General features: G+C 41.0%; 2 protein-coding genes and 2 pseudogenes across 3 annotated transcripts in view; 1 reads left to right on the top strand and 3 right to left on the bottom strand.

The window, feature by feature from the left end:
* Positions 1-21,089, bottom strand: part of BLOC1S6 (biogenesis of lysosomal organelles complex 1 subunit 6) — a 27,365-nt gene extending 6,276 nt beyond the window's left edge. The window contains exons 1-5 of one of the 2 annotated variants that reach the window (XR_004677351.1): positions 20,886-21,089; positions 15,729-15,870; positions 8,598-8,685; positions 6,690-6,776; positions 6,088-6,274 (exon numbers count right to left, since the gene is read on the bottom strand). Coding sequence is in view for 1 of the 2 variants with exons in the window: in XM_034994552.1 (XP_034850443.1) it covers positions 6,155-6,274; positions 6,690-6,776; positions 8,598-8,685; positions 15,729-15,870; positions 20,886-20,967 (519 nt within the window). In the remaining variant the exon portion in view is untranslated. Of the gene's footprint in view, positions 1-3,514; positions 6,275-6,689; positions 6,777-8,597; positions 8,686-15,728; positions 15,871-20,885 lie in introns of those variants that run through there. The other variant, XM_034994552.1, reaches the window with a different exon arrangement.
* A 2,503-nt stretch (positions 21,090-23,592) lies between these two features.
* On the bottom strand, positions 23,593-24,108 carry LOC118003283 (60S ribosomal protein L22-like). Its single transcript, XM_034994165.1, has 2 exons — positions 23,967-24,108; positions 23,593-23,913 (listed from the first exon to the last, which is right to left on the bottom strand). The coding sequence occupies exons 1-2, from the start codon at positions 24,106-24,108 to the stop codon at positions 23,672-23,674; spliced, it is 384 nt and encodes a 127-aa protein (XP_034850056.1). The 3' UTR covers positions 23,593-23,671.
* Positions 24,109-41,311: 17,203 nt separating this feature from the next.
* Positions 41,312-42,092, top strand: LOC118003557 (annotated as a pseudogene).
* Positions 42,093-65,388: 23,296 nt separating this feature from the next.
* On the bottom strand, positions 65,389-69,302 carry LOC118003556 (annotated as a pseudogene).
* Positions 69,303-72,089: the final 2,787 nt, after the last annotated feature.

The following is a 72,089-nucleotide window of genomic DNA, read 5'->3' as shown; positions in this document are numbered from 1 at the left end:
CTTCAAACACCTCACTGTTTAAACAAAAGTTCATACCATACAGAAAATCATGACTTACTTAAAACTACAGTTGAAAACACTTGGGCCAAATTTCATCAAACCGAGACAACACTAGAACTTGTAGAACTAGGGGAGCAAAGAGAACCACAAGATGGCAGCATTACCCATGTGCTCTCTGTGCTCTCTCCGGTTACAAATCTAAGAATGTGTTCATCTGTTGAGCCTGCTCTAGAACGACCCAGCTCCTTCCTTGAAGCTATTTTTAAGAGACTGGAACAGCCCGCAGTTGACAGAGAAAGTATAAATCTAAACAGCACATTCATTATCTCTGTGCTCATTTGATTCCCAAGATCTGACTATCATGTTTTTAGTCCAATTGAATTAATGGAAGCAGTGACTTGGATTATCCAAGGATTACAGTCTTCTGAGGCATGTTTGCATTGCAGAATTTAATCTTTTTACTGTAATATTCCTTATTTGACACTTATGGAATCCAGTTTTTTATTACAGCTATTTTTAATATCTGTATATCTGTCTCCTACTAGATTCAATTCAAGTTCTCGACCGAGGTTAATTTTCTGTGGCAACTTGGCTGGACCGTAGTATCTAGGTATTTGGTCAAATAGCAGTCGAGATGTTGCTGTGCAGGTACTTTTTTTAGGCTTAAAGAGTCCCCTCCATAATGGGGGTGGACCTTAATCAGGTGAAAGCCCCTAGACAAAAAGACTAAGGTCCCCTGAGGAAGAGAGAATTCCCTCCAGACTGCCTTTGAACTCAAGCTGCAACATCAGCTTTTTCCTGGGTCTCCGGCCTGTCAGTCTGTCCTGCAGATTTTGGAACTACCAGCCCCCACAATCATGGGAGCCAATTCCTTATAATAAATCTTTCTCCTCTCTCTCTCTCAACACACCCACACATACATACACACAACCCTGCTTGTTCTGTTTCTCTGGAGAACCCTAAGACACCAACTATAGACCAGGCACAAACTGCACCACAGAATAAAAAGATGATTATGAAGTACCCTTGATCTTGAGAGGCATGTGAGCACATAACTAATACTGTTAATGAGAAGGCAAATGTATTATTAAGTACTATATAGAACACAAGAAAAAAGAAACTCTTTAGGAAGTGGTTTGGAAAACCATAAATGACATTTGAGCTGCAAAGAACGAACAGGTGTCTCAACAGGCAGACATTTACAGGATGAAGGATCCTAGGCAGCGGGAACCCAGTGAGCCAAAATCAACATGTAAAAAGTGGCAAAATAAGCACCACCACCCCCGTGGGATTATGTGTGACTTTAAGATACTCTAACATCCACCATTTCCCGAGCTCTATTTTGTTTTTATGTCAATATCATAAAACCTTGTAACTTAAAAAGCCAGAAACACTTATCCCAACCTTACAGTTTAGAAAACTGAGGTACACGGGGATCAAGCAAGTCCAAGGCCGAAACCAATCAGGAGTAGAAACCACAGCAGTCTGACTTCAGAAGCCGCAATTCCAACCACTATATTCCTAAAGCCCTACACACTGTAGTTTTACGATCAAAGCAGAGGCCAGAACGTTCCGATCTATATACACATTTTTGTTGCTTAGGATTCCCATATTCCCTTGCAGTGTTCAATATACTTTTTGACTGTCTTTCCAAAGTTCTAATAAAAGTCAAGACTAGAATAGGGGTGAGCCACACCCATACATGCTCAGAAATTTTCAGCCCCATCCTTATCCAGACTGGAGCACTGCAAGCCTCCCAAAGCATATTAGAAATATATTTATGATCTAAACCAGAATGAACAGCTAGCTACAACCTTCTCTCCCAATTTATGATGAAGTGACAGTAGGGGGCGACCTACTAAACCTATCCTAAATAGGTGGGTTTTATTAATTTATTATTCTGTACATGCATATCAGTTTCCCCTTCTTTTCAGGCTTCACAGGTCTGCCAAAGACCATTACCATTCCCTTCTACTTCATACTTGGCCTTCCCTTGTCTCTTTCTCGATTATCATTCCCACACTGCCCCAAATTTTACCAATCTTCTCTTTGACCACCCTTCCTTCACACTGTGTTTCTATGGAATTTTTGCTCTAAGCGCTTTTTAAACTAGTCATTAGAATTGTCTCCCTGACTACTCTCTTCACTCTCTTAATGGCTTTGAAATAAACCTAGTCTCACCCAAATGCTAACCAAAAGACTGGATGGCCCTCTGGCCTCATACATGCAAACAGAGCTAAAACACTATGAACATGCAAGAGAACAAATCTTAAATATCTGATTAATCTGTATAAACACAGTCTTTGAACAAATACACAATATAGGAACTACCTGGGTGCCTGACTGGCTCAATGGGTAGAACATGCAACTCATTTTTTAAGATTTTATTTATTTATTTGAGAGAGAGAGAGAGAAGGCATGAGCAGGGGGAGGGGCAGAGGGACAAGCTGACTCCCCAGGGAGCATAGAGCCCAACGCAGGGCTTTATCCCAGGACCCTGAGATCATGACCTGAGCTGAAGTCAGACACTTAACCAACTGAGCCACCCAGATGCCCTGAGCACGCAACTCTTGATCTCCAGGTTGTGAGTGAGTTTAAGCCCCAAGTGTGGTGTTGAGTTTACTTAAAAAAAAAACAAAAAATAAATAAATAAATAAAACTGCATCCAAAAGGAAAACCTAGAAACTAATTTTTTTAAATATATGCACAGTGAGGTTTGGAGGTTTAATAATTAAAAATCATTGCTTTGAAAGAAATTTTATACATACATAAAAGAACCTAATGAAATCTATAGATCCAATCTTGGGAAACACATATATACAAAATTCTAGGAGAGATTTATGAGAGTTCATGTTCCCCTCAAAGGCTATCCACATAAGTCCCCGGACTCCCAGATTAAAAAAATTAAAAACCTGACCTAAAATATCCTATTAGTTGGAAATCTCCATTATTTACAGGTGATTCATGTAGGGATCCTCTACCAAATCACTAAAAGTTGTAGTTATTAAAAAAATAATAAATAAATAAATAAATAAATAAATAAATAAATAAGTTATATTTATCATTTCTATTTTCAAATAACTTCATGAAGTTGGGTGATTTCAACCAGAATCTTTTCACAAGACTTTCTATCATCTTTTTTTTTTTTTTTTAAGATTTTATTTATCCATTTGACAGAGAGAGAAAGAGCACACAAGCAGGGAAAGCAGCAGAGGGAGAGGCAGCAGACTCCCCGCTGAGCAGGGAGCCCGACGTGGGGCTTGATCCCAGGACCCTGGGATCATGACTTGAGCTAAAGGCAGGTGGTTAACTGACTGAGCCACCCAGGCGCCCCTCTATCATCTTTCTGTAAAGGATTTCATGAGTAGCCCAGTCATTTTCTGATACAATCTACAGGAAACATTAAGTAGATGACAGGAGAGGAAAGCAAAGGAATGAAATATTTGAAATAATAATACATAAAGGGAAATATACAGTGCTACATACAAAACAGAGCTTCATAAAGGACCTGGGATAATTCAGAGACCTTTTTTTTTTTTTATTAAATGTGTAAAAAGTAGTCCACATTGTACAAGCTCAAAATCAGACAAATGTACAAGGGTGTGCAACTGGCATATTATGAACTGTATACACCCAAACACTCACTGCAGACACAATCCATATTACATTCAATGTCTGCATATTTACATAATACCGACTGTAAAGTAAATACAAAATTAACTGTCATCATTTTAGTTCAGTATATATGTGATATAGTTCAAAACAAAGGCAATTTTTTTTCCACCAAAAAACCAAAGGTAATTATTTTCAAGCCAAGTACCAATTCACCATATTGTGCAAAAATATTTCAAGACTAATATAAAGGGTTCCATTTAGGTTTAGTCAGTAAGATATATTTCTATGTTACTGAAATACAGCTAAAGTTTTAGATTGTAATTACCAATGTAACAGTACTTCTGATTTACAACTGACCTAAAAATAGTGGTTGCTAATATATATTCTTGACATTTTAAAAAATCTTCAAAACTTAAATACAATTCTAAAAGTATATGTGCCTTGCCACTCACTCAATAAACATGATTTATTTTAATACAGATCACAAAAGTTCAATTAATTAACCAGAATTCTGTATCTATTTCCTGCCTGCTATCTATTTCAGTCTTAAATCTAACTTTATATCAAAAGCAGCAGTTCAGAATTTCATAAGATTAATCCCAAGAGTTACTGGGTAGCTTTTAAACTATTTCATTCCTTATAAATATAAATCACAATCTAGATGAGTGGTCCCCTGTATTAGAATTATGTGGGGAGCTCTTAAAATTTGCATGGGCCCCACCTCAGAACTAATGATCAAGAATCTTCCAGAATGTCTGTTTTGTTTTGTTTTGAAGTTCTCAGGTGATAATGGCATGCAGCCTAGTGTGAACCTCTGACCTAGACCACTAGACCAGTGGGTCTCAACTTTTAAGGTACATCAGGAACCACTTGGGGGGGGACAAAAAAAAAAAAGACAAAACAAACAAATAAGTAGATTTACTTCAGTTAGATTGAAAGTGGTGTCCAGGAACCACCATTTTAAATAATCATTGTAGCTAGCCCACAAACCACTCTGAAAAACAACGCATAGCCTTATATAAATGAGTACATTCAGCAATTTAGGTGACATTGTCCTGCAAGTGCTAATGAATCCTGCCCCAGGCAAGTTTTAGCTAGTGTTTGAGGGCAAATGTAGCCTTTTAAGATAAAATATATTTATATTTTTAAATATCCAGTAAAGTGAAGTAAATTGTGAGATCATTAATTCATTCATTAAAGGGACCGGCTTTCCAATAAACTGTTTAAACCTTTAAATAGACCAGTTTTTAGCAGTCAACTTAACTCTAATGCCCTCTCCATGGTTAATTAGCCTGATATGAGATCAGAGGTAGTGATTCCAGCTTACCAAAAATGTAATGTAGACTATAAAAGATACACAATTCTAAGCATACACCTTTATAGGTTCCGTACAGTCTCTATGTAATAGAGATCGAAGACCAGTTGGATATTAAATAATACTAAAACAATGAATAATCTCAATCTTAAAAAATGAAACTTCATGTGCTTTTCCCTCGAATAAGTTCCTACTAAAAATATTGAGGGGAACAATCCAGAAAACACTCAAGGTATCATGCTGCCTCTTTTGTGAAGAAGCTATTTGCTCATTTTCCACCATTCTTATCATTATCTATAAAATGGGTAGTTGGTATAGATATCATTCTACTTTATGAATTTTTTTAAAAGCACAGAAAAACTAACCACATATAAGGCCACACAGCAAATCAGACGATAGACAGAACTCGCGATTAGACCTTCCATTTGGAAAGTTGGAGTCTTATCAATTTGGCAACTGTATCTCAGTGTGTGACAATTCTGACTAAGTACTATAAATACTGAAGCATATCTGAGCACGTGACAGCTCTATCCCCCCTGCCAAACGTTAGGAGTAGGATCATCTATTTTCAGCGCAGAGAGTACATGAGAACGAGAGAGTAACAACATAAGGAAGCAGAGGGGATGGTTAGCAGGGTCTATCTGGAATCTTGCCCACCTGTCCCATGTCTAAGATGCTATTTCCTGTGTACACATGTCTCCATCGTGTTCTTCACAAAGGCTTATACCACCTCTTTTCCGATGGCATATGTGATGGAACAGTTAGCATTTCTTCTGAACCAAGCAATGAAACGGCAATTACCAAAAACCAGCACTGTGTTGCCAGAAAGGCAAGTCATTCCATAAATAAGAAACTGAATCTTTTAAATCCATGCTTACCAAGATGCTACAAAACTCATCCTAGTTTTTAATCACTTAGAGTCTAGACCACTTTCCAGTTTATAAACCATTCAAGGCCAAAATAATGAATTTGAAAATTAGCAGAACAGAAGCTGGAAAATTACATGTAAATCCTCAAACTGAGTGACATATGTCTTCTACTTGGGGGGGGGGGAAGCTTCCTGAATGCGAAAGTGAAGATATGGAGACAGCAGTCCTGGGGAAAGGACTGCGAGATGGGAGACAGTGGCATAAGGCACTACCCTCACCCCAGCCTACCCTGAGGTCACCCTGGATACCGGCCACACGGGCAGGGAAGGGCGAACACACATGCGCACTCGGCTTCTCACGTCCTCTTAGCTGGTTTGGCAGTTAACTGCTTTTCTCTTTCAAATTCCTTCTCGCGTTGCTGCTCCCTTTCCAACTCCTCTTTCTGCCTCTTCTGCTGTAGCTTAAGTGCTCTTTTCTGTGTCAAAAAAATTTAAAACCAAGAGAACAATCAAGGCTTATTGGTTGTGGCCTCATTTCAAAGCAGCAGTGCTCTGACTTAAGGTAATCCACATGCATTAATAAATTTCATATTTAACTTTTAAATCTGCTCTGGATAATTTAAGGTCCCCCTTAATATAAAAAAATTTTTTTAATTTCTTACTCCAAACTCTTACTGAATGAGAACAGCAGGGACAATGAAAACACGAGCTCCTTAGCCCAGCTATGAGTAGAAAAGCCCAGAGTAGTATGTGTTTTAAAAGAAAACAGTGAACCATTAATTAAGTATGTTATTGAATATGGATATCTAAGAAGTCAGAAAATGAATACTGAAAAAAACAAACAATTAAACCTCTGCTTCTATAAAGAATGTAAAAGAATTGTCAACTCACTTTTAACTTCGACGTCTTTTCATGAAGCGTCAACATCTCTTTTCTTATATTCACCAACTTGGCATGATAGTGTTTAGCTTCAGTGAACTAAACATGGAAAAGGAAATGAAAAGTCAAGTTAAAATAGGCTGAAATTAAAAAAAAAAAAAAGGGAAAAAACAGACATTTTGAAATAGTAAAATGGACAAGTTATAAATTACAGTTCATTCTGCCTCAACCAGTCACATCTTTTAAAGCCTTATTATCTCATTTTAATGCCAAAATTCAAATTTCATTTAAACCACTAATAGGTATTTGAAAACATTTGATTCAGTTCAAATTGAAAAAAAGAGTTACTAAACATAAAATAGACATTTATATTGTGTACAGGTAACATTTTGCTTTAAAAACATGCAATATAATCCTAAAATTTTATTAAGACTATCCAGTAATGCTATCAGTTTCATGTAAGTAAAAGGAGAACACTCTACTGTCTTTACAGGGGAGAGCCTGAGCAGGGTACACAGGACAATTTCAGTGAAGTGGCCGCCCATCAGGAAAAACCAAGCTATGGCCAGAGAATCCTGAGAGGGCTGTGGACAAATCTGGTCATGTTCCTTGGGCTTCTAAAGTGAGACCACGCAGAACCACCTCTGTAAGGACACTTTTCTTCCCAAGTCATGGTATGTTTGGACATTCCATCTCAGCCAGAGATGGGAGCAAAAGAAAAAAGCACCTCATTCTCAGGAGCCAAGGTTAACAGAAAGAGAAGACCAAGTAACAAGAATAAGAGATGTGTTGTAAAGAAATTAGCAACCTACATGTATCTACAAGTAAAGTCTTAGTCTGATGAACTCTAGAGCTTACAGATCCTCTCCCCCCCCACCTCCACCCCACCCGAGGCCTTACAGTTCTCAGTTCCTGAATGATAATCAAACCACTCTTGGGCTGAGAGAGGAAAAAACAGGAAGATCTCTGCAAACTGAAGCAACACTATTACATCTGCTTGGTTCATTCATTTATCACTCATTCACTCAGCAAATGGTTGTTCTGCTGCAATATGAATTCAGTGGGGAAGACAAAAGTAGGTCAGCGTAGCCTTGTCCACCTCCTTCAGAACAAGTCAGAAAACCATTAAGTGAAAGACTTTGTATTTACTACCCCAGGCCTCTGCCTATTGCTACAGAAGATGAACTCTGTTTTTGATCATTATAAAGGGAAAACATTAATGAGCCACATTTGTTCAACAAAAAGTTCATTTTTTGACATAGGTATGAAAGTCCACAAAATCATACAAACCAAGCTACTGCTTAATGTTGAGGTGAAAAGAAAGGTAGCCAAAAGTTCCTTATTTTTGTTAATTCCCTGTTTCTTAAAATAGAGTATCAGTTCCTCTCATCAAAAAGCTATAAAGCTTCTGATGAAATTCACTATTGTCACATACACTGAAAGATATAAAGGCTCTATAAAGGACCCCCCAAAGGGTCCATTTCAGCATTAATATGTTATGACACTATGAATAGACCATACAATTAAATAAAATGTTGATTTTTAAGAAGTCTTGTAATTGATTAGGAGAGATGCACTCTCCTTAAGGGGAAACACAGTACCCCAAAAGTTCCTTACTTTTAGTTCTTTTAGTTCTCTTAGTTCTCTTTTAGAAGTCTTTAATTATTATGAGCAAATCTATTCTAGACTTTAACAAAAAAGTTCCATTTTCTATTACAAGTTCAACATTTGAAAGATAACAATTCAAGACAATGGAAATTCTAGTGAAGTAAATAAAGGTTTCCTGTTAAAAGACAAATCCTAAACATTAAAATTAGAGGAAAAGATCCTAAATATACCTGAGTACAAAGTTGCACGGGATAAACCTAGTTATTTCTAAGCCAAGCTCTCATTACACTGTGTCAACTAAATCATACTTACCAAAGCATTAATATCCAACATAGAATGACATTCTTTAAATTTTGAAATCTCCTGTTCCAGTGTGTCTAGTAATACAACTTGGTTCTGTCTGAAACAAAAGCACATAGCCAAAATAAACTGTACATACTGTAAGTGCTGGAATCACATTTCATCTTAGTTAATGTCAAAGGTAAAAATTAAGTTGAAAATGTATTACCTCTACAAGGCTTACTTGGTTTAACAAAATCTTTTTCAAAATAATATTCCAGGGGCGCCTGGGTGACTCAGTCGGTTAAGCGTCTGACTCTTGATCTCAGCTCAGGTCTTGATCTCAGGGTCATGAGTTCAAGCCCCACATTGGGCTCCACACTGGGAATGTGGAGCCTACTTTAAAAAATATAATCATAATCATAATATTTCAAAGCCACATTCTGGTAACTGTATCTTTTATTCTTGCCTAAATGAGTAGTAATTCTAATAACTGAATCTAACTGTAATAACTGAAATCATCAAATCATTTAAAATCATTTTGTTACTTGTTATTTCTAGCAACTCTCTGTATTATCCAAAAAAAAAGTTTTTTTATACTATCTTGCCCCAAAAACTTGATTTTATGTATATTAAAACGGCAAAATTACCATAAAGGAAATGGGAAGCAATGACTTTTTAGATTAGAGTTGGGGAAAATGCACTATCAATGGATACCTCAAAAGAGGTAAATAAGAAGATGAAAAAACAGGACTAGGAAACACAAGATTCCCCACCAATAACAAGCTGTGTGATCTTGGAAATTTAGTTTATCTCTCTGGGCCTAAATTTCTTTATTTATAAAGTGAGAAGGTCAGACCACATAACTTCTAAGGGTCCTCATTAAAATTCTGATTCAAAACCTTCTATTAAAGAACAGAAGCCAACTTCCCTGACACTCCTCTCCAGATCAACCAGTGCTAGGATCACAGGAATAAGTAACACTGAGAGGGCCACTGAATTAAACATTTTAAAGAATACTACAGGGAAAGCAAAATATGACATGATTTACTTGCAAAACTATGCTAAACAGAGAATGATGAAAAAAGAAACAGCAATGAAGAGAATGAAGAACAGTTACAAAATCTCCACCATCCAGCAAGGAGTTTGGCATACCCCCCAGGTCACAAGTTTGTCCGTTCTGCTCTTGAGTAGAGACCACAAAAAGGGAAATACACAACGACTAAGAAGAGAATCCAGCAAGTCAATGACCCGACATAAGCAGGATGGCAATGACAGACTGTTACAACCAGAGAACGGTAAAGAGAAATCAATAAAGCCAAAAGTTGTTCTTCAAAAGATCAATAAAATTGACAAACCTCTGGCCAGACTCACAAGAAAAAAAAAAAGAGAAGACACAAATTACTAACATTACTTATAGAAGAGAAATCATCACTGATTCCCCGGATATTAAAAGGATCAGAAGAGAATATTTTCAACAATTCTGTCCACAAAATTGATTACTTAGATAGAAACGACTAATTCCTTGAAAGACACAAACTTCCAAAACTCATACAAGGAGACACAGATAATCTATGTAGGCCTATATTTGTTAAAGGAATTCAATCAGTAAGTAATAACCTTCCAGAAATGAAAATACCAGGACCAGATGCCTTCACGCGTAATTTCTACCAAACATTTAAGGAAGGAATTATAACACTTCTCCACAATAGCGTCCAGAAAACAGAAGCAGAGGGAGCGCCTCCTAACTCATTCTATGAAGCTAACATTATACTAAAACCCAAACTAGATAAAGATATTACAATAAAGGAAAACTATAGACCAATATCTTTCATGAACAGAAATGCAAAAAAATCCTCCACAAAATATTAACAAAACAAATCCAACAATATAGAAAAAGAATTATACACCACAACCAAATGACATTTATTCCAAGTACGCAAAGCTGGTTCAACATTTGAAAATCAATCAGTGAAATCCAAGACATCAACAGAGTAAAGAAAAATCATTTGGTCCTATTACATGATGCAGAAAAGGTATTTGATAAAGTCCAACACCATTCGTGATTAAAAACTCTCAACAAACTAGAAAGAGAGAGGAATTTCCTCAACTTGATAAAAAAACATTTAAAAAAAAAAAGCCTATAGCTAACATCACGCTTGTGAGAAACTAGATGCTTTCCCCTTATGATAAGGAGTAAAAAAGATTGTCTGCTTTTATTATTCCTATTCAACATCATATGGCAAGTTCCAGCTAATGTAATGAGACAAGAAAAAGAAATAAAAGGTACACAGGTTGGAAAGGGAGAAATAAAACAAAACTGTCTTTATTCACAGACGACATGACTGCCTATGTGGAAAATCCCCCCACAAAGTATATGAGTTTCAGCATACCAGGTTCATGTATAAAAGTCAGGAGTGAATAATTAGAAAAATCAATACCACTTACAATAACCCCCTTCATATAACTACTTTGATATAAATCTAACAAAATATACACAGGCATTATATGCAAAAACTATAAAACTCTAATGAAAGAAATAAAAAAAATCTAAGTAATGGATATTCCAACCAAATGGAATAAAAAACTCAATACTGTTAAGATATCAATTCCTCCCAACCTGATCTAAGGATTCTATGCAATCTCAATTTAAGTCCCACCAAGTTATTTTGTAGATATCAACAAACTGATTCTAAAATTCACACAGAAAGGCAAAGACAGAATAGCCAACACACAATGAAGAACAAAGTTGGAACACTTAACACTACCCAGTTTCAAGATTCACTATAAAACTACAGAAGTCAAAACAGCATGATTAATGGTGAAAGAACACATTGATCAATGGAACAGTACAGAAAGCTCTTAAATAGACCCACACAAATATAGTCAACGGTTCTTTGACAAAATAACAAAGGCAATGCAGTGGAGAAAGGATAATCAAAGGTGAGAGAACAACTGGACAGTGATGTACAAAGAAATTAACCTAAACACAGACCTTATAATTTCACAAGAATTAACTCAAAATGGACCACAGATCTAAATACAAAATGTAAAACTCTAAAAAGTCTAGAAGGAAACACAGGAGGAAATCTAGGTGACCTTGGTTTAGAGATGAATCTTTACATGAAATATCATAAGCACGATCCATGAAAAGAAAATGTTGGTAAGTCAAACTTTTAAAATTAAAAACTTCTAAAATAAATAAATAAATTAAATTAAATTAAAAACTTCTGCTCCGGTACCTGGGTGGCACAGCTGGCTAAGTGTCTACCTTCAGCTCAGGTCATGATCCCAGGGTCCTGGGGTCGAGCCCCAACATCAGGCTCCCTGCTCAGCCCGGAGCCTGCTTCTCCCTCTGCCCCTCCCTGCCCACTCATGCACGCGTGCACTCTCTCTCTCTCTCTGTTGGAAATCAATAAATAAAATCTTTTTAAAAGATAAATAACTTCTGCTCAAAAACAAAAAAAAAAATAAAACAAAAAAAAAAACTTCGGCTCCGTAAAAGACACTATCACAAGTGTCTTTTTATACTTAGAGAGTAAAGCCCCAATACAATTTTTGGGGATATATATGCATATAACGCCTGTGTATATTTTGTTAGATTTATATCAAAGTAGTTATATGAAGGGGGTTATTGTAAGTGGTATTGATTTTTCTAATTATTCACTCCTGACTTTTATACATGAACCTGGTATGCTGAAACTCATATACTTTGTGGATTTTGGGGGATTTTCCACATAGGCAGTCATGTCATCTGCGAACAAAGACAGTTTTATTTGTTTTATTTCTCCCTTTCCAACCTGTACAAGACGCTTGTAATTTCCCAAATGACAGGAGTATCTTCATTACTCACAAACCCCTCTTGGAGCATGCCAGAGTTTATGCTAATGAGGTGATGTGGGATGGACATGCGAGAAAGATCATGTGGTTACAGAGTTGGGGCTTTGAACTTTTGTGGTATCAGTCCACGTGATACCATTACTGCTATCAGTCTTCTCTCCACAGAAAGGAGGTGGGGGGAGGGTGCTGGAGAGTGAGTTCAATTACATGGCCAATGATCCAATCAATTATACTTAGAGAGTAAAGACCCAATACAAACTTTAAACACTGAAGCTCAGCAGAGATTCCTGGTTGGTAAACACATCAATGTGCCAGGAGGGTAACGTGCCCTAATTTCACTAGGAGAGGGGCGCCTGGGTGGTTCAGTCGGTTGGGTGTCTGCCTTCAGCTCAGGTCATGATCCCAGGGTCCTGGGATAGAGCCCTGCGGCTTCCTGCTCAGTGGGGAGCCCACTTCTCCCTCTCCCTCTGCCTGTAGCTCCCCCTGCTTGTGCTCTCTCTCTCTCTGTCAAATAAATAAATAAAATCTTTAAAAAATAATAATAATAATGTCAATAGAAGGCATAGCAGCTCTGTGATGGAGATACTCCCAAACCCTGACCCTATGTGTCCCTTCATTTGGCTGGTCCTGATGTGCATCCTTTATAATAAAACGGTAATTATAAGCGTGTTTTCAGGGCGCCTGGGTGGCTCAGTCTGTTAAGCACCTGCCTTTGGCTCAGGTCCCGGATCGAGCCCTGCGTGAGGCTCCCTGCAGTGGGGAGTTTGCTTCTCCCTCTCCCTCTGCTCCTTCCCCTACTCATGCTCTCTCTCACTCTCTCTCTCTCAAATAAATAAATAAAACCTTAAAAAAAAAAAAAGTAGTGTTTTCATGATCCATAAGTCTAGACACTCTAGAAAAAGATTCCACAGAATACTTAGCTACAATATCAGGCAGAAATGACTGGCTTTCCTTTCCCTTTAAGTTCTGTATAATCTGTGGCACATATGCTGGGAGTGACTGGGAAGCCCTGACGCAGTAACTGGGGAACGATCCTCTGAGAAAAAAACTATTTCCCTGGAAGGTCCAAGCATGAATTATCTCAAAGGGAACCCCACTAAGGCTACTTACAAGTACCTTGCCAGAGACTTTTAGGACCTAGATCCCAAACCTCTTTTTTCTTTCTTTCCAATGTTCTTAAAATGATAAACACATGTACAAGAATATTCATAACCTTTCTTATATATAAAGTCAAGTTTTGTTCTTGGTCTTCCCTACCCGTTGTTAGCTACAAAGTAAACTTGATTTGTGTCTACCACTACCTTCTCCTTCACCTCTGTAGGCCTATTTCTATAATGTAAAGTGGCTTAATGAAAATTAAACTGTTTGATAACACAGCCAGGACTGGATCCCAGGTGCCTCTCAGTGCAGTACTCTTTCCCCTAAATCTTTACCAGCAGTGGGATTTGTGGAGAGAGGGATGAAAGAGGCAGCTACTAGAAAACATCTTTTTCCTTTCGCTGAAGTTTGCTTATCTTTCCTTAACACTACAGAGGTATAATAACTGCTTATTCATCATATTTAATTATTAATTCTACCACTAACCACTGGCTGTGTAATCCTTTTCAATTTACTTAAACTTCCTGGACCTCAGTTTCCTCAACTATAAACAGGAATAATATTAACACTTCATAAGGTGTCGGAATTGAGATACAGTATATAAAGTGCTGGGCAAGTAGTCTATATAGTAATAGTAATAAACAGCAGCTGAGTTTACTATCATCATCGTCATCATCGTCACCATCGTCATTTAGGTGCCTTGGAAGATAAGTGGGATTATTTAAAACACTAAATTTTAGCCAATGTCATCAATTAAACTCTGCAATTAATCTGTGCTTCCCAGCTCCTGGGGAATGATCCTCTGAGAAAAAAACTATTTCCCTATCCAGATATGTTTTGCTTGCAGTTTCTTACCTTCCTTCAGTCTAACATACTTCATCCAAACTCCCCTATGAAATTTTTATGACTTTTTGCCACGAGAATTGACTGGCTTTAAAATACAAGGAATACCACACACTAGGGGGAAAAAAAAGGTCATTGGAACTAGCAGAAAATTGCTAGTTGCAGGATTGCTGGCAACTCCCTAACTCCAGGAGTGTACCACAGAGTAGAACACAGTACCACTTTCATACTCACTTACGGCCTTCAAATCCAAGGATTATAACATTCCTTACGAATATGTACAAAATGGACACAGTTGTTGATTGTTACTCCCCTTTTGCCCTAATACGGGCTTTTTTGTTTTTTAAGATTTTAATTATTTATTTGTCAGAGAGAGAGAGCACAAGCGCACAAACAGTGGGAGCACCAGGCAGAGGAAGAGGGAGAAGCAGGCTCCCCACGGAGCAGGGAGCCCAATTCGGGGCTCGATCCCAGGATCCCGGGATCATGACCTGAGCTGAAGGCAGATGCTTAACTGACTGAGCCACCCGGGCGCCCCGAATACAGGCTTTTCCGGTAAGTTTTCAAAGAGTAGGTCTTAGAGCAGCAACAGCTCATAGCCGGTTCATAGCTGACAAGCACAAAAAGCAATGATAGGCCAGCGTGAGCAACTAAGCGAGGTCCTACCCAAAAGGAAGTAGAAGTTCAGTCTGCTTTTCTGGGTGGGAGCTGATAAACTTAGTATATTTTGCATACTGATCCTACTTCATGAAATCCCGTTCTTCTCTTGGTCTATCCTCCAATCCTTTAGTTAGATAGGCTTATCTACTAGAAATGAAATGGGTCCTCTCAAAAAAAGATAAAAGATTTTTGGCAACTCACGTGAACCAGCGACTGAAAATGAATGTGGCTCTTATGGAGGCAATTTTGCAACACTACTCAGAAACGGGTGTGTGCCCATCCTGCAACACTCCCAGTAGGTAATATTTTCATAAAATAATGGCAAAATACCAAAACTAATCAAATAGTCCAGATCAGATCAATAGTCCAGGTGGTGCAGCTGGTTGGGCACAGATCAGATTTAGGGGTACCTCTTATAAAAGACCAAATACTCTAGGAGTACTTTTTACATTTAAAGTTTTATTCACTTAAGTAATCTCTGTGCCCAATGTGGGGCTTGAACTCAGGATCCCAAGATCCAGAGTCACATGCTCCTGCTTCTGGGACTGAGCCAGCTGGGCGCCTCTCACTTTTTACATTTAGATTACTAAGTACTCCCTCACTCCCAACTGCTACCACTAAAGACAGAAATACTCAACTGTATTAAATGTTACAAAATGTTATGCCTTAATACAGTTTATATACAAGGGGAAAGGAGTGCATGGAAGGTTTTTGTTAGCTCACGTGAGTTCCTGAAGAGCTTGTTTTGATCTCTGCAGATCCGGCAGGTAGTGAGAAAGCAATCCTTCTGCGAGCTGCTCCACAGCTTTGTCCTCTACAGTCAAGTCCTCTAGTAACCCTTCATCTGGAGAAGCGTCCCTTAAACCTGTCCCCAAGAAAAAATCAAATGTAGGAGTTGTGTAAATGGACATGGGGTAAGAGAGTAGTGGGGAAGGCGGGGGCTGGCTCTGGGGTTCAGAGTACACACACAGGACACTACGGGCAGCCTTCCTTTGCTTTTTTTAGCTTTACCTTCCGAGCATCCTCTAAAAAACAAGATACGGGCATTCAAAAAATGTTTTTAAGCTACTGGTATAAGGAAAAGTCTGGATTAAAAGAACATTAACACATGCAAAACATATTCTGTATGTTTATGTATTTTCCAAGGCAGAGGATTTACAGTTTTCAATGGATTATTAAGAGTCCGAGGCCTAAAAATGGGTAACAGTCACTGAATGAAAGCAATAAATTCTTCTTTTCATAAGCATGCAGAAATGCAATGCCTAAAAAAATTTTTTTTCAATTGAATGTAATTCAATTGATGTGGGTCAACATTTACTTTGCAAATAGCTTGATATATTATTTCCATGTAAAAGGAAGGTTGTTTTATCATTTGTTAGAAGGAGAAAGATTTCCAAAGGATTTCTCTTGAGACTCAGCACCTTAATTTACCATAGAAAATAGTGTATAATAATTGCATGTAAATCTCGACGTGATGCCAGGAACTATGCTTCATACTTCTCCTTTGAATAACAGTGTAAGCACTGTCAGCCATTCAAAAACATCTAAAATAAATACCCATCAATCACTACTCCTACCAAGAAAAGTACAAAACAATTTCTAAACAGGGTTCGATGAATGGTTTGTAAGATTTTAGAATCATTGGTTTAGAATGAGAAAAAAAAGTGACATGGTCATATTACTAAAATTGTACTCTAAAAGCATTTTTATATATTAAACTCTGAAACATCTCCATTTAATCATAATCTGGTAGTAATTAGTGACATCAAATTGATCATTATATAAAATATATTTATTATGGCACACTACAGCTCATTTCCAAATACAGTTTTTACCACAGATGTAAATTTTGGCAAGACTGAGAAAAACAACATGTCGTCATACCCAAAGTAAGTTTTCATAGATAAAAAAAAAATAGTTTGATTTTTATTTTGATTCTGAGAAATATATGAACAAACTTTGGAATTCTCTAAGTAGCAAGGCAATATTCAAACAGGTAAGAACTAACTAGAAACTGAAGCAGTGCACAAATGAAATAAAAATCTAACGGGAAAGGGGTACCTGGGTGGTGCAGCTGGTTGGGCACTGGGCTCAGGTCATGGTCTCAGGGTCTTGCGATCAAGCCCCGAGTTGGGCTCTGGTCAGCGCGGAGTCACTTGGGATTCTCTCTCCCCCTCTCCCTCTGCCCTTCCCCACCGTGTGCATGCACTCTCTCTCTCAAATAAATAAATAAATCTTTAAAAAATACATGTAATGGGAAAAAGTGGAGTTTTACAGATATTGCCACTGATGTGCCATCAGATGGGAAGTGAATAAAGTGTATCTGAAAATTAATGCCATTGCTTAAGGCTTAATTATAGTAACAGGGCAAACAGCAACTCTCTTTAAGGATATACAGAAAACAAGTATTACAGATAAACAACAGAAACACCCAAATAAGGATATGTCAACTTTAAGGAATCACAACCAATACACTTCCCCTACATTATTTAAACATTTTAACTCACAGACCTCCCCTACTCTACCCCAATCTTCTGGTTAATTATGGAAGAGTCCAACTTACATTTCTAAATACATCAAGTTACTAAATTCAAGGTACTTTACTGTGGGAGATTAAAGAAAAAGAAAAAGAAAGGGTCCTTACCCTCCTCATACAAGAAATATTAGCTACACACTTGTATTAATACTAGTACTAGTGTACTAGTTTCCAAGGTTACAAGAATAAACTAAGCAAGTCCCCTTCTCTGAAAGGGCTCGATACAGGGGAATCATAATATATGAGAAGTGCCATTAGAGAAAAAGAAACTGTTATGGGAATTCAGAGGAGAGAAAGATCATGTTTATCAGGGAAGTCTGGGAACAACTTCTAAAGGAAGTGTGGGAACTGGAGCTTAAGGTTGCAGAATGGATAGAAATTTCTTTTTAAGTATTACTCATTGTAAAAACTTGAAATGCAAAAGAGGGAAGTATAAGCTGAAAAGTAAAAATACTCTTTCTTGGGGCACCTAGTCTGGATCATTTGGTACGGCATGCAACTCTTGATCTTGGGGTTATGATTTTGAGCCCCACATTGGGTGTACAGATTACTTAAAAAACAAAATCTTAGGGGCACCTGGGTGGCTCAGTCAGTTGGGCATCTGCCTTCGGCTCAGGTCACGAACCCGGGATCGAGCCCCGCATCAGGCTCTCTGCTCAGTGGAAAGCCTGCTTCTCTTTCTCCCTCTCCCTCTGCCTGCCACTCCCCCTGCTTGTGTGCTCTCTCTGTGTCAAATAAAGATATAAAATCTAAAATAAATAAATAAATCTTAAAAAAAAATACTCTTTCTCACTCCCTTACTCCACTCTGTAGTTTCACACAGAGCCTTCAAAAAAATTGTCTCTGTATACCCATGCATAAACCCTGTTTTTAGGGGCACCTGGGTGGCTCAGCTGGTTGGGCAACTGCCTTTGGCTCCAGTCATGATCCCAGGGTCCTGGGATCCAGCCCCATGTCGGGCTCCGTGCTCAGGGGGGAGCCCGCTTCTCCCTCTCCCTCTGCGGCTCCCCCTGTCTGTGCTCTCCTGCTCTCTCTCTGACAAATAAATACATAAAATCTTTAAAAAAAAAACTATTTTAATCGTAAATGAAATATTATGCATATTGTTCTCTTAAATATACATCTTAGGTATCTTTCCATATGCATATATATGCATCTACTACATTTTTTTTTTAAGATTTTTTTTTTTAATTTATTTATTAGAGAAAGAGTGAGAGAGAGAGCACAAGAGGGGGTAGGGTTAGAGGAGAAGCAGACTCCCCACCAAGCTGGGAGCCCGATGTGGGACTCGATCCCGGGACTCCGGGATCATGACCTGAGCCGAAGGCAGTCGCCCAACCAACTGAGCCACCCAGGCGCCCACATCTACTACATTTCTAACAGAAGCAAATTCTACCATATTTTGTTTACCAGTTCTCTGTTATGGACTGAATGTTTGTGTCCCCCACCACAAAATTCTTTTGTTTAAGCCCTAACTTCCAACACAAAGGTATTTGGAGGTGAAGCCTTTGGAAAGTAATTAGATTTAGATGAGGTCATGAAGGTGGGGCCCCATGATGGGGTTATTATTCTTAAAAGATAAAGAGAATCCAGAACTCTCTCCCTCCACTATGTGAGGACACAATGAGAAGGCAGCAGTCTGCAACATCAGAAGAGGGATCTTACCAGGAACCTGACTGGCCAGCACATAGATCCTGGACTTTGTAGAACTCCAGAACTTCAAGGAATAAAAGTCTGTTGTTTAAGCCACCCAGCCTATGGTACTTTGTTGTAGCTGCCCATGTAGACTAAGATACCTAAGGATAGGTATTCAAGTTATTTTCACTTTTTGCTATTTCAAACAATGTTGCCATGAGTTTCCTTGCTTGTCTTTGCATATCCATGTCAATGTTTCTGTAGGATAAATTCTTAGAATGATGGGACAAAGGGTTTATGCATTTCTTAAACAGACATCGCAAAACTGCCTTCCTAAGATAGGGCACCAATTTATACTCCTACCAACAATCTTTGAAGGCCACTATTTCCAAATGGGTAAGAATTCTAAAGGAGTGGAAGGAATTCCATATGGTTTAAAAAAAAAAAAAGGCAGCAGAAGAAAGGTGGGAATATGGTATTGCTCTGGAAAGAGAAGGTAGTTTGGAGTGTCTAGAACATAGGACATATGCAATAGTGAGCTTATAAAACCATGGGGCCAGCCCATGAGGATCCCTGAGTGTCAAGTTAAGGGGTTTGGCCGTTTGGCTAGTAAATAGTAAGGAGCCATTTTAAGGTTTCCAAGCAAGAAAATGACATGACTGGAGCTTCATCTTGGAGCAGTGATATGACAACAGTGGGACAGATGCAGTGGAAGAATAAGAGACTGGAGGTGGATAGCCTTACAACTGGCCTTGAAGGTGAAACTACAGAGAAGAGACGGAAATTGCATAGTAGAATCCCCTAGACTAAATAGAGGTAGGAGGCAAGTGAAAGGAAAGTCAAGAGTAACGTCAAAGTGTGAACTGAGAGGGACTTGGCACCATTAACAGAATGAGACATCTACTTTTATTTATGCACAGGCTGTATGCGAGGTTAGAGCAAAACAACCATGTCAAAGTACCCAGCAAGCAGATGGAGAGGCAAGAGGAGAGGGACCCAAGCTGCACATACATACATACAAGGAAGTCCTATTAATAGAAGCAGCTTATGAAAGTGTAAAGAGGGGGCGATCACTGAGGAAAAGCAAGACCAAGAAAGGGCAGAAAGCACTATTTTTAAGTAGCCTCTATATTTCTAGAACCGGAGGTAAAAGAAACACATCTAAAGCCCTGCAGCCTTCCTCATTTGGGGTTCCTCATCTGAACAGAAACTGTTTTGACTATTTTCTCAATTCTCCCAAGGACGGTACATAAATAGTACCATTCAGGATGCCTGGCAAGTCAATTTATTACATTCAACGGATGCCTTAGGGAATTAGGGCTTAAATCTCTCCTGGACCTCAGGGTGAGAAAGCTGCTGGAGAAATGTCAACAAGCAAGACAGCATTTCACGAGTGAGTGGTCATAATACTTGGACACATCAATTCTCTGAATGACAAACCGATCATCTTTCTGACAAATTCATCCTTGACCATTAACGTATAACAGCCAACAGTGTGCTGGAGTCAACACACAAACGCAGAATGACCTCACCATCAACCGCCCCCCCGACTTCGTTTCCCACTCACGCAGCTCGGCCCCGGGGCCGACGCGATGCCCCACTTCCGCGCTGGAGCCAGAGCCTCGGAGACTAGTAGCTCTCTCCCGCCCACAGCCCCGGAGACCCACCCACTCGGGTCCCGGCCGCCCGCCCCGCCCCACTGCACGTACCCGGCGTCGGCTCCCCTGCCCCCCGGCCGTGGGGTGGCCCTGGCAGGACCCCGTCCGGGGACGTTGGCCCAGGAACACTCATGTCCTTCCCGCTGGGAACAGGGAAGGGGCAGTTCGTGCAGACGGTCAGATGCAGTCACGAGCGGACCCAACGCGTCCAGCGCCCAGCCGGACAGAAGCGGGGGTCGCACCCGGAAATGACGGAAGCGGAAGACTGTGTGACCGCGGGTCCGCCCCCCTTTTCTTGCCTCCACCTCCACCTGCCGGACAACTGCCGGCCGCGAGGCTGGGACTCCGCGCTGACGTCGTAGTCGGGTGGAGGGCGCGGCGTCAGTAGAGTCCGCTGTGCCGGGGTCGTGTTTTTGCGACCGGTTGTCGGGGGGTGGGTGGAGAAGAGCGCGCTCCCTAGGGGGTCGCGAATGTGGGAAGAGGTTTAGTGTTGAACGTGATGGTGCAGTCGGGCTTTGTTCACCGGAGCCAGGCACAGCTTTTCAGTTTCTTGTCCGTGTTAAGGAAACACCTTAAGAACAAGGACTGCGTGGTTTTCCTGCGATTTGGACCATTTCTTAAAAATAAGTGTTTAGCTCTTTGAGCTTCAGCTTTGCTAATTGGGGATTTGCCAGGATTCCGGTCGCCCTTTGTTGATGGCAGGTGAATGATTTTAAGGCCTGGGTTGCAGTATCAGCTGGACGAATTAAGCCAAATTACCGGAAACTGCCCATGCAGAGATCCTGCGGGATGATGTCATGATTTTAATGAAAAACTCAGAAATGGCCAGAGGCAGCTTCAGGCCACATAAAAAGATCAGCTATTCCCTCCCTGCCTTAGACCCTCTCACCTTGAGTGTAATAATGGCTTTCTGATGTTACACCCCAAAATTGCCCGTTCAGTGTTTTATGGGGCAGCCAAAATTGTTTTCAAAAAAATGTGGATTTATGTCGAGCCTCAGAAACATGCACCTGCTCCCCATTGCCCTTCTCAGTGCATTCACCTCTTTTGGCCTCCTTTCCTCTCAAGATTGGCTCCTTACTACCTGTGGTAAGCAGAATAATGCCCCCCACCAAAGATGTCCACGATCTTAATCCCCAGAACCTGTGAATATGTTAAATTTCACCCACAAAGAGTAGTTAAGGTTGCTAATCATTTGACTCTAAAACAGATTATTCTGGATTACTAAGTGGACCAAATGCAATCACAAGGGCCTTCAAAATGAAGAGGGAGGCAGAGGGAGATGTGACTATGAAGAATGATTAAAAACACTTTGAAAATAGAGAACAAGAACAACCGACCGCGTTTGTGGTAACCTCTAGAAGCTGGAAAAGACAAGGAAGTGGATTCACCCCTAGAGCCTCTAGAATGGAACTCAGCTCTGCTGACACCTTACTTTTAACCCAGTGAGACCTGTGTTAGACTTCTGACCTACAGAACTATAAAAAATAAATTTCTGTTGTTTTAAATTTGTGGTAATTTGTTACCATGGCAATAAAGTAATGTACTACCCTTCAAGCATCCTTTGTTCCTTCCCAACATCCAACTAAAACTATGCCTTTTGATGTCTTCAGTGTTCTTGCTCATGCTTCAGCCTGGACTAGTCTATTCAAAGTCCTACTCATCTTTCAAGGCTTGGTCTAAATAATACCTTTAAAATAATTCACAATCCCACCTCCCCTTTCAATGTTCAGAAATTATAGTAATAACCTTTTCTCAACTACAAAGCATCCTGCTATTTAGCACTTAATCCATTCTTAATATGAGTTATTTCCTTTGCCTTCCTTTATTAGATTTTAAACTCCAAACAGAAAGTCTCATTCAAAGAGAACCATAATGGGTTTTCAATAAATGTGTGCTGAATGAATGAAGTATTGATTCTCCAGAGCCAAATTCCGAATACCTATAATCTCCAAAGTCTAAATCACGCAAGACGGCAATAAGCTGCCTGGACACCCTAGTTGATTATTATTATTATACAACAAGATATTAAGGTCCTTTAGAAGAGACCCATGTCCTATGGGTTGTCTGTAACCTCTTTTATCTCTTGGCACAGTATTTTTTTTTTTTTAAGATTTTATTTATTTGAGAGAGAGAGAATGAGAGAGAGCATGAGAGGAAGGAGGGTCAGAGGGAGAAGCAGGCTCCCCGCTGAGCAGGGAGCCCGATGTGGGACTCGATCCCAGGACTCCAGGATCATGACCTGAGCCGAAGGCAGTCGCTTAACCAACTGAGCCACCCAGGCGCCCCTCTTGGCACAGTATTAAGCATATTACCTGGATTTTAAAAGACTGGTTGTTTTAATTTAATAGGATGAAATTAAACTGTCACAGCCTGCCTATTTTTATCATCTTGTCCTCTCTTCTATTTTGGTTTCAGGAAAGATTCATGTTAGAAATTTTGATGAATGTTCTTTTTCAACATTTTACTTTAATGTAACAAAAAATGCATCAGCTAAAGAGACAAGAAGTACTTTCTGCCAGACCCATCTTACTTTTCTCTTTCTCCTTTTCCTTCTTTCCCCTGCAGATTTTAGCTCAATACATCAAGTGCTTGTTGAAGATCCACTGTGTTCCACCCTCCATTATGCAGGTACTGTGCACCTAACACTGCGTGTGACAGCTCAAAACACAAGGTTGGAATCTGATGCCAAAGAAACACAGTTCGTTGAGTCATACATGTCTTTCAGAATACCCTTCATTTCCCCAATGATAGGGGCCTTCTTCTCTTTCTCTGTCTGGTTCCCAGGTTTTATTGAAGAACTCATACAAAATATTCAATATACAAATAAATGAGTTTTAATCCTCATCTCCCTCCTTTTCTTTCTCCTGGTTAATGTGGAAGTAACGCAATTCATAACTCTCTCTGCTGTTAGCAACTACGTATAACCAATCACCTAGATTATTCTTCAAATATTTTTTGGTGAGATATTTCAAATACCTTTTGGAAAAAGGCACCTCAGAAGTTACAGGAATCTTGCCCTTGCTCCTTTCAATGCTTACAACCCCTTCACCAAGATTCCAAGCTTTTCCATTCACTTCGATTCTTTTTTTTTTTTTTTTTTAAAGTCCAAGCCTGTTTATTTGGTCACCTTGATTCTCTCTTGAAGAAACTGCTCAAAATTGGCAGCATCCATGATTCCATCTTCTAGAGGGTGAGTGCAGTCAAGGGTAAACTTCAGAACTTGCTTCTTTTTTTGCCCCCCCTTCATGAAAAGCTTTTTCAGGGGCACCATGGCAGCAGTGGAGACAGAAAGGAGGCCATTCTCTTTTATGTATCAATCCATTCCAAATGCCTCTGTTCCTAAGATTGGACGAGACACTGTAGGGTATAAAAAAGAGAGGTAGAAATTCCGGTTCCTGTCCACCAAGAATTTATATTCTACCATTTATATGTAGTAGGATTGGAGAACATGACAAAAAGTGCTAAATTATGTGGAACAGACCTAGAGGATTGTAAAGAGTGTAATGACGTCATATTAGTTTCCTACTGCTGCTATAACAATTTACCACAAACTTGGTAGCTTAAAACAACACAGATTCATCATCTGATAGTTCTGGAGGTCAGAAGTCCAAAATCAGCCTCAGTGGGCTAAAATCAAGGTGTTGGCAGGGCTGGTTACTCTGGAGGCTCTGAAGAAGAATCTGCTTCCTTGTCTTTTCCAGCTTCTAGAGACTGCCTGCATTCCTTGACTCCTGGCCCCATGTCCCATTGCCTTTTCTCCCTCTACTACCATTGTAGCATCACCTCTTCTCCCACTCTGATCCTCTGGCCTCCCTCTTAGAAGGACCCTTAGGATGACATTGAGCCCCTCTGCATAACCCGAGATAACTTCTCCATCTCAAGATCCTTAATTTAACCACATCTGCAAGGTACTTTTTGCCACGTAAGATAACATTCACAGATTCTGGGGAATTGAAAGTGGACGCCTTTGGGGGCGGGAGCCATTATTCGGCCAACCACAAATGCACAGTCGTAGAGTGCACAATTGGGAAGTAACTGGAGAAATTTTTAAAATTTAAAAGAGGAGGGGCGCCTGGGTGGCTCAGTTGGTTAAGCAACTGCCTTCGGCTCAGGTCATGATCCTGGAGTCCGGGGATCGAGTCCCGCATCGGGCTCCTTGCTCGGCGGGGAGTCTGCTTCTCCCTCTCCCGCTCCCCCCTCTTGTGTGCTCTCTCTCTCTCATTCTGTCTCTCAAATAAATAAATAAAATCTTAAAAAACAAAAAAAGAATAAAATAAAATAAATAAAATAAAATTTAAAAGAGGAAATGAACTTAAGCCAAACCTTAAAGGTCAGGTCAAATGTAATATGCCGAGAAAAAATAGTAAAGCCTTCCAACAGGAAAAAAACACAAGTGGCAAAACAATACTTCAGACTCAAGGACATCAAGATGCTATTTTTTGGGAAAACAAAACTAACACAGATTCAACAGTTCATAGAAGAACTTAACAGGAAAAAGGTGTTGTATAGTCTTTTAGACCAAAATAGCTTAGGAAGACAAAAGATAACACAAAGTGTAATCATATAGCTCTGAAGAAGTTAGTCTAAAGAATGTCCAGAAAGAGTTAAATACTGTATATATTCATAGCAAAAGGAAAACAAGCCCATTGGTCCTTGAAATCCAAAAGAGAAGGAGCAAATATAATGTAATAAATCCATCAAAACCATTTATTCACCTCAATTTTGTGTTTTCCTTAAATTTTCCTATATCCGGGCGCCTGGGTGGCTCAGTTGGTTAGGCGACTGCCTTCAGCTCAGGTCATGATCCCAGGGTCCTGGGATCGAGTCCCGCATCGGGCTCCCTGCTCTGCGGGGAGCCTGCTTCTCCCTCTCCCACTCCCCCTGCCTGTGTTCCCTCTCTCGCTGTGTCTCTCTCTGTCAAATAAATAAATAAAATCTTTAAAAAAAAAATTTTCCTATATCCTTTATTTTTGCTAACTGAAAATGAGTAGGTAGATAGGGGATTCAAATAAAGAAAAAAATGTTAATACATGAAGATTTTCTATTCCTATATTTAGAATGTGCTAAGATTGATAAATCTACTCCCGGTTTGACCTACTTCTCTCACAGGATTTTCTTCATCTTCCCCTTTATTTTTCTCCAGTCTTTTCCAAAAACAAAAGAAAAATGGAGGAGAGGGATAAAAAGATTTGAGTGAGGGGGCGCCTGGGTGGCTCAGTTGGTTAAATGTATTGCCTTTTCTGTCCTCGGCTCAGGTCATGATCCCAGGGTTCTGAGCCCCATAATGGGCTCCCTGCTCAATGGGAAGTCTGCTGCTCCCTCCCCTCTGCACCTCCCCCATGCTCTCTCCATCTCTCTCTCGCAAATAAATAAATAAAATCTTTAAAAAAAAAAAAAAAGATTTGAGTGAAAAAGATGTAGGAACCCAGGGCCTGCAGAGAAAAGGGATGATAAAGGGAAAGACAAACAGGAAAAAGACATTATAGCCCATGACCTTATGCTTCTAGTGGATTAAAGTGTTGCATATTTGAACACACTCACACAAGGTATGTGCTCACAAAATAATAAAAAAGGAAAGAAGGAGGGGTGCCTGGTGGGTTCAGTTGGTAGAGCATGTGATTCTTGATCTCAGGGTTGTGAGTTTGAACCCCACAGTAGGTGTAGAGATTACTTTGAAATAAAATCTTTAAAAAAAAAAACAAAAGAAAGGAAAGAAGGTGAAGATAGGAAATCAGAGAAGCTGGGGTACTGAGGAAAAATAGTTTACCATCTTAGCTATGGTTAACCAATCTAAAAGTGTTGCTCAAGCAATTTTAACCACTTTTCTCTTATATATTTACACGAGAAATATTCTTTTACATTCACAAAGTGCTAAAATATTTCCACTCAATGCAACTCTGCGGCACTTTCCATCATTCTGCAAAAATTAATAAAGGAAAACCTCACTAAAGTAGTCAGGAGGCTAGAAGGGAGGAAAAGTACTACTCAATTACAGGAAGAATTGTCAATTACAGACCCCAACAGAAGAATCTTCAGCAAGAAGAATCATCAATTACATGCCCCAACAGAGAAAAATGTACATTGCATCTCCAAAAGAAATCAGCTACCTGGGTGTTATACGCAAACAATGAATCATGGAACACTACATCAAAAACTAATGATGTAATGTATGGTAATTAACATAACATAGTAAAATAAAATAAAATAAAAAGAAATCAACTACCGCTGCAATTCAGCCAATGGGAAACTCATCACACTGAACTTTTGCTTTCCTCCAAGGGACTTTTATGCAAAACAATTCCTTCCAATTCCCTCCTCCTTCTTCATAAAGTAACATTCTTCTTTGTTGGATTTGCCTGTGGTTTTTGCTGTAGTGTGTATGCCTCCATTTGCAATTCTTTGTTATTCCTGCATAAACCCATTTTTGCTGGTAAAATAACTGACAGGTTTTCTTTTTAAGGTTAACAATTCCTTCCTTGCACTATGCAAAAAAAAAAAAACAAACCATATTTTTACATGGATTATTTCACCAACACATTCTCTTAACCTTGCCACAAAAGCAATGGCTTTTGAAATGTTTTATTTTTTTAATTTTTTTAAGACTTTATTTATTTATTTGACAGAGAGAGACACAGCGAGAGAGGGAACACAAGCAGGGGGAGTGGGAGAGGGAGAAGCAGGCTTCCCTCTGAGCAGGGAGCCCGATGTGGGACTCGATCCCAGGACCCTGGGACCATGACCTGAGCTGAAGGCAGACGCTTAACAACTAAGCCACCCAGGCGCCCCTTCTGAAATGTTTTGAATAGACTATATTTTATTTTTATTTATTTATTTTTAAAGATTTTATTTTTAAGTAATCTCCATACCCAACATGGGGCTCGGACTCACAACCCTAAGATCAAGAGTCACACACTCCACCAACTGAGCCAGCCAGGCACCCCCAGACTAATTTTTAAAGTGATTTTAGGCTTGCAGCAAAATTGAGAGTATAGAGATTTCCTCTATACCTCCTACCCACCCACCCCCCAATAGTTTTCATTAAGGTTCACTGTGTTGTATATTCTATTGAACTGCACAAATGTATGACTTGTATTCACCACTATTAGAATCATACAGAGGAGTTTAACTGCCCTGAAAATCCTCTGTGCACTGCTTATTCATCCATCCCTCCCCCAAACCCTGGCAATCACTAATCTTTTTACTCTACAGTTTGTCTTTTTCAGAACGTCATATATTTGGAATCATACAGTGTGTAGCATTTTCAGATTGGCTTCTTTCACTCAGTCATATGCATTTAAATTTCCTCCACGTCTTTTTGTGGTTTGGTGACTCATTTCTTTTTGGCAGAGAGTGATATTCTATTGTCTAGATGTGTTGTCAAAAACCGACCTCCGTGCTTCAGAGCCAAAATATAAGACGAAGTCAGAGTTTGGGATAAAGAGGAAAAATAGCTTTATTGCTCTGGCTGGCCAAGAAGGCTGCGACAGGCTATGGCCTTCAAAAACTGCGAGCCGGCCTGGAGGCGGGGGCTGAGGTTTTTATAGGGAAATACAGAAACTAGCTGTGTTTTGACAGGAAGTGCGTACTTGCTACTAGCCTCCTTCCGCATGTCTTTGGGGTTTTACTGGCTTCCTTCCCTAAGAAGGGAGGAGGGGAGGTTTGCAGAAGGGAGGAAAAAGATTACTTTAAAATCGAGCTTTGCTGAAGCATTAGTGCAGCCATTTTGATTTTGTTCAACTTTATAACCAGTTTCAGATGTATCAGTTTATCCATTCACCTACGGAAGGACATCTTGGTTACCTCCAAGTTTTGGCAATTATGAATAAAGCTGGTATCTGTGTACAGATTTTTGTGTAGACATAAGTCATCAACTCCTTTGGGTAAATACCAAGGAGCAAGATTACTGGATTGTAGGGTAAGAGTGTGTTTAGTTTTTTAAGAAACTGCCAAACTGTCTTCCAAAGTGGCTGTACCATTTTGCATTCCCACTGGCAAGAGTTTCTATTCTCCACATCCTCACAAGCATTTGGCGATGTCAGTGTTCTGGATTTTGGCCTTCTAACTCTTGTGTAGAGGTATCTCATGGTTGGGGTTTTTTGGGTTTTTTTTTAAGATTTTATTTATTTATTTGACAGAGAGAGAGAGAGCACAAGCGGGGTGGAGGGCAGGGGGAGAGGGAAAAGCAGACTCCCCACCGAGCAGGGAGCCCGACTGGGGGCTCGATCCCAGGACACTGGGATCAGGACCAAAGCCAAAGGCAGACGTTTAACCGACTGAGCCACCCAGGTGCCCCATCTCATAGTTGTTTTAATTTGTATTTCCTGATAACATATGATATGGATCTTTTCATATGCTTATTTGCTTCTGTTTATCTTCTTTGGTGAAAGGCCTATTCAGATCTTTTGCCCATTTTTGAATCAGGTTGTTTGTCTTGTTGAGTTTTAAGAGTTCTTTGTATATTTTGGATAACAGTCCTTTATCAGATATGTCTTTTGCAAATACCTTCTCCCCTCCAGTCTGTAGCTTGTCTTCTCATCCTCTTGATATTATTTTAAAAATGAAAACTTGAGGGGCACGTGGGTGGCTTAGTTGGTTAAAGGTTAAGTGTCTGATTTCAGCTCAGCTTATGATCTCCAAGTCCTGGGATCTAGCTCCTTGCTCAGTGGGCAGTCTGCTTGCCCCTCCTCCACTCATTCTCTCTCTCTCTCTCTCTCTCTCTCTCTCTCTCTCAAAAAAATAAATAAAATCTTTTTTAAAAAATGAAAACTTGGGTACCTGGGTGGCTCAGTCAGTTAAGCGTCTGCCTTCAGCTCAGGTCCTGGTCTGGGACCGAGTCCTGTACCTGATTTCTCCCTCTGCCTGTCTCTCTCTGTCTCTCATGAATAAATAAATAAAATCTTTAAAAAAAAAAAAATGAAAACTTGAACAGGACCTAGAACAAAAGGCAGGTTGTCTCCTTGAAAAAAGGGCAGTTCTCAAGTCTCCCACAATAGCACCAGATCCTTTTTGACATTTATGGGTATATGTTTGATGTCAAAAGATGTGTTTCAATCATAACTAAGACTTTTATTAGCTGTATTAGGGTTTGTTTGTTTTTTTATTGCAAGTGAATTAGTCCAAACTTGTCTAAGCCAAACAAGGAATTTATTAACTCACTGAACTTGAAAATCCAGGAGTTGATCTGGCTTCAGGGATAGCTATATCCACTTCCTCAAATGAAATAAGGAATATCTTTTTCTATCTCATTCTCTCTCTCTCTCTCCACCCCCCCCCCCCCCCGCCATTCTCCACTGGACTTTCCTCCATATGGGCTTCACTCCAACAGCTTTCTCTGGAAAGCAGCTCTCCAGGTTTTCATAGTTCTTACAGTTCTCAAGTGAAGCCAACTCACTCCTAGAATTCATTTATTTCACTCTCTTAAAAACAAAAACAGAAACACGCTAAATTACTTGGATCACAATACCTACCTATATACCAGTCTCTGCATCCAGAGGCTATACAAGATCCTGATGGGCCCACGTGGGTCACATGTAATGGAGAGAGGCAGAGCCCCTTGATTGACAGTCCTGTTAGGAGTTCTACAAAACGCACAGCAGTAGTTCCTTAAAGGAAAATCACAGTCCTGTTACCAAAAGGAGGAAGGAAATTGGCCCAACCAAAGCAACAGATGTCAACTATATCGGTTATGAGATTTGAATTAAGGCCCTTAATCTCTCTGTGCCTCTGGTTGTTTTGTTTTGTTTTGTTTTGTTTTGTTTTCCATCAGGAAAAGAAGTAGGAAGATGACAATACTGGACCCACTACTTGATATAATTCTTGTGAGAATCAAACAATCAATAAAACATATGAAAAGGATCTGTAAGCTGTAAAGCACTATGGGAAATAATAGCAGCCCCTAACTAGGTACTTATGTGACAGAAGAAATAGTATTTTTGTTATTAGTGCCTTGGTTACATATATATATTCACCAACCTTAACTTGGTTTCTTAAATAGACTTCCATGGTGAGATAAAAGAGACTAAATGATTTAAATAAATATCAGAGGGCTTGACAATTTTATGTTTTATTACAAACTTAGGTCTTTTGTACAAATCAATGTCATACAATATGGTAGTTTTTGGGGGTGGGGGTAAATATCCACTGGCGAAGCTGGCAACCGAAGTTCCAGACCTGCAGAGTTAGAAGATCAAGTCTGAAGTATAGAGATACCACCAACACCAAGGCTTTCTTAGCATCAGTACCTCTTTGAATATTCTCATTTTACTGTGTACGGGGGGGGGGGGGGCGGGGGGTGAGGATCTTATTGTCTTCCATTTTTGTCAGCATTCTGATGTCTGACTCATGATATTATTCATGGGTAAATGAATATTCATAATATTGAATAGTAATCATTTTGCTTTTGGACTATTAGTAAAACTAGTGGCAAAAATTTTACTCATTCAAAGAATTTTACATCTTAAAACTCTTTTTTTCACATGCTGATAATGGTTCAAAAGACTATAATTCTTCCACTTTAGGGTTTTCACAAAATTCATTTGTTAATCTTAGTGTGTAGATATCAAAGTGGACACCAACCATTACTGCTGTATTCTCTTTCTATGTGATGCAAAAAGTGGGATTTTAATGACTATAGACAGCATACTCCGCTTTCCTTTTAGGATAGATTTATTTAAATTAGCTAGGGTATGCTTAGCTTACCCTTCAAATTGCTTCATTCAAATTGCTACAAGTAGTACATGCATTAGCTTTCCATAACAGTCCTTATTTCTTACAATGTTCTCTTCAAAATGTTTATGAACAGAGGCTCCTGGGTGGCTCAGTCATTAAGCATCTGCCTTCGGCTCAGGTCATGATCCCAGGGCCCTGGGATCGAGCCCGGCATCAGGCTCCCTACTCCGCGCGGGAAGCCTGCTTCTCCCTCTTCCACTCTCCCTGCTTGTGTTCCCTCTCTCTGTCAAATAAAATCTTTAAAAAAAAAAAAAAAACACTTTTAAAAAAAGTTTATGAATAATTTCCGAAGATTCTCCAGACCAGGTGGTGAGATATATAAAAATTCAATATATTTGTAATGTGATGAGGTCAATAATAGAGTTCAGAGTTCTCCAATTCCTTTTTTCAAATTAGAATTTCCAGGGAGGGATAGCTGTGTGGCTCAGTCGGTTAAGCATCTGATTCTTGGTTTTGGCTCAGGTTATGATCTTAGAGTGGTGGGATCAAGCCCCATGTCAAGCCATGCTTAACGCAGAGTTTGCTTGTCCTTCTCCCTCTGCTCCTCCCTGCACTTGCACGCTCCCTCTCTCTCTCTCTCTCAAATAAATAAATAAATAAATAAATAAATATCTTTTTAAAAAATTCCAGTGGGGGGCGCCTGGGTGGCTCAGTCGTTAAGCGTCTGCCTTCAGCTCAGGTTATGGTCCCAGGGTCCTGGGATGAAGCCCCACATCGGGCTCCCTGCTCTGTGGGAAGCCTGCTTCTCCCTCTCCCACTCCCCCTGCTTGTGTTCCTTCTCTTGCTGTGTCTTTCTCTGTCAAATAAATAAATTTTTAAAAATAAAATAAAAAAATAAAAAAATTCCAGTGAATCAAGTTATTTTAAAATTATTGCCCTAGTTTTTGGCCTTCTTATAAATTTCCAATCAACATGTTTTGAATTATCTTATGAAAGTGACATCTTTAAATTTATTCCCTTACCTTCATCTTTAAGTATTTTTTCTAAACTGCTCATTTAATGTACTAGATGAAAAAGCATATTTAAAAACATTAATTTTAATTAACAGCTGTTAAAAACAAGACAACAGTCCCCAAAGTCATTTAAGCCCCAGGTCACCAAACCAGACGTAAATACATTTTTGACTCTCCCAAAAATGGAATCTTAAACCAGTTCAATCAGAAATCACCTGATGAACATTGGTTAGGTCATCTGCCTGGGAGACCTCTACCATCTCCTAAAGGAAAGTCACTTTGCAATAAGCAATACACTTTCTCACCAATATAAATTCCTAGTTCCTGCTCCTTTCTGCCTATGAAAGTCTTTCATTTTGTACAGGTCCTTGGTGTTCCTTTCTATCTGCTAGACTGGATGCCGCCCAATTCAAATTGATTTCTGCTCAAATAAACTCTGAAAATGTTTAATATGCCTCAGTTTAACTTTTAACACAGCTAAAGACTTCAAAGTGTCATTTTCCTTTATTAAGGTTTTGGAAAGGTCTCTATTATATGTTCTCAGGGGGAACAATGAACTCTAATTTAATTTACATAAAGAGATAAATATAATCTATCTGTATTTCATAATAAACTTGGCAGAACTAATTCCTTAAAGTCTGACTATAGCAGGATTTTGCCAGTTCTGGTTGCCCTAGACCTGTTAAATAACACAATTCAACCAAGTGAATTTGAAGATCTAATTGGCTTTATTAAACAATTCATGGGTCTGATAGCACCCCATCTAGGAAGCAGACAGGTGCTCTGAGGAGGTGTCCAAAATGGAAGGTCTTTATAGACAGAGGATGGGGACAAGGAAGTTATTAGCAAACCAAAAGGATTGTTCCAGAGGAAGCTGTTTGCTAGGGGAAAAGCAAGGGGTCTTCTCATGCAGATTACCTCACCTTTCTTTGGGGGATAGAGAGAAGCAGGTGACAGACTCCTTAGCACCGATGAAAGGAAACATTTCCTGACTGACCAGTGAAGGCCACATTTCTTGGGGAGGTTGAAACTGCAATTAGATTGGGTATTAAACTCTGCTTTGGGAACTCTAAGTGACACCATTTGGGGCCTGCAATTTTCTCTCTCTCTTTTTTTTTTTTAACAATTTTCCCCTCTTGATCACATCTCAGTTTGCAATGTGATCAGATTTGCAAGCATTGGGCGCCTGGGTGGCTCAGTTGGTTAAGCGACTGCCTTCGGCTCAGGTCATGATCCTGGAGTCCCGGGATCGAGTCCCGCATCCGGCTCCCTGCTCAGCGGGGAGTCTGCTTCTCCCTCTGACCCTCCTCCCTCTCATGCTCTGTGTCTCTCATTGTCTCTCTCGCAAATAAATAAAAAAAAAAATCTTAAAAAAAAAAAAAAGATTTGCAAGCATTAGCACCACTCTTGGCTACTGCTCTGCAGTTCCCAGGATTTGTTGCTCCTTTGTGTGGTATCCATAGCTCCTCAATTTTGTATTTAGCCTTTATGATATAGGTCATGTTTTCTGTTCATGTTCTTTAAGTTGGGTATTTTCCTCTCTCCTCAGATGTTCCAGTCTTAGGGAGAGCATTTGCTTGGAGGTTAGCAGCTATAAACCTATCTAAGGCTTTTGAGAGAATACAATGCACCAGTGAGACTATTAGGATTCCTATAAGCAGGGTAATTCCCAATATTTGGAGTGTACTTTAGAGCCCCAGGACCTAAGCCAATCAAAATCAAATAAGCCAAAGAAAGACCCCCATGGAAAGAGTTCCCTTTTTTGAGCCAAACAGTTTTAACTTCCCCAGGAGGGTAAACCCAGGCCCAGCAGGTGGTCTTGGACACTGCACAGATACCTTCTTGCTCAGCTAAAAGACAATCAAGAGCTATTCTATTATTAAGGACAATTTTAACCGGAGAGTCTAAGGATTTTTATTGGGTGGCTATTGCTTTAGCAGCACTTTGTAATGATTTTAAGAATTAAGGAGAAGTTTTTGATCAAAGCTTCAATTTGTATTCATCCCGAACTGGGGAAATGGGGACCTGCCAAAAGAAGAGTTCTTTTTAACTTAACAATGTCAGTTTAGAAGAGTGACCAATGAGATTGTCACCAGCTAGACCCCAACACCTGTCTTATACTGCCCACCTGCTTATACCCACCAACCTTTGTCCCACATTTTTCCTTAAGTTCTTCTTTCCAGCTTATCTCTTTTTTTTTAAGATTTTATTTTTATTTATTTGACAGAGAGACAGCGAGAGAGGGAACACAAGCAGGGGGAGTGGGAGAGGGAGAAGCAGGCTTCCCGCGGAGCGGGGAAGCGGGGAGCCTGATGCGGGACTCGATCCCAGACCCTGGGATCATGACGTGAGCCAAAGGCAGACGCTTAACAGCTGAACCACCCAGGCGCCCTTCCAGCTTATCTCTTAACTAGGGCAAGAGACCTGAAGGGCATAGCGTCCCGTGCTGGAAACTGAAACTGCCCTTTAAGCGACGGCCCCGACAGACCTCCACCTGGCTCAGACCACCCAGAGCAGTCAAGCTCAACCCCCAGCTCACACCTGTGCAGAGGGACCGTGGAGTGACCCATGGAGTAATGACCCTTACCTTCACCTCATTATAATGCCAAAATCTCTGCCCAAGGAGAGCATAAGCCTCATTGACATAACATACAACTGTCCCCCCTTAGAGGGACAGTTAGAGTTTTTCCTAGCCTGAAATAAAAGAGGTTACCGTCCCTCCTTAGCAATGACCTGGGAGATGCAGCTGAGGGTGCCATCCTTTTGGGCCAGTGCCAGAAAAGAACAGGAGAAGAAAGAGAAAGGGTTTTATGCTTCGAGTGTCATGTCTCAATCCAGCGACTTGCGTGGGAGTAGTCTTCACGTGGATGTCAGCTACTTTTCTTCCTGGTCAGTTTGAGTTAGAGGTCTCTAGCATCTTTTCATTTTGCAACAGTCTGTGGTCAGGAGCCCTGGGGAGAATCCCTTTAACGGCCTGAGGGCGGTTTTCCTCTATGTTTTACAATACCAAATTATTAGGCTATAGACTATAACAGACAGGTTTCTTTTCATTAGGATCCAAGAAGGCTTCTTAACCTGTTGATGACAGGCTTGAGCATAAAACATTAGAGATTTAAAGCAGCTGGTCATATTAGCATAAACCGGCAGGGATCCAAAAAAAAAAAAAAATTAAAAACAAAACAAAACAAACAACAGCAGGGATCCATACAAGGTTGTATACTGATAGAATTTCTAGAATTTTTTAAGGCTTTGTTAAGGCTCCTGTGATTTGTCCAGTGAAGTGGGTGCCTTGATTCCTAGAGATGATGGAAAGTATAACCCAAGTAGGAAACATTTTTTTTAACAGTTTTTTTGTTTTGTTTTGTTTTGTTTTGATTTACTGTGAGGGCATCAGCCTTGTAGCAAGGAAAGGTTTTAACCCATCCAGAAAAACACATATACAACAACAAGTACATACGGGTAACTCCTACTAAGTGGCAGCTTAATGAAGTCCAGTTGCAGGTGTTAAAATTCTATAGAAGTCTCTACACTAATGTCTATTCATCATCTGAGTCATATACTATGGTGGGTGAAGGAATGTCAAAACTGAAAAATGGGGTTTTGTCAAGGAGCCAGAAAGAAGCAAGCAGCTGTCTTGGGCTTCTCATAGTCTTGACTGTGTATTGAGTTTATAACCACTATGTATGTGTCTATTTCAGTACTAATTTTTTTTCAGATGCAGACTGTTGTCATGTCACAAGGACGTTATGATGGCAAAAGTGTGGCAATAAGGGGCCATTTGTGCAGCAGGATGGACTTTATGTACATGTGCACAATCTTACAAACATAAAGAAGGCTTAGTACTATTTATTTGACAATATTTTCTATGCAATTTACGTAGTAAATAAGCCTAATTAGTTTTACAACTCTTTGGAATATTTCAGGTCAAAAAGACTTTTTTTTTTTAATTTGACTTGGGGGGTGCCTGGGTGGCTCAGTCAGTTAAGCAACTGCCTTGGGCTCAGGTCATGATCCCAGAGTCCCTGGATCAAGTCCCCCCATTGCATAGGATTCCCTGCTCAGTGTGGAGTCTGCTTCTCCCTCCGACCCTCCCCCCTCTTGTGCGCTCTCTCTCTCTCTCTCAAATAAATAAATAATAAATCCTTTAAAAAAAATTTGATCTGAGGAAGTTTGTCAAAAATGTCAAAAAAAAAAAAAAGGTTTTCAAGCACTTATCTAAATTGGATCATTATGGAACTTGATACTTAGAGGGTAAAGAAACTTATAAAACCTTATCAAAAGCAGACTAAAAGTCCAAGAAAACTTTGTTCTTTTAACAGAGATAAGACCATATTTAAACTTTGCACCAACTTAATTTTGATATTAAAACTTATTATTTTTTATAAAATGTATTTTAATCTTAGCCAGCTTGGCCACACATTAAAATTTTTTTATGATTTTTTTTTATAAACCTCTGATTTTTGTTTTCTATATTCTGATGTTGTCCTATCGTTAGTAAAACCCAAGGTTGGCTGCTCAACCCTTGAAAGCCAATAGTTGAGAGACAAGTGTTGGTCAGAAAGGAGAGGTTGCTGGGGGCACCTGGGTGACAGTCCGTTAAGCAACTGACTCGGTTTTGGCTCAGGTCATGGTCTCAGGGTCCTAAGATCGAGCCCTTTGTGGGGCTCCACACTGAGTGCAGAGTCTGCCTGGGATTCTCTCTCCTTTTGCCCCTCCCCCTGCTCGTGTGGTCACGCGGTCTCTCTCTAAAAAATAAATAAATAGATCTTTAAAAAAAAGAGGGGCACCTGGGGGGCTCAGTCGTTAAGCATCTGCCTTCGGCTCAGGTCATGATCCCCGCTTTGGGCTCCCTGCTCGGCGAGAAGCCTGCTTCTCCCTCTCCCACTCCCCCTGCTTGTGTTCCCTCTCTCGCTGTGTCTGTCTCTGTCAAATAAATAAATAAATTCTTAAAAAAAAAAAAAAAAGAAAGAAAGACATAAAGAAGGAAAGGTTGCTTTATTCATGAGGCCAGGCAACCTCGGGAGATGGTGGACTAATGTCCAAAGACAGCCTCCAAGGCCCCGACCAAACAGGGGGTTTTTAGGGGAAGGCACTGCAAAGTGGTAGGGTTGACGTGCTGGGGAAGCATTCTCAGTGTGATCTTGAGTGAACTTGCTGGCATTAGGAAAGGCTGTTTACTAATGTGGTCAAGCTTGATCTTCTAGGAATATCTTGTTCCTTGTTTCCCCAGGGTCAGTGTTCTGTTGAAATCTCAAAGAAGCTATAATTAGTCAACCTATAGGCTAGAGGGCCCAGGTCAGTGAGTTAGAAATATGTAGCCTTTAAGCTGCTGGGAGCAGTTACGCTGTGTTTTCATTTCCAACCAACCTCATTTTAGGACAAAATTATTATTATTATTGTTGTTATTATTATTATTATTACTACTACTTGTGGGGCATCCCAATTAGGTGGGGCCTGGTGGCACAGGTGGTGAAAGGGTTCACCCAAGGCAGAACAAAAGAGATGGAAGTTTATTGAATGCACCGCAAGGGGGTGGTGGGCAGGACAGCAAAGGAGAGACTGTGACAAGGCAGTGGTGAGGGGCGCCCGTTATAGGGCAGAGTGAGTAGGTATGAGAACGTATGGAATTTCCCCTTTTTTGGTACTCTTAGGAACTGTGCCTGGTCACTGATTAGGGCCTATGGTAATTTTTAGTTGGGTCACCTAAGGAGCCTGTTGGCATTGCATGTTTGCATTCAGCTCAGCAGTCCTTGGGGGCCCTTTGCCTTACTCAAGTTTTCACTATTGAAGCTTGTTGCCTAAAAGCAGCCTCAAATTATCGTTATTTTTATTATTACTGAAAATATATCTCATTTTCCTGGCATAGGGAGATGTTTCTCTTATTATTTTTAGTAGGTTTTTTTTTTTTTTTTTTAAGATTTTATTTATTTATTTGACAGAGACAGAGACAGCGAGAGAGGGAACACAAGCAGGGGGAGTGGGAGAGGGAGAAGCAGGCTTCCCGCAGAGCAGGGAGCCCGATGTGGGACTCGATCCCAGGACCCGGAGACCATGACCTGAGCTGAAGGCAGTCGCTTAACCAACTGAGCCACCCAGGCGCCCTAGTAGGTTTTTTTTTTAAGATTATTTATTTATTTACTTGACAGAGAGAGGGAACACAAGCAGGGGGAGTGGGAGAGGGAGGAGCAGGCTTCCCGCTGAGCAGGGAGCCCGATGTGGGGCTCGATCCCAGGACCCCGGGATCATGACCTGAGCCGAAGGCAGACACTTAACGACTGAACCACCCAGGTGCCCCTATTTTTAGTAGTTTTAATTACATATTAATTAGAATTTTTAAACCTTAGAAACCTTGGTTTCTTTTTTTTTAAGCCCCAATTTTTCAATTTTATTTATTTTTTATTATTAACATATAATGTATTATTTGTTTCAGGGGTATAGGTCTGTGATTCATCAGTCGTACACAATTCACAGCACTCACCATAGCACATACCCTCCCCAGTGTCCATCACCCAGCCACCCCATCCCTCCCACCCCCCTCCACTCCAGCACCCCTCAGTTTGTTTCCTGAGATTAAGAGTCTCTTATGGTTTGTCTCCCACTCTGGTTTCATCTTGTTTCATTTTTTCCTCTCTTCCCCTATGATCCTCTGCCTTGTTTCTCAAACTCGTATCAGTGAGATCATATGATAATTGTCTTTCTCTGATTGACTTATTTCGCTTAGCATAAGACCCTCCAGTTCCATCTCGTTGCAAATGACAAGATTTCGTTTTTTGATGGCTGCATAATATTCCATTATGTGTGTGTGTATATATATATATATATATATGTGTGTGTATATATATATATACACACACACACACACACACCACATCTTCTTTATCCATTCTTCTGTTGATGAACATCTTGGCTCTTTCCATAGTTTGGCTATTGTGGACATTGCTGCTATAAACATTGGGGTGCAGGTGCCCCTTCGGATTACTACATTTGTATCTTTGGGGTAAATACCCAGTAGTGCAGTTGCTGGCTTGTAGGGTAGCTCTATTTTCAAGTTTTTGAGGAACCTCCATACTGTTTTCCAGAGTGCCTGCACCAGCTTGTATTCCCACCAACAGTGTAGGAGGGCTCTCCTTTCTCCGTATCCCCTCCAACATCAGTGGTTTCCTGACTTGTTCATTTTAGCTGTTCTGACTGGTGTGAGGTGGTATCTCATTGTGGTTTTGATTTGTATTTCCCTGATGCCAAGTGATGATGGTTGAATTTGATAAGTTCTTTATAGATGGTTTCTAATTGTAGGGGCTAAAGGCAGGTCACCCTAAGATAGGCCACTTTGGCATGAACATTATTTTGAGTTAAAAGCAATTAAAACCCAGAAGATTCAGGAAAAGCTCTTTAGGTCCCCCTCAACTGCCTGCTTGTACTAGGAAGAGAGCTATTAACAGATTCTCTTTACCTAAGTAACTTACCTACATCACAGGGCAACCTTTGTTTTCCAAACATCTCCTCTCACCTTCCTGCTAATGGTCTTTCTCCCCTTTGTATCCTCAGACCCTACCCCTCTCCTTAGCTTACATAAACATCATGCTGCCTGTCTTTGGAATTTCCATGTCTGTGTGGATTGCCTGTACATACACCATTAAATTAGATTTTCTCCTATTTTTGTGTCACATGTCAATTTGGTTCTTAGTCCAGCTAGAAGGACCTTGAAGGGTAAATGAAATTCTTCCTCCCTGACATATTGAAAACTACGTAAGCAATTGTGATCAGTCTGTCATACAATTTTTTACATTTGTAAATTAATGAATGTTTAAAATTTTTAGAGCATATGTCTTTTTCATTTATCTTAAAGTAACATTAACATATCCAAATAATTTTAATTTCTCTTAAATAGAAAGCCAAAAGCCCTACGTTTAGTAATTAGTGTTCTAGTATTTTGTCTTATTTGGACATAATCTAGATGTTTAATGAATTTAGTTTAACTCTTATTTAACTTAGCAAAACTTGTAAGATTTTAAGTTGCCCAAAAAATTCGGGGAAACTATTGTTGGAGAGAGCCTTGACCACTTACCTGAATCTTCTTATTTAATCCACTTGTTTTTAACAATTATATTTAAATTACTTACAAAAACTTTATGAAACATTAAAGTCAGTCATTATTTTAAGCCATTATTTTTTGTTAATAGATCTTACAAGCGATAACAAAATTATTTGGCTAGTAAACTCATACAGATAAAAGTTTTATGTTTAATGTTGATATAAGGACCCTGAGATCATGACCCCAGCGGAAGGCAGACACTTAGCCAGAAGACAGACTCTTAACCAATTTAGCCACCCAGGCGCCCTGGCTAAAGCTTTTTAGAAATATACTTACGACCTTTCGTGGGTGGGGGCAAGAGCGGAGAGTGCATCATGAAGGCCTCAGGCACATTTCAAGAGTACAAGGTGGAGGGGCACTGCCTCCCCACCCCCAAATGCAGTCCTCTGCCCCTCTATCGCATGCACATTTTTTTTAAAAGATATTTTATTTATTCATTTGAGACACAGAGATACAGAGAGAGAGAGAGAAAGCATGAGCAGGGAGAGAGGCAGAGGGAGAGGGAGAAGCAGGCTCCTCACTGAGCCAGGAACCCGATGTGGGGCTCAATCCCAGGACCCTGGGATCATGACCTTGAGCTGAAGGCAGACGCTTAACCATCTGAGCCACCCAGGCGCCCCTATCGCATGCACATTTTTGCACCTAATCACATTGTTGCCCAGTCCACTTCTGGTACTTTTGTCGTGGGATTGTTGAGTGTGACAGTCAAGAAAGCATTCTTGAGATGTTTTATGTTAACAACTTAGTGAGTTTATTTAAGTAGCGCGGGGACAGGACCCATGGGCAGAAAACAGCTGCACTGTGGCTGTGTGAAGCTGGGGGTTACATGCTTAGCGTTCAAGGGGGAGGGGACGTGCAGGGAGTATTAGATCAGAAATGTCTTCTTTGGATTTCTACTCTTAAAACTTGCCCAAGATTTCTTTGGTGCTTATCATTCAGCTGGATATTCACTAGCGATGAGATGTACAGGCAGGCAGGAGACGCTTTAGAAGGCAGCAGCCAGCACCTATTTGATCCTTGTCAAGACTGTGCAGGCTATTGGTCAGCCTTCTGGGCTCAAAGTGAACATTTGTTGTCTTTTATCCTTCATCACTTTGTGTCTCAGCTGAAGAAGAGGAAGAAGTCTTCAGGGGAAATTGTCCACTGTGGACAGGCGTTGGAGAAATCCCCCTTGCGGGTGAAGAACTTTGGCCTCGGGCCGCGCTGTGACTCCCACAGCGGCACCCGCAACACGTACCGGCAGTACCAGGACCTGACCACTGTGGGCGCTGTCACCCCGTCCTACCAAGACATGGGTGTCCGGCACCGAGCCCACGTGCGCTTGAGCCAGCTCACTAAGGTAAAGGAGATTGCAGCTAGCAAGCACCACCCAACAGCAAACACTTCCAGGACTCCAAGATCAAATTCCCGCTACCCCACGGTGTCCTACCTTGCCAGCACAAGCCACGCTTCACCACCAAGAAACCCAACACCTCCCTTTAGATGCAGAGCCTCCCTGTCCCCAGGTCGGCCCAAATACACTCCTTGAAAAAACAAAAAAATAGGGGCGCCTGGGTGGCTCAGTTGGTTAAGCATCTGCCTTCGGCTCAGGTCATGATCCCAGGGTCCTGGGATGGAACCTCGCGCCCGGCTTAGGGCTCCCTGCTCAGCGGGAAGCCTGCTTCTCCCTCTCCCACTCCCCCTGCTTGTGTTCCCTCTCTCGGTGTCTCCTCTTCAAATAAATAAATAAAATCTTAAAAAAAAAAAAAAGAAAGAAAAACCAAAAAAATAATAATGTATAGATAGGTAGATAGATAGATGATAGATTTGTGGAGAAGACCCTTAAGATTTGTATTTGTCCTTGGCAAGTCAAGTTTTAAGTGGACTTTCCTCCTTGTTTTTACTTGGTAAGTATTACCTCCCTGGAATTTGCATTTTAAGGAGATGGACTAGATTTAGAATTCCTAGAAAAGACCAGGCAGAACACTGTGCATTGAGTGTGAAGGTACAGAAGGAAAATGCAAACACTTTCAAGAAGGACTTTCCTTCTCTTAATGCCAGAAGTTTTACAACACTTACAAGCCTTTTGAGATAAATAAAGGAAGTTTTGGGATTGGTAAAAAACACAAAGGATTGGTCTTTGAATTGTTTTTGGAAGCACATCTCTGGTCCTGTACTGACTAGATGTGTAAAACACAGAGAGCCATTTTTCATTTCTTAAAGAACTGGATTGTTGCCTAAATAATATCAAAGGACTGACATATCTACCCATAAGAAAGTCTTCTTTTCCTCTGGGTACATTTAACTTAGGGGAGAAGGCCTTAAAAAAATTTTTTTTTTTTATTAGGGGGCGCCTGGGTGGCTCAGTCGGTTAAGCGTCTGCCTTCGGCTCAGGTCATGATCCCGGGGTCCTGGGATCAAGCCCCGCATTGGGCTCCCTGCTCTGCAGGGAGCCTGCTTCTCTCTGTCTAGCTTCTCCCTCCCCCGCTTGTGCTCTCTCTCTCTCTCAAGTGAATAAATAAAATTTTTAAAAAATAAAAAAATAGTCATCCCATTCTGTTTAATTTGGGAATCCTTGCTTTCAAGTGCACTTCTTAAATGAATAAGTTTGTCTAATTGAACGTTCCCTATAGTGGCCTCTGTAATTCTAGGTTATTTTTAATAAATTGTTTTATCTTGCTAGATATCTACAACTTCTGGGACTATGGTTCTTAGTCATAAAATAAACAGGCATGCCAGAAGGTAGTGTGCTTGACTCTTCAGAATTTAAGGATTTCATTAGCTAAACCTTTGGGCTTTTCGGAGCCAAACTAGTACCTAAAAGGGGTGTGTGGCAGGGTTGTGGATTGTGTGTGCTTTACAGTGTACCTCGTGGCATGGAAGTTTTCTTGCGGTTGGTGGTGTCAATCTAACCCATTCTGTGACCAACTTATTCTATCACAAGAATCTTCTTCAGGTGATCAACTCTCTAACAGCCTTTAAAGATTTTTTTTTTTTTTTTTTAATTCATGAGAGACAGAGAGAAAGGCAGAGGCAGAGGAAGAAGCAGACTCCCCACTGAGCAGGGAGCCTGATGCGGGACTCAATCTCAGGACCCTGGGATCATGACCTAAGCCAAAGGCAGATGCTTAACCAAATGAGCCACCCAGGTGCCCCTCTAATAGCCTTTGAGTGCTCGACACATGTCCACCAATTTTTACAGCTTTATAGCCTCTGAGATCCTGCTATCAATAGCCTTTACTTACACAAAATAAGACAGACAAATCTTCACTTTAATATAATAGTAGTACCGGGTCCTGGCCAAAAGAAGGCCTTGTGCACACACACCACCACCATTTTCCATGGAATCTTGCTGGGGTTTTCCACCTGGGGAATTGCGGTCTGAGAGTCTAGAGGCTTAGCTCTGAGCAGACTCTTCTGCCACCTCAGTAGGGTTCCAGGCAAACATGCCAGCTCAACTGGACCTGGGCATAACTGTCTGCCAGCTCAAGCTGACCCACCCTGCAAAGAAAAGCCAATTAGACGAAGAGCTCAAACACAAAACAGAGCAAAACTGAGACCAAGAGGAGCTTCCCTTGGAAAACACAAGAAAGACAGTGAACTCAAAGGGATTTGCAGACACCACACTTGTGATTCCCACTGTCTCCAAATGCTGCTAGAAATGTGCTTTGGATCCCACCACTGCCACCAAATCTATTAAATAACACAATTCAACCAAGTGAATTTGAAGATCTAATTGGCTTTTATTAAACAATTCATGGGTGGGAGAGCACCCCATCTAGCAAGCAGAGAGGCACTCTGAGGAGCTGTACAAAATGGAAGGTCTTTATAGACAGAGGGCGGGGATAAGAAAATTACTAACAAAACAAAAGGATTGTTCCAGAAGAAGCTGTTTGCTAGGAGAAAAGCAAGGGGTCTTCTCATGCAGATTACCTCATCTTTCTTTGGGGGAATGGAGAGGGCCCAGTTGACAGACTCCTTGGCACTGATGAAAGGAAACATTTCCTGACTGACCAGTGAAGGCCACATTTCTTGGGGATGTTGAAAATGCAATTAGATTGGGTCTTATGCTCTGGTTTGGGAACTCTAAGTGACACCATTTGGGGCCTGCAATTTTCTTTTTTTTAATAGACCCATTCCTTACCTTTCCTTTCTCTGCTCTGTATCAAAGTGGTCTGTGTTCCCTGGTCCCTGTGTCATATGGCTTCCAGCTGGGTTTGGCCAGTAGGGGGCACTGGTAGGGACTGGAGGCTGGGAGGTTGGAAGGCGAGAGTAAAAGAGAAATCGGGTCTTTGTCCCTCCTTCCTCTCAGCCTCAGGAAGTAACTCAACTGGAGCAGTGACTGGCTCCCTTGGCTGGCCCTGGCTTCCAACCAGAGAGTCCTACCACGGATTCCAGCTTTGTCAGGAATTCCAGCTTTGTCACTGCCACCAAATCTGTTAAATAACACAATTCAACCAAGGGTCCAATCACAGGAGAGAGAACCCATCCAGTAATGTGAATGGGGAAAGTTTAGTATAAAGAATTATTCACGGGGTGCCTGGGTGGCTCAGTCGGTTGAGCGGCTGCCTTCGGCTCAGGTCATGATCCCAGGGCCCTGGGATCGAGCCCCACATCGGGCTTCCTGCTTGGCGGAGAGCCTGCTTCTCCCTCTCCCTCTGCCTGCCACTCTGCCTACTTGTGCTCTCTCTATCTCTCTGTCAAATAAATAAATAAAATCTTAAAAAAAAAAGAGAGAGAATTATTCACTATAACAGACACTGGAGTAATGCAGGAGTAGCCAGTAAGAAATAAAGAGAACTCTAAAGAATTTTAAAATAGCAGATACACTGGGGCACCTGGGTGGCTCAGTCGGTTAAGTGTGTGCCTTCGGCTCAGGTCATGATCCCAGAGTCCTGGGATCAAGCCCCACATCGGGCTTCAGAGACCCGCTTCTCCCTCTCCCACTCTCCCTGCTTGTGTTCCCTCTCTAGCTGTCTCTCTCCCTGTCAAATAAATAAATTAAAAACATAAAAATAAAGAAAACAAAGTAGCAGATATAAAGAACAGTCACAACCTGGTGCTAACATAGCAAATCCAAGTACAATCCTTCCCAACCTCACCAAACTAAGATCTAGATCTTCCTGGAGACAGAATTGCCATGGCTCACTGGATGGCAGTGAAGTTTCCTAAAGTACCATGCCAGCAGAACTTGCTGAGGACCCCCAGGTGCAGGCAGATGCTTCACCTTGCAACTCACTGCAAAGCCACTCTAGGGAATGCTGAGAGAAGCTGCCTGCAGGGAGGTACCATGTGCTACTGGCTGGGGGAACCTGAAGAAGCAGGGCATTGCAGAAACCGTGCATGCAGCAAAAGCTGGGCATTGCAGAGGCAGAACAGACTATGGGAGCACTCGTAAGAGAAGCACAGGGAAATCAGGAAGAGGAAGGAAAAAAAACCCAAATTCCCCCTGAAATGTTTCTCCAGCGCCTCCTACTGACGAAGCTTAATATTATGCCAATTGACAAAGGAGAAGTACTTGGAGTAATATTTACAGGACCTGTATTAGTTTACTACTGCTGCATCATATATTACCACAAACTCAGTAACTTAAACAAGACAGATTTATCATCTCACTCTTTCTGTGGATTAGGAGTCTGGCACATTTTGTCTGGGTCCTCTACTTAGGATCTCACAAGCCTGAAATTAAGGTGTTCGCTGCTACAACCTCATCTAGAGGCTCAGTGAGGAAATGATCCACTCCAAGTGCATTCAGGTTGCTAAGAATCCAGTTCCTAACAGGTGTAGGACTAAAGTCTCTGTTTTCTTGTTGGCTGTTGCCTGGGGACCACTCTCAACAACTGGAAGCCTCTCTTGCCATGTGGCCCCCTCTATAGGCCCTCTTAAACTTTGAATCTCTTCTCTTAGGAAGAGTACAGTCCCTTTTTACGGATCACCCGAGTGCCATGCCCACCCAGGAAAATCGCCTTTTTGATGAACTCATTTAAGACATCAACTACATTTGCAAAAGTCCTTCACCTTTGTCATCTGGTGTAATTCAATCATGCGTGTGAAAATCCATCCTAATCACAGTTTCACCCACACTTAAGAGGAAGGGATTACACAACATGTATACCAGAGAGGTAGGGATCTTGGGGGCCATCTTAGAATGAAGGGTAGATTTGGGGTGGAATAACCCTAAATCCTGGGTTCCAGAAACATCACCTCCTCTCCAGCCAAGAACAAAGCAACTGTCCGCCATTGCTAATCTCTAGGTTGCCTCACCATGCCCTGTTGTTTTTTCTGGTTGTTCCATCACCCATATATTATGACTTCCTATATAAAATTCTTTGTGTCAAAGACTCAGAATAGTTCTTTTTCTCTAGTTAGACCCCTATTAAGACAAAGTTTTGCTGGTGTCTTTCCACTCAGGCAACTTTGGGTAAAACCATAAAAGTGCCAAGGTTTATAAATGGAACTGGGGTCTGGATTACCTGCTTATGCAGTTTACTTGTGCCCTCGTGCCCTCTGACCTAATTCAGATGAACCACTTCCACATTACAATGGCTTGCTGGTAGACCCATTTGGCTTTATGACTTGGTGGGTCTTACAGAACCCAGCTCATAGCAGTTCTGGCCACATGAATACGTGATGTTGCATAATCAGATGCTCCATTGCTATCAAGGCCCAGTAGCACAATAGGAGCTGATTTTCAAAAGAGTTTTAGGTTCTGTGCAGATCATGGACCTTGTTCCAGAACCTAGAGTCTACATGGTGATTTTTCTATGGAGGTTTGTTATAAACTGCACAAGGCAGCTTTTCCCACCATTAATACTTCCAGCATCACAAGGTCTTCTAGATCTTAAGTTCCAAGCAACAGTGCTGCTTATTCCACTGGCTCCACAAAACCTTCCATGTTACTGAGTAAACGGGTTGGAATGTGGAATATGCTGTTTCCAGAACACAAAGAAATCTACGAGGTGTTGAGCTTCCTTCTTAGTGGTGGGAGGTACAATCGTCAGGGGTGAGAGAGTGTCTGCGTTGTGTAAGCGGAGGTCTCGGTCCCTGGATTCCCCATGGGATGATTTATGTGGGGATCCACTCTCAGAATAAAGACAGTCAGAAGGAAAGTAGCAAGCACAAAGCAGTTTATTAAAGTTCAAGTACACTCTCAAGGTAGAAGAGCTGGCAGCTTTCTTGAAGTGGAACCAGCCCGTAGGTTGTTTTGGAATTGGATAATACTGTGTCTCTCTGGGCAGGGAGGAGCTGTGACTTACAGGGGGGTGGTCTCTAACAGAGGCTGTTTCCAATCATTTGGGAAACTCCTCCCACAGGTTGCGAGGGGGAGGAGTTTTCGACCCTCCAAGATTTGTACCAGAACTGTCAAGCCGGCTTTTCTCAAAGGGAATGGCGAGGGGGTGGGGGGGCGGCCTGTGCCCACAATGCAAATGCATTATAATGAGTCTAGGGGTTACCCTGGGGCAAAAGTAGAAGAGGAGAGGGCATGTTCTGCACCTGTGGCTCTTGATCTGTCAGGCTTAACGTCTTGAAAGCCACGGGTCAGGATGTTGAGCTCCAGGGCTTATAATGTGTAGCTTTTTTTTTCTTTTTAAGGCTTATTTATTTATTTGAGAGAGAGAGAGAGAGGGCACACATATGCAGGGGGTCAGAGGGAAAGAATCTCAAGCAGACTCCCCGCTGAGTGAGGGGGTGGGGTGGGGTGGGGGGAATGGGGCTTGATCCGAAGACCCATGAGATCGTTATCCCAGCCAAAACCAAGTCTGGGCTCAACTGACTGAGTCACCCAGGTGCCCCATGTGTAGCTTTTTTTGTTTTTTATCACAGTCCTTGCCTCCAGTTCCTATCTCTATCATTCCCCTTCAAGGACTTGGGACTCTCCCTTGGGGTGTTCCTTTCACTACTCATGTCTAGCTTCTACCTAACATAATCATAATAATTTGTCCTTTACTTTATTTATTTTATTTTTATTTTATTTTTTAAAAGATTTTATTCATTTATTTGACAGAGAGAGACACAGCAAGAGAGGGAACACAAGCAGGGGGAGTGGGAGAGGGAGAAGCAGGCTTCCTGCTGAGCAGGAATCCCAGGACCCTGAAGGCAGATACTTAATGACTGAGCCACCCAGGTGGCCCTGTCCTTTACTTCAGAAGGGAATGTCCTGACATGCCTAGAGCACCGGATCTCTAAAAACTTCACTGATGTTGTAGGCCACTGAATCTTCATAGGGTTTATCACTCACTGACTGGCACACAGGTGTCTTTCCAAGTTCACCAGCACACTTGGGCCTTCTGGCTCATCCAGTCTAATGAAGTCATCCACAAATGTAAGAGACCACGTGATATTCTGCATCTCCAGGTGGTCCAGGTCCCTTTGTACTATGTCAGAAGATGAAAAGTTAACATGGCCCTAGGACAACAACATAAATGTGTACAGCAGTGTCCATCTCACAGGAATGCAAACTGCTTCTTATTGTCCTTTCCTACCAGGATGGAAAAGAACACATTCATATCAACAGTCTGTACCTGAGACCATATTAATCTTCTCTGGCACGGACTTCCACCGACTTCACCCACTGAGCTCTGATCTGAAACGGACTCTGATACGGAAAGTGGGCAAAGAATCATGACTTTTTGGGGGTGGCTGCTCTCAGCCTCCTGATCATCCATTCTTGATTTCTTAATTTACAGATTAAGCAATACTCAATTTATCTTGCCCCTAGACACACATCTCTTAATCATCTTCATAACTCGCTATGTGTTAGACTCCTCTGAGGGCCACTCTGCCCTTTCCTTTATGATAATTGTACCCACTTTACTTCTGATGACTGTAGTCCTACCACCTGGCCTCTATTACTTTCGGATCCTATCATGCCCCTGGATATCAGGTAGCGAAGTCTTATAATGACAGAGCTTACTGCTGAAGCCCTGGCCTGCAGAAGATAGTCACCACGGAGTTTCTCAATGATTCTGGTGCCGCTTTTACCAGCACGTTCCTTATCACTTTAGAAAATGGATTCTTTTTTTTTTTTTTAAGATTTTATTTATTTATTTGAGAGAGAGAGAATGAGAGACAGAGAGCACGAGAGGGAGGAGGGTCAGAGGGAGAAGCAGACTCCCCGCTGAGCAGGGAGCCTGATGTGGGACTCGATCCCGGGACTCCAGGATCATGACCTGAGCCGAAGGCAGTCGCTTAACCAACTGAGCCACCCAGGCGCCCTAGAAAATGGATTCTTCTGCAGAGCATAGGCAGCAAGTGGGTTTTTCAGACTTTTATAAAACATCCACTCTAGAATACACATATCTCTGAGCCTTTTAATCCTTTACTGTCTCCCAACGCAGTCTGAATTTTCTATTTCACTTTTTCAAAGCTTCCTCAAAAACCATTCCTACAGCAAATTAACACTATTCCCCAGAGTCTTAAATCCTGCTATAGAGAAGGTTCTCATAACCATAAATTCTTCTTTATCCAACATTTTTATCACACCCCCATTAATTTCACATCCTTAGGATCCAGTCCCATATATATTCTCCCAGCTCCTGCCAATACATGTTGGCTAGATCCTGCAGCTCCTTGGCATATGGCCCATTTCCTCCCTGAGCAGCTATGGAAAGTGCTAGGCTATATTGTTACTTGACCCCAGTAATTAGTCTGATGACCAGAAGGCAAGATGGGGTTGATTATGGGGAGCAAGTTCATGTTGTCTAATAAGGTAAAGGTCTATGCATCATCTTCAAGAAGAGGAGGGTAAGTGGCCTTTCACAGGAAGGAAAGGTTTCCTTCCTCAGGCCCAGAGGGTCCAGGGGAATCTGAGGATTCCAGATTTTCAAGTTCATCAACCCAGATGAGATATCCCCATCTCAAATTTCAGGGTCCCACTCCTCCCCATTCATGACCCTAACCTTGGTATAACAGATTTGGCATGGCTGAGAATTCACTCTTCTATGGAGTTTTGCTACTATTTATAAAGCCCTGGACCCAGTCTTCAACTTTTCCTTCCATCTGGCTGCAGGATGTGAGAGTCTGCTTACATGCTGCCAAGAAGGTCCTCTGGCTTTCACATTTCATCTCGAACTGAAGGTTAATTGCCCTCAATATTTCATTAGGTTTTTTTTCTCCAATGCTTCAGTAGCAGACAGCAAGCGCCATTTGATTCCATGGTCCTTATAAGTACTACTTCGCCCAAACATCTCAAAGAACTGAGTTATTATGCCTTGTGTTCCTTCCACTAGAGCCCTATCCCAGTTCGTTACCAGTGCAGCGTGCCAGGCTCTATCCAAACTCCACCTACTGCCAGTGATGGGATCCTTGTTGCTGGCCGGCCAGTGGGCATCGTTGCTAGGACAACTTGGGCACCAACTTTCCTAGATGGGACTGCATAGGAAATAGATTCTGGGGCAGAGATTTGTATGCAGGAGGCTTATTGGAGCATACCTTCAGAAACAATGCCTGTCAGGAAGTGAAAGAACTCACTGCTGGCCGTTCCTTCCATCTCGCCTCAAATCCAACATGTCCAAAACAAAATTCCTTTTTTTTTTTTAAGTTTTTATTTATTCATTTATTTAAGTAATCTTTTACCCAACATGGGGGCTTGAACTCACAAGCCCAAGATCAAGCGTCACATGTTTTTCTGACTGAGCCAGCCAGGCAACCCAAAACAAAATTCCTTAATATAACATTCAAGCACCATCACAATCTGGTCCCTATCTAATTGGGCTATTGCCCCTCTACATTCACTGACATTCTGCCTTTTCCACTGGTTATTTTCGAGATACACATACTCTTCTTTCTGACTGGGATGCTCTGTTTAGTCTTCTCCGTTTACCAGCATCAAGTCATTGTCCAAATCACAACTTGTGTATCTCTTTATTTAAGAAATCTTTCCGGGGTGCCTGGGTGGCTCAGTCGTTAAGCGTCTGCCTTCGGCTCAGGTCATGGTCCCAGGGTCCTGGGATCGAGCCCCGCGTCGGGCTCCCTGCTCTGCAGGAAGCCTGCTTCTCCCTCTCCTACTCCCCCTGCTTGTGTTCCGTCTCTCACTGTGTCTCTCTGTCAAATGAATAAATTAAAAAAATCTTAAAAAAAAGAAATCTTTCTTAACACTGCCGTCAGAATTAATCTCTTCCACCAGGCTTTGTTTATACCTCCAACAAAGCAGTTACCATAGTCTGCCCTGTATTATGGTTATTGAATTTGTATCTTTCTTTCTCCCTAAGTTGTGAACTCTCTCAGGATTTGCTCTGTCAAGTAGTTTCACTCATCTTTAGACATTCACTGTCTAGCTCAGTCTCTTGCCTGTGGTAGGATTTTTATTAGCTAGGGTAGATATTCAGTTGCTGTAACAAAGACCAAGGTAATATTGGCTCAAACAAGATAGAAAAAAAGTCTATTTCTATCTCTCTCACACAGGGACATAGGGTTCCTTGTAGCTTATAACTCTGTCACCACTTGAGTGTTGGCCTCATCTGTATGTACTAAAGAGCCCCACAAGATAGCTGCTGAGTGAGAAAGAGAAGGGAGAGAATGAGAGAGAAGGTAGAGAATCAGAGACTCCTTTTAAGTTGGCATTATCACTAGATGTCCCCAGCTGACTGGGGTCCATTTCTCTCTCAATAAGATGGCCTTTCCTCCCTCAGCAAGGACTTCTTCAAAGTCACTTTGGCCATACAGTGGGATTCACATGTCCTATTTGTGTCAGAAATAAGAAACAACTCAGGACTATCACAGCCAATAATAATTCCAAGTAACTAGGCACCCCATCTATTAAGGGTTTTCTCTCTTTCAAATTATTTGCCCAAAACTTCTAGAGTAGCTGTGTTTTCCCTTCTATTTAAGGGAAAAAGAAGACAGAGAATTGGAAGAAGGACTCACAGAAAAGACTTAAGGGAAAACTGTCATCCTTGCTTATACTATATTCTCTGTATTAACCAAATTTAAAGACTAGATTTATTAGTGGGACTAGATGATGTCCAATGTCCCCTCCATAATTCATTCATGTCCCCTTCCCTGTCTCTCTCCCTCCTTCTCCCTCTCTTGTGCTCATTAATTTAAAAAAAAAAAAACAACCTGGTAGCCCTAATTATTATAAAAGTTTTGCATATTTCTTAAAATTAAGCATACCCCAAAATTGGAACCAACCCAAATATCCACCAGAAGAGAACAAATAAACAAACTGGTCTATTCACACAGTGGAATCCTAGGCAACAGAGAAAGGATCAAATTACTGGTACACACAACAAGGAAAAATCTCAAATTCATTATGCTGCACAAAAGCAAATAGACACAAAAGAGTACATTTTGTATGATCCTGTTTGTAATAAGCTGTAGAACTGGCAGAACTAACCCATAGTGATAGAAAGCAGAAAAGTGGTTGCATGGGCCTGAAGGGAAGGGGGTTGACTAATCAGAGGCATGAGGAAACTTTTGGCTTTTATTTCTTTTTATTATGGCAAAATACATATAACATAAAATTTACCATTTAAATCATTTTTTTTATTTTAAAGATTTTATTTATTTATTTATTTGAGAGAGAGAGCAGGGAGGAAGGGCAGAGGACGAGGGAGAGAGAGAATCTCAAGCAGACTCTACGCTGAGCATGGAGCCCAATGCAGGTTTGATCTCACAACCCTGAGATCACCAGCTGAGCCAAAATCAAGAGTCGGACACTTAACCAACTGAGACGCCCAGGTGCCCCCATTTAAACCATTTGTAAGTGTACAGTTCTGTGGCATTAAGTACATCCACATTGTTGTGCAACCATCACCATCTTCATCTTCCCCAACGGAAATTCCATACCCATTAAATACTAACTCCTGGGGCACCTGGGTGGGTTAGTTGGTTAAGCATCTGCCTTCCGCTCAGGTCATGATCCCAGGGTCCTCACCAGGGAGCCTACTTCTCCCTCTGCCTCTGCCACTCTCTCTGTCTCTCTCTCACTTGCTCTCTCTCTCAAATAAATAAAATCTTTAAAAAAAAGAGGGGCACCTGGGTGGTTCAGTTGGCTAAGCATCTGCCTTTGGCTCAGGCTCTCTGCTCAGCAGGAGCCTGCTTCTCCCTCTCCCTGCCACTCCCCTGTTTGTACACTCTCTCTGTCAAATAAATAAATAAAATCTTAAAAAAAAAAAAAAATTAACTCCCCATCCCCCTCCCAGCCCCTGATAACTACCATTCTATTTTCTTTTTTTTTAAAGATTTTATTTATTTGACAGAGAGAGATACAGCGAGAGAGGGAACACAAGCAGCGGGAGTGGGAGAGGGAGAAGCAGGCTCTCCGCTGAGCAGGGAGCCCGATGTGGGGCTCGATCCCAGGACCCTGGGATCATGACCTGAGCCGAAGGCAGACGCTTAACGACTGAGCCACCCAGGCGCCCCTACCATTCTATTTTCTATTCTCTATGAATTTGACTATCCCAGGTACCTAATACAAGTAGAATCATACAATATTTGTACACTTGCGATTGGCCTATTTCACTTAGCATAATGTCTTTAAAGGCCTTTGGTGTTGTAGCACATGTCAGAATTTCCTTCACTTTTAAGGCTAAATAATATTCCATGGCATGTGTATTCCACATTTTGTTTATCCACTCATCATCTGCTGATGGGCACTTGGGTTGCTTCCACATTTTGGCTACGTGAATAATGTTGCTATGAACATGGGTGTACAAATATTTTTGAATTCCCTGCTTTCACTTCTTTTGGGTATATACTCAGAAGTGGAATAGCTGGATCATATGGTAATTTTAAGTTTAACATTTTGAGGAATTGCCATAGAATTTTCCACAACAGCTGTGCCATTTTACATTCCCACCCCTAATGCATAAGGGTTCCAATTTGTCCACATCCTTGCCAACGCTTGTTGTCTGTTTTTTTGATAAAAGCCATCCTAATGTATGTGAAGTGGTATGTCATTTTTTATTTGAATTTCCCTAATGATTAAGAATGTTGAACATGTTTTCATTTGTCTATTAGCTATTTGTAGATCTTTTTCAGAGAAATGTTTATTCAAGTCCTTTGTCCAATTTTTAATCAGTTTGTTTGTTTTTTGTTTTTCTTGAGCTGTAGGAGATGTTTATATATTCTGGATATCAGTCCCTCATCAGATATAATTTGTAAATATTTTCTTCCATTCCAAGAGTTGCTTTTTCACTCTGTTGATAGTGTGCTTTGATGCACGAAAGTTTTAAATTTTGAGCAAGAACTTATGTATTTTTTTCTCTTGTTGTCTATGCTTTTGGTGTCATGTCCAAGAAATCATTGACAAATCCAATATCATGAAGTTTTCCCCCTATGTTTTTATTTATGAGTTTTATAGTTTTAGCTCTTACATTTAGGTCTTTGATCCATATTGACTTGATTTCTGTATATGTTGTAAAATAAAGGACAATTTTATTTTTTTGCATTTGGATATCCAGTTTTCCCAATACCACTTATTAAAAAGACTGCCTTTTCTCCATTGAATGGTCTTCATGCCCTTGAAAATCATTTGGCCATATATACCGGGGCTCATTTATGGGCTCTCTATTCTATTCCATTAGTACATATGTCTGTCTTTATGCCAGAATCACAGTTTAGATTACTATAGCTTTTTTTTTTCTTAAAGATTTTATTTATTTATTTGACAGAGAGAGACACAATGAGAGAGGGAACACAAGCAGGGGGGGTGGGGGAGGGAGAAGCAGGCCTCCCACGGAGCAGGGAGCCCGATGCGGGGCTCGATCCCAGGACCCTGGGACCATGACCTGAGCTGAAGGCAGATGCTTAATGACTGACCCACCCAGGCGCCCCAGATTACTATAGCTTTGTAGTAAGTTTTGAAATTGGGAATTGTGAGACCTCCAATTTTATTCTTTTTTAAGACCGTTTTGCCTAATCAATGTCCTTGAGGTTCCATATGAATTTTAGGATGGATTTTTCTGTATCTGCAAAAAAATGTTGAAATTTTGGGGCACCTGGGTGGCTCAATCAGCATCTGACTCTTGATTTTGGCTGAGGTCATGACCTCAGGGTTGTGAGATCAAGCCCCCAAGTCAGTCTCTGTGCTTGGCGGTGAGTCTGCTGGAGACTCGCCCTCTCCCTCTGCTCTCCCCCTGCTGGAGCATGAGTATACTTTCTCTCTCTCTCAAATAAATAACTCTTTTTAAAAAATGTTGAAATTTTGATAGGGATCACATTGAATCTGTACACTACTTTGGGTCATAATATATTAAACAAGGAAAATTTTGATGATGAAAAAGTTCTATGCCTTGATTGTGATGATACATGAGTACATCATTTTTCAAAATTCATAGAACTGTACACTTTTTTTAAAGATTTTATTTATTTATTTGACAGAGAGACACAGTAAGAGAGGGAACACAAGCAAGGGGAGTGGGAGAGGGAGAACAGGCTTCCCGTGGAGCAGGGAGCCTGACACGGGGCTCAATTCCAGGACGCTGGGATCATGACCTGAGCAGAAGGTAGACCTTAATGGCTGAGCCACCCAGGCGCCCCAAACTGTACACTTTTTAAAAATATTTTATTTATTTATTTGAGAGAGAGAGAGCAAGAGAGCACAAGCAGGGGGGGCTGCAGAGGGAGAGGGAGAAGCAGACTCCCTGCTGAGCAGGGAGCCCGATGCAGGGCTGGATCTCAGGACCCTGAGATCATGACCTGAGCCGAAGGCAGATGCTTAACCAACTGAGCCACCCAGGTGCCCCATAGAACTGTATGCTTAAAATAAGTATACTATATTGCATGTCAGTTATACCTCAATAGGGGTGCCTGGGTGGCTCAGTTGATTAAGCATCCAACTCTTGATTCAGCTGGATAGTCACATTTGGGAATGTGACTATCCAACCCACAAGCAAGCTCTAAATTATTCCTACACCTTCAGGCCTCCTTGCATTTGCTCATAAAGCTCACTCAACCTGAAATACACTTCTTCATTCATCAAACCCTTCTTGACCTTCAAGTCCCAGCTGAAGGGTCCCGTTAGGCTTTCCCAGATCTCCCAATCAGGATAGCTGCTCTTTCCTCTGTTCTGGGATTGTTTCATTCTGTCCTCTGCAGTAGAAGCCAAGGTCCTTTGACCTGGGAATTGAATCTGCTTATTTTAGATGTGCCACCTGCCAACGCCCTAGATAAATATGATGGATGAATGAATGAATAATTGGGTCTTCAAATTACAGAAGACTCTTATAATTTATAGGACTCTTATACCTTTATAAAGCTCCTATAACTTTATAGGGGACAGATTAAACATGGGAAATAAGTGTGGTCTATAAATATGTACACAGAGCTGTGGGGGTAGGGGAAGCCCAAATGTAGGTATGTTAGGTGTAGACATCAAGATATGTTCACGAAGGAAACTCTGAGGTGCTGGGGGGGGAGGTTTGGGGTAGGTATGTTGGTGAGGTGGTAGAGGAAAATGTGGAGGTAAAATAAAAGGTTTGAAATGGTTGACACACCAGGAGATGGAAGGGCAGATGTGGGACGATGAGAAGCGGTGACGGTACCTGTGGGCAGTCTTGGCCTTTTGATTCCCCAACTTCACCTCACACATACTTAGCTATTTTTGTTTTATTATTGTTTTACTCCTTTGGTTCTTGAAAATAGCCCTGGGCAACATTCAGCTTCCATCAGTTAACATTTTAGTTACCAATTAAACCAGTAGGTAAAAGCAATAGCGTGTGGTGGTCAGTTTTATAAGTCGACTTGGTTCGACAATTGTTCCCCAGTTACTCACTCAAACACTAATATAGGTGTTACAGTGAAGGCATTTTATAGATACGAATTAAATTCATAATTAGTAGATTTTAAGTGAGTAAGAGATTATTCTAGATAATCTGAATGGGCTTGATTCAATCAGTTGAAGGGTTTTAAGCAGAACTGAGGTTTCTCTGAAGAGGAAGAAATTTCTCTGTACAGAACAGCTTCAGCCAGTGACCAGGAGTCTCGGTCTTGCCCTACCAGTGTGTCTGGCCAGCCACCACAGTCCTGTAAGCTAATTACAGGCAATAAAGGTCTTTTTTTTAATATATTATTTTAATCACCATACATCATTAGTTTTAGATGAAGTGTTCCATGATTCATTGTTTGTGCATAACACCCAGTGCTCCATTCAATACGTGCCCTCCTCAATACCCACCACCAGGCTAACCCATCCTCCCACCCCCCTCCCCTCTAGAACCCACAGTTTGTTTCTCAGAGTCCATCATCTCTCATGGTTCGTCTCCCCCTCCAATTCCCCCCCTTCATTCTTCCCTTCCTGCTATCTTCTTCTTCTTTTTTTTTAACATATAATGTATTATTTGTTTCAGAGGTACAGGTCTGTAATTCAACAGTCTTACACAATAAAGGTCTTAATATGTATCGCCTGTTAGTTGTTTTTCTGGTTGTACCCTGACTGGGGGTTGGGGGCAAGGCAGGGAGAGGCTTGCACAAGGAATAAGGAGGAGCAGCAAGGGGAGTGCTGACACGGTAGTTGATTTGACAATTCTACCCAAGATGGTAGAATTCAGGGAAAATAAAAGGCCAAAAAAGACAGGAGCCAGAGGACACTGTGAATTCATAGTAAAGAAAGATAAGAAAGGTAGGGACACTGCACCACAAACTCACTCTTCTTTGGCAGCTTTAATTATTGGTAGCAGTGGGGGTGGAGAGGGAGTATTGACTTTCTAATGGAACCTAGTATCTGCAGATTGCATAAAAGTTATTCCTCAGTTACTCCTCACTTTTGCTACTCTGCATTTTTTTTTTAATTTTTTTAATCTTTTTTTATTTTTATTTTTTTTAAAGATTTTATTTATTTATTTGAGAGAGAGAATGAGAGAGAGAGAGGATGAGAGGGAGGAGGGTCAGAGGGAGAAGCAGACTCCCTGCGGAGCAGGGAGCCCAATGCGGGACTCGATCCAGGGACCCCAGGATCATGACCTGAGCCCCTGCTACTCTGCATTTCTAATCTTTCCTGTAACCAGAGAGGTTCGTGCACACCTTTGCAGCTAATGCTGCCAGACTCATCTGCAAAGTCAAATGCACCTGGAAAAAAAAAGAAAGAAAAAAAAAAGAGAGAGAGCAGAGAGGGAATTGAGTTCCTTCTACATCTAGAGTGTTTCCCTAAATACCATGAATAATTCTGGCAAAGTTTCCAGAAACTAGGTGCATCTTTGAATAACTCAATAGCAAGAATATAACCTCAGATAGGATGTTTGGATAAATACACTTAAATAAGCAAGTTAGTAAAAAGATAGTAATGTATATGAGCTTTGAAAGGAAGAAGAAAATAACCTTTGACTATACTACAATCTTCAAGGGACTTTAAAAAGGCAACTACATGGGCATGACAAAAAAGAGGAATAAGCGAAAAGTCAGAGATCCAAAACTGGACAGACTTAAAATTGTACCAATATTAAAGGAATTAGCAATTGGATGAGGAATGTAAAAAATCAACTAGTAGGCTAGAGTTTTTCACATAGAAATCACATGAAAAAGAAGTAAGTTAAAATAAATCAGAAAATCTTTGTATTAAAAGAAGAGTAGGGGCGCCTGGGTGGCTCAGTCGTTAAGCGTCTGCCTTCAGCTCAGGTCATGATCCCAGAGTCCTGGGATGGAGCCCCACATCAGGCTCCCTACTCCGTGGGAAATGTACTTCTCCCTCTCCCACTCCCCCTCCTTGTGTTCCCTCTCTCTCTGTGTCTCTCTCTGTCAAATAAATAAAATCTTAAAAAAAAAGAGTAAAAAAAATTTATTCTAAAATAGGAACAAACTATTGGTAAACACAATAACATGGATGAATCTCAAAAACATTATGGTTTTTTTTTTTAAGATTTTATTCATTTATTTGAGAGAGCATGCAAGCAAGAGAGCACAAGCAGGGGGAGCAGCAGAGGGAGAGGGAGACAGACTCCCCACTGAGCAGGGAGCCGGATATTGGGCTCAATCATATGGGGCTCGATCCCAGGACCCTGAGATCATGACCTGAGACCAAGGCAGCCGTTCAACTGACTGAAGCACCCAGGTGTCCCTCAAAAACATCATGTTTAATGAAAGAAGCCTACACTAAACAATATATACTATGTGATTCCTTTTACATAACGTTCTAGAACCGGAAGTACTGATCTATGATATAAACTAATCAAAGCAATGGTTAATTCTAGGGGATAAAGAAAGGGATCAACTGGAATGAGCAAGCAGAAACTTTCCAGGGCAATTATTAGTCATCAGGAAAAAACATATTAAATGCAAGTTAGAACTACAATGAATTACTCCAATGAAAATGATGCACAAGGGTAGGCATATAAATCAATGGACTAGAACTGTGAGTCCAGAAATAAACCCATACATTTGTGGTCAATTGTTTTTCTACAAAATGACCAAGACAATTCAATGAAAAGAGAACAGCCTTTTCAACAAATGATGCTGGGACATCTGGATATCCACATGCAAAAGAATCAGTTTGGACCCTTTCTTCACGCGATACACAAAAATTTACTCAAAGTGGATTATAGATTTATATGTAAAAGCTAAAGCTACAAAACTCCTAGGAGGAAATATAAGTCTAAATATCTGTAACTTCAGATTAGGCAATAACTTCTTAGCTATCATACCAAAAACACAAGAAAAAAAGAGAAATAGATAAATTAGAATTCATCAAAATTAAGTGAAAAAACCTGACAATACCACATGTTGGTGAGGATCAGCAGTAATTTCTCATACCTTCCTAATGGAGGTATAAAATGGTATAAGCTCGAGGGTGCCTGGGTGGCTCAGTCTGTTCAGCGTCTGCCTTCGGCTCAGGTCATGATCCCAGGGTCCTGGGATTGAGGCCCGCATTGGGCTCCCTGCTCTGTGGGGAGTCTGCCTCTCTCTCTCCCTCCGCCCCTCCCCATGCTTGTGCTCTCTCTCGTGCGCTCTCTCTCTCTCTCTGTCTAATAAATAAATAAATAAAATTTTAAAAATAAATAAAATAAAATGGTATAAGCTCTTTGGAAAACTGGCAGTTTCTTTTCAAGATATACATATATCTATCCCATAACCCAGAAATTCTACTGTTAGGTATTTACCTAAAAGAAATGATGGATATCTATGAATGTTATGGAATTCTTTTTGTGGAGAATGTTGTTGATCAGTAGCCCCAACGCACGGAAAGTCCTCAGAAAGATGACAGCAAGGAAAGTTCTCATACTATTTGCGGGCAGAGTTAAACTAAGGGTTCCTCCTTGGAAATCATTGTCTTTAACTATTCAAACTACCAAGATAAGTTAGTAAGCTTTAAAAAAAAAAAAGACAAACTGATATTTATTGAGCACTTAGTATATGACAGGCACTGTGTTACATGGTTAATCTCATTTAGGTTCCACCAGAACCCAGGTAGTGAATGTAACAGTGATTGATATTGCCTTCATTTTATAAACGGAGTATCCAAAGAGAGTTTGCCCATGGTCACCCAGGTAAATTCATAATTATACATATCATGGCTAAAAGAAGTGAATCTGTCTCATTTATCTTTGGGTTACTAATATCTAGCACAAATTGATTATATAAATGATTGAATGAATGAACTAATGAACGGTAGAAATACTTGATTGCTTGACCTCAGAGGATACACACCACTGTCTCTATTCTACACTAACAGCCCTATTTTTAAGAAACAAATTTATAATTCAAGGTTTTCTTTTGTTTTACATATAAATACTACAGAGCTTTAGCTTTGACAAACCAGTGAAATTTTTCTTTCAAAATTCTAAATGCTAGCAGGACCCTTAAAGTTAACTTAATGAAAATAAACAAAATGTAGTTATTACTTGAAGGAGTTAATAGTAATTACTGTCTCACTCTATCAGCTGGGTTAATGTACATGATGATAAGAGGCATATAAAACACCCATATTAGTTAAAGTAGGTAATACTAGGGCGCCTGGGTGGCTCATTCAGTTAAGCCTTTGCCTTCGGCTTGGGTCATGATCCCAGGGTCCTGGGATGAGTCCCGCATCAGGCTCCCTGCTTGGCGGGGAGTCTGCTACTCCCTCTGCCCCGCTCATGCTTCCTGTCTCCCTCTCTCTCTCTCCCTTCCTCCCTCCATCCCAAAAATAAATAAATCCTTAAAAAAAAAGTTAATAATACTAGTTGCTATAATAGATGCACCCTAGAATCTCCCAGTATTAACCAAATAAAAGTGTATGTCTCCTTCATCATACAGTCCTGTGGAGGTCAGCTGGTTGTGGGGGCTCTGCCCTACATGGTCAATCAGGGACCTACGCTCCTTCCATTGAATGGCTGTGCCTTTCTCTCTTACTTATACTTGTTATGGGGCAGGCCTGGAAGGGCACATACTATATTACTTTGTTTACATTTTATTGGCCAGAACTCAGTGAGAAGGCGTCACCTCACTGCAAGCTGTATGCTCCAAGGCAGAAGAGGACACAGATACCAACATCGATACTAACAAGAATGAGCAGTCTGTGTGGAAACACACCAACCCAGGAGGGGGAGGGTAAGGACCGCTCAAAACCCAACCAAAAAAAATGGGTGTTAAGCCTACTATGATACCTAGAAACAGACCAGTAACTACTGACTTGTGTAAAACAGACCAGTAACTATTGACTTAATGAAAATATCAGCTAAAATTAAATTATAAAGCAGAAGAAAATAATAAGCATAAAGGGTTCACAACTAGGTAAAAATATATGTATATTTATTGTTAATCAAAAGGATCAGAATTTTTTTATCTCTAAAGTTCAGTCCAAAGGAATAAAAAAAAAGAAGTAAAGGAAGATAAATTACTCCATAACTGTGCTTAATCTGTCCAAAAGCTGTGCTAAAATGGGGACAACAGAGATCAATGGTTTCTGTTCTGGCTAGGGATTGCTGTGTAACAAACTACTGCAAAACGAATTTAAGGGTCATGAATTTAAGCATGACTCAGCTGGAGAAATCTGTTCCATGAAGTATCGCGGAGAACAATTTGGCATTCATCTGGCAGATGGAGTGGTCTAGGGAGTCCAAGATGGCTTCACACACATGTCTAATATTTTGGTTAGAAAACCAGGCTAAGTGGGGACTGTTGACTAGAGCATTTATACCTGGCTTCTCTAGCACAGTGGACTCAGGGTAATTGGATTTCTTACATAACAGCAGGATTCCTGGGGAATTGGAGTGACTATACTTACATCAGACAAAATAGACTTTTTTTTTTAAAGATTTTACTTCCAAGTAATTTCTACACCCAACGTGGGGCTTGAACCTACAATTCCAAGGTCAAGAGTTGCATGCTCCACGAACTGAGCCAGCCAGGCACCCCAGACAAAGTAGACATTTTTTTAAAAAAAAGATAATTATACTTTTTTTTTTTAAGGTTTTTATTCATTCATTTGATAGAGAGAGAGACAGCGAGAGCAGGAACACAAGCAGGAGTGGCAGAGGGAGAAGCAGGCTTCCCGCTGAGCAGGGAGCCCGATGCGGGGCTCGATCCCAGGACCCTGGGATCATGACCTGAGCCGAAGGCAGATGCTTAACGACTGAGCCACCCAGGCGCCCCTACCATTCTACATCTTAAAAAAAAAAAAAAAAAAAAAGACTTTCTCCCTCTCTCTATGCCCCTCCTATTTCAAATAAATAAAATCTTTTTTAAAAAAAGAGTTAATACCTATTCTTCTCAAAAAACAGAAGACAAAGGAAATCTTCCTAATTCATTCTATGAGGCCAACACTACCCTGATACCAAAACCAGACAAAGACACTACCAAAAAAGAGAACTATAGGCCAATATCCCTGATGAGCATAGATACAAGGATGTCCACTCTCACCACTTTCATTCAACGTAGTCCTGGAAGTCCTAACCACCACAATCAGCTGTAATTAAGCCAGGCATCCGTCTTCATGCTGCTCACTTCTGCCCAGGACAGCATGTGAATGTCACAATAAAAACTATCGGTAGGGGCGCCTGGGTGGCTCAGTTGGTTAAGCGACTGCCTTTGGCTCAGGTCATGATCCCAGGGTCCTGGGATCGAGCCCCACATCGGGCTCCCTGCTTGGTGGGAAGCCTGCTTCTCCCTCTCCCGCTCCCCCTCCTTGTGTTCCCTCTCTCGCTGTCTCTCTCTGTCAAATAAATAAATAAAATCTTTAAAAAAAAAAAAACTATCGGTAAAAGTTTCAAGGCGTCATGAAAAGATGGGGATTTGAAGGCCAGCCTGCTACTCATCATTAAATGAAAACCCACAGGAAACCCGGAGTTATTTCAACCAAGGGATGCTGCCAGTCTGGCCTAGAACGAAAATGCCTAGACAAATGGGAAGCATTAGATGGACAGCATATGGATTGTAAGTGTGGACACAAAGTACAGTATAATCTAAGTAAATGATTCTGTACCGGGACATAAAAATTGTTCAGTAACTATCAGAGATTCTAAACTCTCTGCATCTAGTCTGATGTATTGTACTTCAAGATGCTTCCCTGATGTACAGAATCTCCTTGTAAATAATTGCGTTGTATATCAGTCTTCCTATCAATATTAATTATAAAGTATTTTAGAATTAAAAAAAAAAGCCAAACTATAAACTGTCTGCATCTAAGAATTTCTGTAAAAATCTACCATTCCCTATATATTTTCCTGATGGAGATAAAGAGGAACAACCAGATTTGAATGATGAAAACATGCATCAACTCATATTCTCCATTCTTAGCCACAACAATACCACACTTGTCATCTCTGTCAAGAGCATAGATATATCGGTTGCCCTCCAACTGAGTTTCGTTAGAAAAATCAGCACTCAAATTAGTTAAATAGGGTTGGATATGCCAAGGTTAGCAGTTAGCTGGCAGTTTGCATTTTAGCAAAACCTCTGTAATTTGTGGGATTCATTATTTTTTACTATATAATTCCCAAGTTATCTTAGGGTATTTATAAATTTAACTTTTATTATGGAAAAAAGTTGAGTAAGTTCTAGAGAAAGACTGTACAACATTGTACCTGTAGTGAACAATAATATATTAACACTTAAAAATTTGTTAAGAGGGTAAATCTTATGTTAACTGTTCTTTCCACAGTAAAATAAAATACAAGAAAATGAATCACCAAAAGGATCATTTTGTGTGTGTGTGCAAAACTATCGTATTTACAAAAATGGTACAAAAGTGAATCCAACAGTCAATGCACATGCACACTTCATTCACATCTTCAACAAAAGATACTCTAACACTACAGAACTGAGTAAGAATACTAGCTTCAACGGCAGCTGTTAAGCACTAGTCACGTAAGTTACACCAGAATGGGCAAATATTGCCCAAGTAAAATTCTGTTCTTAGAGCTAAAACAGGTTTAAGGCCATTCAAGTTCAAGCACAGAGAAACAGATCTTTCAGAGCTCCAACTATTTTTGTTTGAAGAGTGTGAACTGTCTTCCAACTTGTGGTCTTAAACTTCTGTTTTATGAAATCCAAAAGGAAAATACAGAAGAAATCAATACAAGCGAGGTTATATTAAATAAGAGTAACATACAAAGCTATAATTAAGATGAATTAAAGAAAGCGAACACATTACAATTGTAAAACTTGCTTGTTACTTGTTGAATCAGTCCTACACTAGGACTTAGGTAATATATACAATTATTTTCAAGTAGATGATGTTGCTCTAACATGTTCTCTTTATCAGGGCACTGTTTAATCAAAACTCTACACACGTATATTCCCTTGCAATAGCAACACACACTACCACTACCTGCAAAGCTGTCATTCTCAAATGACTTAGGGAATGAAAGGAAGTAAAAAGCAGAGAAGTAACATATTAAGGAGAAATAATGAGAACTAGAAGATTCATGCGGTTCAGCTCTTTTAATCAGCCAGCCAGCTTGCTAGCAACAAGAGGTTTCTGTCGAGGAAGGTCCTGTGCAGTGGAATGTGGTCACCAGTGACTTCTGTCTTATCTAGAACTGCAGTAGGAAGCTGCTTGTTCTTCATGTTTATTGTTGTTTTGTGTGTGTGTGTGTATGCATGTGTTTAGGTAGGCTCCATGCCCAGTGTGGGGCTTGAACTCACAACCTTGATTCATTTCTGCTATAGCCATGTTATAATCCCCAGAATCAAAATATTTTTTCCCTTTCTGCAATTGTTTCCTTAAGAAATCTGAACCTCCAGGCTTTTGTCCCAGATGAGGACACCTTGTTTTTAATTTTGCTTCTTCAGCTTTCTCTACACTAGTTATTCTATCTACTATTTCCTTCTGCTCCTCCGAGGAGGCTGCCTCAGGAAATTTCCACAGACATACTGCTGCCTCTTACCGTGCTTCCCCTTACCAAAAGGATTCAATCAAGTATCAAGGTTAGTCAAGACTCCAAGTCCAGGACTCTAAAGTGCGGGGTGGATACCTTGTTCACGAGATACTGGATTTGGGGATTTAAATCCCACATCCCCTTGGTCAAAAAAAAGCAAAGGAAGGAAATCTAACAATACAAAAAAAACATGAATCAGACTTGGTCAGCTCTGCGGTGACATTAAGGCATGAGAGTGGAACGATTCCATTCACAAACTTCCCTTTTCTAACAATATTAAGGAACAATATTAAGGAAGAGTGAATTTCTTCACACAAGTCAGTGTAAGATTCTGACCCTTATATGTAACACAGTGTGATCACACTGGGCTCTCCTGTGGCAAAAGGGAAAATGGGGAAGACTCAGAACCACTGTAGCTTTGAAGGTGCAAAATATTCCATGCATGTTCACGTTCAATAGCTGCCCCTCGAAAAAAATCAAACTGTACACAGAAGTGAAGAAAGTTAATCATCAAAATCTCTCTTTCCTCCCCATCCCTCATGCCTACACTTCGATATCACTTTGATATGTGTTCTCCCAGTTTGGTGCGTACATGTACCTACACACAATATATTTATGGTTAGGTATTATCTTAACCATATCAGGCTGCGATCTGCCTTTTCTACTTAAAGTCTGTATAGGTGAACTCATTTTTTTTCTATTGGCCGCCTACTATTACATATGACTACTTAAAAAATCACTAATTGAGGGGATACTTTTTATTCTATTTCATTTCTTTTTTCTATTTTTAAATGATTTTTTTAATTTATAGAAGTAAAACCTGCCCATATTTTTAAAAATTCAGACTGTATTGGGGCACCTGGGTGGCTGTTGGTTAAGCATCCAGCTCCTAATTTTGACTCAAGTCATGATCTCAGGGTCGTGACATCGAGCCCCACATTGGGCTCCACACTCAGTAGGGAGTCTGCTTAAGAGTCTCTCCCTCTCCCTCTGCCCTCCCCCCAACCCACTCACACCCCCTCTCAAAAAAAAAAAAAATTCAGACTGTATATATGTGTCTAAAATGAGAAACAAAAAATCTCCCTCCTCCCATCCCCATCAACCACATCACTACCACACCCATTACTCAGGTTCTATCAAGTTTGTTTTAAGTTCTACTGTTGATTACCACTGAAACTGTATGTAATATATTTACACCCCTTTTTCTTGACTTATCAACTATAGATATTATTTATCAACTCCTCATAATGAAAAATTAGGAATGTCTTGTTTAAATTATAAATTCAGGGGGCGCCTGGGTGGCTCAGATGGTTAAGCGTCTGCCTTCGGCTCAGGTGATGATCCCAGGGTCCTGGGATCGAGCCCCACGTCGGGCTCCTGGCTCGACGGGGCGCCTGCTTCTCCCTCTGCCTCTCTCCCTGCTTGTGCTCTCTCTCTCTCTCTCTCTATCTCTGTGTCTCAAATGAATGGATGGACTCTTCAAAAAAAAAAAATAGTAAATTCAGGGTCGCCTGGGTGGCTCAGTTGGTTAAGCATCTGCCTTGAGCTTAGGTCATGATCCCAGGATTCTGGGACTGAGCCCCGCATGGGGATCCCTGCTCAGCGGGGAGCCTGCTTCTCCCTCTCCCTCTGCTGCTCCCCCTGCTTGTATGTGCTTTCCCTCTCTGTCAAATAAATAAATAAAATCTTTCAAAAAATAAAAATAAATAAATTAGTAAATTCAATGCACGGATGAAAAGGAATTATGGCGTTTCGCTATTGAACAACTTCAGCCTGCTCTAATAACGACTCATAGTTTGTGGTAACACAACTTGGTTACTACAAATAATAGCTTAATTAGGGAATTATAGTAGTTTAGTAATAACTTGGATTCAGATACAGATAAACTCCTCCAGGGGACAGGAATACCTAAGTTCCCATCAGGGTCCTGCTGCTAATTAACTCTGTGGTTCTAAACACATTTTGTCACCTCACAGTGTCCTAGCTCCCTATCTCTTCAAATAGGAATGATAACTATCTCACAGATCTGAATGAGGATTGAATTAAAAAAATCATGCCTCTGATCACGATTTGTAAAACACAGAGTATCCTTAGTGCCTTTCCCTTTAGCCATTGGTATCATTGCTGGAGTGGGTGCGGGGCAAACAAGGCAGAGAGTGGGCAGATAGGTCAAGCTGCAAGGTCAGGCATCCTCACTGTGCCATGCCTTTTGCTGCTTCTTGGGTTTCAAGCCCCTAAGAGATCTGATAGAATGGGGGTGTCAGCAGGAGCAGAGGCTGAGCCAGCACTTGAGTTAGCAGGGTCTCTCATGTATCCCAAGAATGAGAAGTCCTAAAGCAGACCTAGAAGCTGGAAGCAGGAGAAACAGATGCCTGTTGCCAGTGGTGGTAGCAAAAGAGGCACCAACCCACTCAGCCTGGAGCAGGATTTAAGTGTCTGACCCAGGACAGGGAGTACGATGGGAGAAGCCCATGGATGTAGGAATCAGATGTGTAAGTCTCTGAGACAGACCCCGGAACTAGATCCTGTGGTAGAAGAGCAGAAGGGGAGAGTGAGCTCCTGGCTGCAGACAGGAATATGTCACCATCCTGGGTGACCCAGCAGTCTTAAATTGAATGAGCTTTCCACATTGTATTCCTGGTTAAGGTCACTTGAACATCAAGGGAACCTGACTTTTTAACTTCTTTCTGTAAATTATTGTCATTCTCTTTATATGTTTAATTTTTATATTAAGAAAAATCTCAAACACACAGAAGGGATATAGTATAATGAGTATATAACATACATAATGTACAAATAGTATAAAATACCCATTACCCAGATTCAATCATTATCAAGGTTTTCCCACACTTGCTTCACTTTCTTGCACTTTGAAAAACTAAAATAGTTTATTTATTTTCTTTTAAAGATTTTATTTATTTATTTGACAGAAAGAGACACAGCAAGAGAGGGAATACAAGCAGGGGGAGTGGGAGAGGGAGAAGCAGGCTTCCTACAGAGGAGGGAGCCTGATGTGGGGCTCGATCCCAGGACCCTGGGATCATGACCTGAGCTGAAGGCAGACGCTTAAGGACTGAGCTATCCAGGCGCCCCAAAAAACTAAAATAGTTTAAAGCAAATGATAGACCCATGTCATTGCATCCCCACTCACTTCAGTATGGATCTCATTTTTGTTACACATGCACACATTGTGCACACACACACACACACAACTAAGGGGAAAATGAAGTAAACCCCTTCTACACTGTAAAACAATCGGTCACTGCAGCAATTCTGGTAGGCTCTCAAGATAAATGGGGATGCTACCTATACAGAGAACACAAATGCAAAGGTATCATCTCTGCTGGCTTGGGAAAGAGTAAACAAGAACATCAGAATGCTAGGAAAGTACTGGCTATTGGAAAGGGAACTGAAAACCATAAGGCATACCAATAGAGGCAGTATGTCGTGCCAGGGCAAAATTCTGCTCGTTGCACCTCATTGCGTCTATCTTGGTGTATAAGAATCTCTCTCATTCATCTTCCCTTGCCTTCCTCATCATACCCAATGGCCTCCTCCTGACCCGTGGGCCCCCAAGGCCGTGACTTCTCTTTCTCTCCATCTTTCCTACCTCCACACCCTACTCCCTAAGTGCCTCTTCCATTAACTCCCCAATGTCTTAATTTTAAACACTAGGGACCCATTTCTCTGGCCTAAGACATGTTCGGCACATAGCACTGTGTCTGGTTTACAACCTCTGCTATGATCTGAATGTTTGTGTCCCCCCAAAATTCACATGTTGGGAGTCCTAAGGCCCAGTGTGATGATCTTAGAAGACGGAGCCTTTGGGGGGTTATTAGGTCATGAGGGTGGAGCCCTCATGAATGGGATTCTTGTTCTTCCAAAGGAGATCCCACAGAGCTCCCTACCCCTTTCCACTCTGTGAGGATGCAGTGAAAAGACACTGGTTATGAACCAGGAAGAGGGTCCTCACCAGAACATGACCCTGCTAGTGCCTTGATCTTGACATCTAAACCTCCGGAACTGTGAGAAGTAGATTTCTGTTGTTGATATGCCACCCAGCCTGTGGTATTTTGGTATAGCAGCCCAGATAGACTAAGATAGCCTGTTAAGAAATACTGGTTGGATGGATGGACGGATGAGTGGTTTTAAGTGAGACGGTACTACTTTAAAACCTACATGAGTTCTGATAGAACTCTACTATGACAGTGAAGAACCATTAGCCAAAATGGGTGCCAGTCATAACAGCCAGCTGCTCACCCAGAAGGTTAGAAAAGTGGGAATGTGATACACATGCCCTCCCAGCACCACCACCAACCACCAAGCATAGAAAGGGAAGAAAATGTCTGAATGGAAAGATGATGGGCACTGGGCTGCGACAAACCTGAATGCAAACCTTGACTCCACCATCTTCCAATTGTGTGACTTTGAACAAAGTATTTAAAAATTTTCATTTATCCCATGTATAAAATGGGGATAATAGTATCTACTACACAAGGTTGTTATAAGGATTAAATTAAATAACATTTAATTAAGGGTCCTACCACAGTGCTTGATACATACTGGGCTCAAAATATTATGATTTTTATTGTATGATAATATTTATTATCATTAAGAAATCTCTGGAGAGAACTTAAGAAGTTATGGTTTACTTGTGAAATAGGCAGACTAAACACTTAAAATTAACTTCAGAGAAAGATGACAAAATGGTATCTTTTTTTTAATTTGAGAGAGAGATTGAGAGAACGAGTGGGAGGAGGGGCAGTGGGAGAAGCAGACTCCCCGCTGAGCAGGGAGCCCTATGCGAGATGGGGACTTGATCTAGGGACTCTGGGATCATGACCTGAGCCGAAGGCAGACAACCGACTGAGCCACCCAGGCGCACCCGACAAAATAGTATCTTTAAAGAGAAAACTTAACAAATTAATTTACTTAATTTTTGAGGAAGTAAATCACATGTAGGTAAAAGAGAACTGCTTAATATTATCTACCTGAACACCTTAAAAAAACCTTTGACAGATTTCCAAAGGAGAGGCTGAAATAGAAGTCCCAGAAGACTGGAACATTTTGTGAGGCAATGAGGAACTAGCTCAGAAACAGACAATGGGTGGAGCCTGGTGATTCCAGCCAGGGGAGGGAACTAGAGGGCCCAAGTGACAGATGCTGGGAAGGCAGCAGATGTCTGAAGGGAGGAGCAGTCACATTTCTAATTCTGGATTTCTCAAAGGAGACAGTGCAGTCCTCCTCAGGAAGCTGGAGTCCTGTGCACTGAGGGAGTCTGACGTATGGGCATCAGACACCCGTAGGGTTGACATCCATGAGAGGAAGTGGCGGGGGGAGGGCTGTTATCGAGAACAGTGCCCAGCCAATAAGCTGAGGTCTGCTGTGGGTCTGGTTCCTCAACAAATGCTTGTTGAGCACCTACTATGTGCCAGGCACAGGGTCAGGTGCAAGAGATAAGAAACTCCCCCCCCACCACCCCAGTCTCATGGAGCAGAGTCTAATAAGAGAGTTAGTCAAATAGTGCCTCTAATGAAGACAGAATTACAAAGTGAGACAGGAAGACACGTAATTAGTAGACATGTCTAGGCCTGGGGTGGGATGGGTGCCATGGGGAAGAGTAGTTCTAGACTTTATCTAGAACTAATGAGGTAATGGAGTGGTGAAGAAAAGCATTCCATTTAATGCTATTGCACTTATAATAGCTGTGGTCCGAGCCCCAAACAATGCAAGTTCAGGGTGCCTACAGCTCAAAGTGGCTGAACTGAGGGTGTGGGGAAGGGTGGGCACGCAATCAGATTTCCATTCTGAAGAGTCCAAGGTATTTAAACAAGAGCCACTGGCACGCTTGGTCAGCCCCAAGCAGAGCACTCTAGTGGGTTCTAGGACCCCAGCTACACTCTACCTGTATGAAGACACTCGGGCTGTCCAAACGTTGCTGCCTTCATAGTACATTGGGAAGCAGAGATTGATGGACCCAAGTAGAGGGACTGAACCCTCAAGCACCTTTGCTAGCAAGGGGCTCTCTAAGATATGTGTAAGTGATCAGGAGCAGGGAGCGAGCAGTAAAATATCTAACAACACTTCTAACTAGTGATGGGTCTAGATCAGGGTCAGCAAACTACAGCCCACAAGCCAAAACCAGCCTGAGCCTATTTCTGTGCAGCCCTTTAGCTAAGAATGGTTTCTACATTTTTAAATGGTTTAAAAAAAAGGAAAAGACAACTAATATTTTGTGACATGTGAAAAGTATGTGAAATTCACATTT

Source organism: Mirounga leonina, unplaced genomic scaffold (assembly GCF_011800145.1).
Source record: "Mirounga leonina isolate KUSES-001 unplaced genomic scaffold, KU_Mleo_1.0 Mir_91, whole genome shotgun sequence".
In the NCBI taxonomy this organism is placed as follows: domain Eukaryota; kingdom Metazoa; phylum Chordata; class Mammalia; order Carnivora; family Phocidae; genus Mirounga; species Mirounga leonina.
The sequence above is the reverse complement of the archived record's forward strand: the minus strand, read 5'-3'. Positions and strand labels throughout refer to the sequence as shown.

Coding starts and splice junctions, on each gene's coding strand:
- LOC118003283 (XM_034994165.1), bottom strand. CDS start 24,108: ATGGTGCCCCTGAAAAAGCTTTTCATGAAGGGGGGGCAAAAAAAGAAG. Junction 23,914..23,966: donor GTTTCTTCAAGAGAGAATCA/AGGTGACCAAAT, acceptor AAAAAAGAATCG/AAGTGAATGGAAAAGCTTGG.